The 63337-nt window shown below is 47.4% G+C and overlaps 3 protein-coding genes across 7 annotated transcripts in view; 1 reads left to right on the forward strand and 2 right to left on the reverse strand.

Moving 5' to 3' along the window:
* The window catches only part of CTSB (cathepsin B), a 17301-nt gene extending 14768 nt beyond the window's left edge, over positions 1-2533 (forward strand). For all 3 annotated transcript variants that reach the window (XM_040966430.1, XM_040966431.1, XM_040966432.1), the window contains 4 exons: positions 1-44; positions 334-450; positions 1006-1134; positions 1402-2533. The exon at positions 1-44 is cut by the window's left edge and continues 100 nt beyond it. In XM_040966430.1, the coding sequence (XP_040822364.1) occupies positions 1-44; positions 334-450; positions 1006-1134; positions 1402-1499 (388 nt within the window). In that variant the 3' untranslated portion in view covers positions 1500-2533. The remainder of the gene's footprint in view (positions 45-333; positions 451-1005; positions 1135-1401) is intronic.
* Positions 2534-6091: 3558 nt separating this feature from the next.
* FDFT1 (farnesyl-diphosphate farnesyltransferase 1) lies at positions 6092-36132 on the reverse strand. Of its 2 annotated transcripts, XM_040965979.1 has the most exons (8): positions 35961-36132; positions 26364-26461; positions 24237-24420; positions 17698-17826; positions 16973-17164; positions 16136-16312; positions 13606-13758; positions 6092-6959 (listed from the first exon to the last, which is right to left on the reverse strand). In XM_040965979.1, the coding sequence occupies exons 1-8, from the start codon at positions 36057-36059 to the stop codon at positions 6738-6740; spliced, it is 1254 nt and encodes a 417-aa protein (XP_040821913.1). In that variant the 5' UTR covers positions 36060-36132; the 3' UTR covers positions 6092-6737. The 2 variants fall into 2 exon arrangements, with proteins under 2 accessions (XP_040821913.1, XP_040821912.1); XM_040965978.1 differs by lacking the exon at positions 35961-36132 and having other exon boundaries at positions 26364-26783.
* A 4730-nt stretch (positions 36133-40862) lies between these two features.
* Positions 40863-58367, reverse strand: NEIL2 (nei like DNA glycosylase 2). Of its 2 annotated transcripts, none has more exons than XM_040965981.1 (4): positions 58224-58367; positions 48819-48823; positions 43610-43806; positions 40863-41206 (listed from the first exon to the last, which is right to left on the reverse strand). In XM_040965981.1, exons 1-4 carry the CDS (start codon positions 58359-58361, stop codon positions 40902-40904), a joined length of 645 nt encoding a protein of 214 aa, XP_040821915.1. In that variant the 5' UTR covers positions 58362-58367; the 3' UTR covers positions 40863-40901. The 2 variants fall into 2 exon arrangements, with proteins under 2 accessions (XP_040821915.1, XP_040821914.1); XM_040965980.1 differs by lacking the exon at positions 48819-48823 and adding an exon at positions 54976-55316.
* Between the last annotated feature and the right edge of the window lie 4970 nt (positions 58368-63337).

The raw sequence follows: 63337 nt of genomic DNA on the forward strand, positions 1-63337 counted from the left end.
CGAGCCTGGCTATGCCCCATCCTACAAGGACGATAAGCACTACGGTAAGCAGGCTAGAGGGCTGCTGGCCCCCTCTTGCAGCCACGGGGTAGAAGAAGGAAGGACGGCCAGTTGACTCTGCCTGGCCAGAGGCCAAGGAACACTTCTTACTTTCTGCTTGCGAGCTGGAAGGGATGGGAGCTCCCAGGGACATCCCTAGGATCTTTCCCGCAGGCCTGCTGGGTACCTGTCCTCAGGGAAGCCTACTACAGAGAAGCCTGTGTCCCTCCCCTCCACTGGGTGGCAGGAGATCAGTGGGTGACAGCTGGTCACCTTGCCTGGTTACTTCCTTAGGCTACAGTTCATACAGCGTTGCCAGCGACGAGAACGAGATCAAGGCGGAGATCTATAAGAACGGCCCCGTGGAGGGCGCCTTCACCGTGTACTCAGACTTCCTGATGTACAAGTCAGGTGTGTGCATGTGATGTAGGGTGGGGGCCACCAAGCTCCATGCCAAAGGGCGGGGAAGGAGTATCTGGGGGGGTTGGCGCCAGACCCAGCCTTGCCCACTGCCCAGCTGGCACCAGATGCCAAGTCTGTCTTTTTAACCTATTTTTATTTATTTGAAAGAGAGGTTGGTATGGGGGAAGAGACAGAAAGGTCTTGAATCATGTCCAAAGTGGCACAGTAGCCTGGTCAGAAGCTGTTTCCTTTTTGGTAGCGCTGGGAGGCACTCCCGAGGCATCTGCTTGGGCAGACCCGAGTAGGAGGGGCCTGCATTGTAGAAGGCCTTGGTCTGCATGGTCGGGAAGTGTTTTCATGATGACATTTACTCTACTAGTGAATGCTTACAGCCGAGCAATGACCCTGGGTCACAGAAGCCTGCTTTCAGTGGGGAACGTCAGGGGGTGGGTGCTCCCCTTGTGGGGAGTCTCTGGGTCCCACTGGAGCCTGTGTCTCCTAGAGCAGATGCTGGGGGAGGCAGGGTGGTGACACAGGTGTGATGGGGCTGATTGCCTTCCCCAGGGGTGTACCAGCACATGACCGGTGACATCATGGGCGGCCATGCCATCCGCATCCTGGGCTGGGGCGTGGAGGATGGTGTCCCCTACTGGCTGGTGGCAAATTCATGGAACACTGACTGGGGTGACAAAGGTGAGTGGCAGCCTCCTTCCACCCAAAGGCAGGGAGCTGGTGACCAGGACTTGGTGGGAGTACAGTTTGCTTGGCCATGCTGGGTCCTTGCTTCCGGGAGCATGTGGCTCCCTACGCGCCAGGTGGCTGCATCATGGAACAGACCCTGCTGTCTGGGGCAGGCTTGGTGGCTGGTTCCTCCTGGGTGTCTTGGGGGGTGAGGATGCCCATTGTGGTGAGAGTCCAGGTCCCAGGCCCACCATGAAAGCACCTTTTCTTCTCCCCTAGGCTTCTTCAAAATCCTCCGAGGGCAAGACCACTGCGGCATCGAGTCAGAAGTGGTGGCCGGAATCCCACGCACCGATCAGTACTGGCGACAGATCTAATTGGCTGGCGGACTGGCCAGCCCCCTCCCCGATCCTGGGGGAGTCACCCCTCGCTGTATCCAGTTGGGCTGGGGATGAGATGAGTTGGGCTGGGGGTGGGTAGGAATGCCTTTCCACACAAGATACAGGAGGTTTTTGACAGGACTTGAAGGACTGGACTGGGCCCAGCTTGTGGCCACCGTCAAAGCATCTCTTCCACGGAGGTGCTTCAGAGGCCGGCCCCCTTCCAGCCTGCTTGGCAGATGGTGGTCATGGCACAACAGGCCCGGGGGCCACCATTGTGAGCACAGGATTCCCTTTCCCTGTTGCCCCCCATAAATTAGGCTGTTTGTCACCCCTGCTGCTCCCAGCTCTGGCTGCTACCCTCTGCCCCTCCTCTATCCAGAGCCCTGTTGGTATTGGGATTCCTGACAACGACTGTTACCCCTCCGGCACAACACCACCAAGCAAGTGGCCTCTTGGATTCATACCTCGTTTGGAGGAGAGAGGGAGGCAGCAGCCCACCCAAAAAGCCACTTTCCCCCAGGACCCCTGCACCTTGGCAAGCTCTGCAGTGTCTGAAACCCCCTCTGACTTTGTCCTCAGCATGGTCCTTTTTTAATAGAAGTTTTATTTTTTTGCGTACTTCCACCGATCATGTGAACAAACAGATGGTAAGGGTTGGAAGAGCTGTACTTGTTTGACAGATCATCTCCCAATGGTATGGCTTAAAACAGAACAAAAACAAATCCCAGTGGTCTGGATTTGCTGCTGGTCTCTGTTGACATCAACTAGCACAGTGAGACTAGCGTGGGAGAAACCAGCTTTTACTGTTTGATAAAAATTACTGCTTTGCCCTGTCAGTTTAACAAGGAATGACTGTGCCAATAAAAGGTTTCTCCTACCCAAGCTCTGTGCTCTACTGGCGTCTGACACCTGCTCACCCTGCAGCCCAGTGGCTGCTCTCTGCACTCCTGCCCGCAAAGGGAGTGTCCTGTGGGCGTGGAACCACATGTCCTGGCTACTGCAATTAAAGCTCTCGCTGTGCAAACCTATTTCCAGGCCGTAGCGTCCTTGCAGCTCCCTGCCACCCTCAACAGTCTGTAAATCCACATACTACATGCATCCCAGCCTTTGGCATGCTGGTCCCTCCTTCCAACATGAAGGGCATATTATACTCCAGTTTTTATTAACTTCAAAGCAGCGCAACCAGGCTGAGAGAGGATGCTGCCTGGCAACAGGCAGGTGTGCTGTGTCTCAGGGAACGAAGATGCCATCCTACCTGGGGACCCGTTCCCTCGGGGGCCCTCAGGGTGGGTGGAGCCAGAGCCCTGTGTACAGCATTTTGAGAATTTTCTGCCTGTGTCACCGGTTTACTCTGCTGGTCAAGAATTTTCCCATTGTTTCATGCTGGTTGACAATTTAACCCAGAATACGGGAACAGAGACCAGAAGAATCCACACAAAATCCTGCTGGCCAGTTCCAATGCCTTTTATTTCCCTTCCAGCTGAGTGCCTGAGTTGGGCTGGCTCTTTACCCAAGTATGGAAAGTCTGGCTTCTGCCAGCACTCCACTTTATCAGATAAGCTCTCAAAACCCAAATGTCATAAGCAAAAAACTGTGATCCTGTGATTAACAGCGGTTCCCTGTGGTCACTTTATTCTTGGGATTTCAAATAAAATCATAGCTTCCGAGTTCCTTGCTTAGACCTAGCTCTTCCTGTTCCCAAACTGAGTAGTTCTACTCCCATGTTGCTTCTCCCGACCTTACAATTGTACCCTTGCCCCTTGGAGCTGACCGAGATGTGTTCAGTAAGATAGGAAGCACGAGGCATCCCTATGCAAGGCTGAGGCAGCTTCTAGTGGAGGAACCTGCCCCTACCCTGTGGTGGCTGTGGTAGCTCTCAGCAGATGCACCTCCCATGAACTGTTGCAGTTCAGTGCTTGCCCATGGTGGGGATGACGGATGATGCTGGCGCTGCCTTTATAGCCTTAGAGAAGGGCATTCTTTGAGGCGGTCAGGCCTGCCTGCCTCTTCCTCTCACAAGGCTTAGCAAACCCTGCCGCTCCCAGTTGTCTGCAGACCGACGGCAGGCATGGCCATCACCAGGGGCCTGCTGGAGATGCACTTGAGATGCATGGTATACCACGCAAAGTGCCCTGGCCAGCAACAGCTGCAGAGCTGGAAGATCTCTGACAGGTTTAAGCTCACAGCCTTGCAGCTCTGCCTCTGACGCTCAGAATGCTTGATATTTGGCAGATGCCTGGCTGTCCCTCTCTGTACAGCCAAGCCCCTGGGACACAATGGGGGGAGCCTCTCAGTGGGGGCCAGACAACTCAAGGCCAGAGGGTCTGCATGTGTCTTACCTAGGATTGCACAAGTACCCCAGGCCAAGACCAGGTTCTTGTTCCCAGTGTCATTTTTCTTTATTTTAAACTGCGTTTAGATGGGTCTGGTGTTCTGAATAAAACTCAACTGTTAAGTAGGAACCAAAGAGACTGAAGACCTACTAGAGGTGGGGACTGGAGGGTGGGTTTGCCAGATTTAGCCAAGTACAAATATAGGGTGTACAATTAAATCCTGAATTTCAGATACGTAGTTTTTAGTATAAATGTCCTATGCAATATTGATATAATTATACTAAAAAAAAAAAAAGCTTAATCTGAAATTCAAGTTTAATTGGGCAACTTGTATTTTTCCTGGTAACCTTCCATACCTAGGAAGCCAATGCTATTAGTATATTATCACTATAATGAAATGCCTAAGGCAGCTGACTGGTAAGCTAACTTTGGCGGCCTCCATTGTAGGTTTAGCCGCCTAACAATGACATTCTCACTGGCAGAGTCCCAGGGTAGCACAGGGTAGCACATGAAATAAGCTGCCAGTATCTTTTATCATAACCCTCACCCAAACCACTTTCCAAAGTGCCACCTCCAAATACCATCAGTACTAATACCTCCCCCAAGGCCATTAGTCTAAGATTTTGGAATTGCAAGCCATTAAGGTTTGAAGGACAATGTTCAAACCGCAGCCAGTCTTTCAAAGAGCTGCTGAATGAGCTAAGATCTTAGTTTGAGGCAGCGATGGAAAAACTGACACAGCTTTAGCGTCTGTTACGTTCACCTCCAGTCAAGGCTCTCTCACCAGGCAGTCTTCCGTCTTACATGAACCTGAGAACCTGAGAACAGAACCTGACACATGAATTGTAACAACTGACCTTGGGATCTCAAGCCAGGCTGGAGCCAGGAGCTCGGTGTATCAGTCTGTTGCTCACACAGGGGAAGCGGCCCTGGCCATCTTATTGGCAGCCTCTCAGGGATCAAAACTGCAACACAAGCTATAGGCATCCCAAGCAGTATTCCCCAACCTGCGAGCCAAGCACCTCCCTCAAACCAAGTTTTAATCACTGGATTGGCTTGTAATTAGCTATACCCCATGGCATGGCATCTACCTGATTTAGCAACTAGATTTCATCCCCAGAAAGGATTAATGCTGATATGGAGTGAACCAGTTTTCCCAAGTCAGCCATGTTATAAAGAGGAAGCTAGGGGCCTAGCGTGATGGCTCAATTGGCTAATCCTACGCCTTCAAGTGCCAGGATCCCATATGGGCTCTGGTTCAGTCCCAGCTGCTCACTTCCCATCCAGCTCCCTGCTTGTGGCCTGGGAAAGCAGCAGAGGATGGCCCAAAGCCTTGGGACCCTGCACCCCATGTGAGAGACCTAGAAAAAGCTCCTGATCAGGCAGCTCTGGCCATTGTGGCCATTTAGGCAGTGAACCAATGGATGGAAGATCTTTGTCTCTCCTTCTCTCTGTAAATCTGTCTTTCCAATAAAAATAAACCTTTAAAAAATAAAGACTACTCCTTAACATCCTAAAAAAAAAGAGAGGAAGCCTGGACCCCTACTTCCCTGTTCCCATCCCACTATGCCATCTCCTCTGTACGAGCGCCCACCATTGTGATGTCCTCTGCCATGGGGCCCTCACCAAAGCCCCAACCGATGGGACAGCCCTTGGACAGCCAAACCTATGAGCTACTTACACACTCACACTTCTTTTAATGCGGAACTCGGCTTTAGACCAACCCAGAGATCAAGAGCATCAGTGGCTTCTGCAGTCTTCCAATGGCCTATGGCACTGCTTTTCAACCTATGGGTTTTTTTTTTTTTAAACACACCCCTGGCAAAGGGCTGCATCCTCTCTTTTGCTCATGCTGAGGAGAATCTCTGCGAGTGGCTCTTGTTGAGAATACACCGCACATCCCAGCTGTGCTGGTAGAAAGAGGAAGGGGAATACCACTGTGGCTAAAGGAAAAGATCAAGCACGATGGCCTCTAAGCCCGTCACCCGAAAATACCCTGGCCTCTCTCCAGATTTCTGTACATAGCTGGTAATAGTAATATGCAAAGTAAAACTTCTGGCTGTTGCTAAGAGCCTTAGCCCTAGGTGCAGGGTGGCGACCGTGACTGAGGCACTGCAGTTGCCAGCTGTGGCCGGCGGCATGTCCTCCCAGTTTGCGCTGGCTGGTGTTAACAGTGAGAGCAGATGGCTCCCCATCCCTCGGTCACTAATCCCTTTCATCAGACTTTCAAGTGAACCGCATTTGACAAATACAGAATCATTAAATTCTTTATTTTAAAATTCTCCCTTGAAACGACAGCCTTAGCTGGAGGCCAAGCCTCTAAAATGAGGTCTGGGGCGTTCCTGCTGTCTCTGAAAGCCCTACCCACTTTAAGATACAGAATAATATCAGGACACCCAGAATTTTATTCACAGCCTGCAGAAGCAGAAGCAGAGACAAGCCTGCATTCCAGGGAAGCACAGAAATGTCACCTGGAACCCTCAACGCTCAGATGTACCACAATCAGACAAATGAAACAACGGCAAGAAAATAGGACCTGGACAGGAAGAGAATTCACTTCATTTTCCACTATGATAGGTACTCAAAGGTTGCTTCAAATTAAATATATTTAATTATCCCTCCAGCCTGGATGCACTCTGGGTGACATGCTGGGACAGTCCCCCATGTGGCCGCATTAGTCACCTCAGCTGCAACCAGGACTCTGAACCGTCTCTGTGGGGTCTGGGCGACCCTCCTTTCATGTGCATGTGTGTCGTCTTAACTGTATTTCACAGCTTCAAGCACACACATCTCCATGGAGGGTGTGTGTCAAAATAGGAAGAAACAATATAACAAAAGAGAAGCCAACATCGGTCCCTGAAGGGGAAGCCAGGTCAAGCCAGGTTCTGTCACCTGCCACTCAGTGTTCTCCAGTCTGAACATAGTCTTCTGTGACCTGAGACAGGGTGCTCAGGTACTGCCAGCTCAGGGCGGCCAAGAGCATGACGAACGGCAAGTAGAAGGGCGAGTAGTGGCTCCGGGAGATGAGCTGGCAGTTGGGGAGGTTCTGTGTCCTGATGCTGGAAATGATCTGTCGGGTTTTTCCAGAGGTCGGGTCGGAGTTGGGGATCCTTTGATAAATCTGTGAAAGGCAGGGGAGATGCAGTCAGTGCTGGGTGTCAGCAGCCAGACTCTTCACACACACTGCATGCTTTGCTTAACACTAAATAGTTGGGCATTAGAAAAAAAGAGACTGATCTGTTTGAAAGGCAGAGCCATAGAGAGAAAAGAACTTGCATTCTCTGGTTCTTACTCCCCAAACAGCAATGGCCAGAGCTGAACTTGTCTGAAGCCAGAATGCAGGAGCCACACCGAGGTCTTCCATGTGGGTGTGGGGGCCCAAACAGTTGGGCTATCCTTTGCCCTTTCCCAGGCACGTAATCAGAGAGCTAAAATACAGACTTTCTGGCTACAGACCCTGGCCGGCACTTGCCAGTTTCTGAGAAGGGGCTGGGATCTGCGTGTTTTAACACCCTACCAAGAGCAAAGTTTTAAGAACCACTGGTACAAACAGGAAAGCAAAGATATACAGAAAAGAACCGGTCAGGATACCCAAGGGAAAACAAGCTGTGGGCCAGACAAGGGCAGTACTTACTATAGCCTTCTCCGATACAGGATAAACTTGACAGCTACAACTACCTGCGGCTTGTGTAATGGTGTAGCAAGTTAGCCCTCCACTTGTGGTGCCAGCATCCCATATGGATGCCAGTTTGAGTCCTACTACCTGCTAATGGCCTGGGAAAACAGCAGGAGAAGGCCCAAGTCCTTGGGCCCCTGTACCCGAGACCAAGGAGAAGCTTCTGGCTCCTGCCTTCAGACTGGCACAGCTTTAGCCATTGCAGCCATGTGCAAAAAAAAAAAAACAAAACAAACAAACAAACAAACAAAAAAAAACCAGCAAACAGAAGATCTCTATTTCCTCCTCTCTCCATCTCAGTAATTTGTTCAAGTAAGATAAATAAATCTTAAAAAACAACAACAACCGCTTATTAGCAAGAAGCTTGTAAACTCAATTCTAGCTAAGACAGGATATTTGAAAAACAGTTCACCTCAAATTTCACATTTGAAAATACTTAAGATGTATCCTGTATCTTTACAAGCAATGTGCATGTATCAGATGACAGCAGTAGTGTCAAAGTACACAATCATAACTGGCTACATTCCTGGGGCTTTTTGTATCTCTTAACTTCAGTCTTTTATTTTTTTCTTACCTGCTACTACTCCGTTATCCTATTTGGACTTCATGTATAAACCATAAGCTACTTTGTTTCTTGGGAAAAAGGTTTATTTGGAATCAATTACCAAAAATAAAAATTATAGTAAAACTCTTCTGGAGAACTCCAACAGCATTTAAATAAACCCTCCCACAACAGAAAGGTGAACAAACACAGAGGAACACTGGCTGCCAATGACCCCTGGGAGGAAGATTGATGAGGACACTGTGAGTCCTTCTGATTGTCACATCTCACACCCAGGTGGCAGGCTCACCAGGGGAAGCTACCAACACTGCTCATGCAGAGTGAGCTATCCACACACTAAATGAGGCCAAAGTGACTGTTCACCTGCTACCTTGTACTTGCACTCCACATCTTGGGGTTTTCCCAGGGTGATTGTTCAGCTCCTGCTTCCCTGTAACTCATGAGATGATACAGCTTTTTTGCAGCAACCTGCTTGTTGCAATCAAGGAATTCCATTTGCATTACAAAGGCAGACTATCAAAGTCTTCACAGGAACACCCAGCCAGCACTGTCTGAGTCAAGCAGACTTGGGTCTGACCACATGTTACAGAAATACTGGCTGCAAGGAGACAGCTTCTCTCCGAGTGCAAGTGATGTCACCAGCCGCACAACACAGAACAGCTTCCCAGCCACTTGCATATCTCTTAAGTAAATGTATAAGGTCCCAATAGAGTACAAACACCACCCCAAAACCCAGGACAATTCCAATTCAGTCATTCTGAGCAAGGATTGAGGGTGTCACAGTCCCCAAGGGCATGGATGCTGCTAGCCAAAGGACCACATGTGGTCAGGAGGATAGGTGGCCCTGGATGCTTCCTGGCTCTCCAAGGAATTCACTTGACCAGAGGAGAATCAAAGTGTCCAGCTCTGCCCATGTGTCTGTTCTATCCCCACAAAGTGGGGTGATCTCCTGAGCCATCAGATAGGCTGGTCTCCAGCTAAGGCTGTTCCAGCTGGGGCAGAGAGCCCTGCAGAGTCATGTCCACCTGTTCAAGAGGACCAAGGTGTGCATTCCATCTTCTCATGTAAGCATCATTGCTGCACACGGAGTTCCTCTTTAAAGGCCATTTCGGGGGCACTCAGGCCATACATAACCAAGCCTAGTGGCTGAATCCATGACAAGTGGGCAGAGACAAGCTGAGTTTTAACATTTTCAAGCCAGCAAAGACCAGATCACTCATGGTCCTCACATGGAAAGTTTTTATTTAAAACCTTCTTTGCAAAATGTCCTTAGTACTGACATGAAAACATTTATCAGATTTGATTGCGTTAGACTTACAACCGAGACTTTTCTAAATGGAATCAATTGGCATGTGAACATTTCCCCAAAATTAACCTGAGCTCCACTAGAGTCACACTGAACAACATAACCCTTTAAGTGTGAAGTAGGCACATTTTCCCTTAAGGAGCCAAGAACCATTTTGAGCTTGCTGGGCCACCTTCTGTTGCAGCTCTGTCATAACACCATGACAACAGCCATAGATGAAATAATCAACAAACAGGTAGGACAAATTTGGAGGAAGAGCAAAGATTCATTTATGAAAACAATGAGTCAACCAACTGCAGCTTCCTCAACTTTGCTCTCAAAGTATCAATCACAATTATGAATTAGCTCCAACAGTTAAGAAAAATCTAAGTAAAACCTGGATGGTAATGGGATTCCCCACAAAACTCAGGAAAAAAAGGAGAGTTGGATGGGAAGTTTCCCAAAATTAGATATCAGGCTAGTTGTTTGGGGCAGCAGTCAAAACCCAGCATGGATGCTTACATCCCACACCGAAGGGTTTGAGTTTGAGTCCTGCTTCTATTCCTATCCCATCTGCATGTTAATGCCTTCAGAGGAGCTGTAAGAACTCCAGTGGTTGTAGCCTTGCCACCCATGTGGAAGAAAATCAGAATGAGATACTGGCCCCAACTTTAGTCTGCCTTGGTTCCAACTGTTGCAGGTATCTGGGGAGTAAAACAGTGAATAAGACATACCTGACATACCTGTCTAGCTTTCAAATACAGAAAATTATTTTTTAAATGCTATGTGTTTTTTCAGTTTGTTTAATTTGAAAGGCAAAGAGACAGAGAGAAGGATGGGTTTACTCTCCAAATGCCAACAGCAGGCAGGGCTGGGCCAGGCTGAAGTTACAGAACTCACTTTGGGTCTCTCATATGGGTGTCAGGGACTCAAGAACCTGAGCCATCCCCAGCTGTCTTCCAGAGGTGCATCAGCAGGAAGCTGGACCAGAAGCATAGCTGGGACCTAAACCAAGGCACTCTGCTATTGGGTAAAATGTCCCAAGCACTGTTTAAACCTCCTTGCCAAATGGCAACCCTCTAAAATCATTTTTTAAAGACTGATTTATTTATTTATTTGAAAGGAGGAGTTCTGAAAGGGAGAGGCAGAGGTAAAGACAGAAATCTTCCATCCATTGACTCATTCCCTAAATGGCGGAAATGGCTGGGGCTGGGACTGGGCTAAGCCAGAGCCAGGAGCCTGGAGCTTCTTCCCATGTGGGTATAGGAGTCCAAGCAATTCAAGCCATCTTTCACTGCTTTCCCAGGTGCATTAGCAGGGAGCTGAATCAGAAGTGGAGCAGCCTACTTGATCTCTTTGGAAGGATTCAGCACAAGTAGATGATAAACATTAAAGGGGTAAGAGAGGTTTCTTAAATAGTAATCGATAAGTCATTTATAAATTTAAATAAAACAAAATTTGAATTGAAAAATAAGTAGGCTATTTATTGTTTTTCTTTGAAAAAAAATTTTTTTAAATACACAAACATTAAGAAGTGGAGCAGCTGGGACTTGAACCCAGGGCACGTATGGGATGCTGGCACTGTAGTTGGTATATTAATGTGGAATGCCATAGTGCTGGCCCTCTAAAATAATTTTTTTAATTATAAAATTTTTAAAGTTACTTTTGGGGCTGATATTGTGGTATAGCAAGTTAAGCTACCACCTGGAATGCCAGCATCCCATACCAGAGTGCCAGTCCAAATCCTAGTTGCTCTGTTTCTGATCCAGCTGCCTGATGGTATGCCTGGGAAAGCAGTAGAAATGTTATGGAGAGCCCTGCCAACCATGTGGGAGATGCAGATGGAATTCTGGCTCCTGGCTTCAACCTGAACCAGCCCTTCTAGTGACAGCCAGTCGTTTGGGGAGTGAACCAGCAGATGGAAGATTTCTCTCTCTTTTTCTGTTGCCTTTCAAACAGCCAAGTCTGGATCAACCCAAAGATAAGAACCAGGAACTCACTCCATTCAAGTACTTCAAGTGGGAGGCAGGGGCCCAAGTACTTGGTCCACTCCTGCTACCTTCCCAGGTACATAGGCAGGGAGCTGGATCAGAAGTAGAGCAGCCAAGACTAGAGCTGCACCCTGATATGAAACGTGTATTTTGTGGGCACCAGCCCCAGCAAACAAATCTTAAAATGTTAAAATCTTGAAAGAAAGAAAAGAAAGAAAGACCACAAAAATTAGTGGGGCTGGCACCATGACTTATCCTTCACCTACAGGGCCAATTTCCCATATGGTTCAAGTTCCAGTTGCTCCACTTCCTCATTCAGCTCCCTGCTTATGGCTTGGGAAAGCAGCAGAGGCTGGTCCAGGTGGGAGGCTGGTCCTCCCTGCACTCAGGTGGGAGACCTGGAAAGAGCTCCTGGCTTTAGACTGGCTCAGCTTCAGCTACTGCAACCATTTAAGGAGTGAACCAGTGAATGAAAAATCTCTTTTCTCCTTCTCCTCTCTGTTAAATCAGCCTTTTAAATAAAAAATAATCTTTGAAAAATATATATTAGAAAAAACTAGAGGGCCCAGTGCAATGGTCTAGGGGCTAAAGTCCTCACCTTGAACATGCCTGGATCCCATACGGGTGCTGGTTCTAATCCTGGCAGCTCCACTTCCCATCCAGCTCCCTGCTTGTGGCCTGGGAAAGCAGTAGAGGATGGCCCAAAGCCTTGGGACCCTGCACCCACATGGGAGACCTGGAAGAGGCTCCTGGCTCCTGGCTTTGGATAGGCTCAGCTCCAGCCTTTGCGGTCACTTAGGGGGGAGTGAATCATCGGACGGAAAATCTTCCTCACTGTCTCTTCTCTCTGTATATCTGACTTTGCAATAAAATTAAATAAAATATTTTTTAAAAAAAACTTAGAAAATCAAAATGCTCCCTTAACAATATACTATATAAATGTTTCTAACTTACAGAAAATGAAGAAACAGCGTACAGTGTGACACTACTCCATTTAGAAAGGTAATTTAGCTGCTTAGAGTGGTCAACAGTATAGGCTCTGAAATGAGAGAGGTCTGGCTCCAGGTGCTGGGTCTGGCCACGAAGCTGGGGCCTCCAGTCTCCTTGGCAACACCAGCAGTCAGCTGTCTGCTTCCTGTAACTGTTGCATGCTCATGTGGACTGTTCCACCGGTAATCGTTTTTGGACCAATGGCTGAATGTGCACATCTACCCACTAACATTTCAGGTGTTAAAACAAAGCTTCAGTCTTCCCTTAGACCACGTACAGGTAGACGCCTCTGGCAGAAAAGGTTGATGTTTGCAACTTGTCAGGTGGAAGGCAGGGAGGAAATGCAGGCAGGTAACGCAAGGAGAATATGTGGTGCAGTGGGCTTCTGCGTGGAGGAAAGCCCTGTGACCAACGACATCCCTACAGAAGCTTAACAAGGGGCCTGGCAGGCCACACAGACTGCCGAGGGGCTCACTCAGGAGGGAGCACAGCCTCGGGAGGAAGACGAGGGTCTTTTTTGTTTTCATAAACTTCTGTAGCATGTCTAACTTCAACCAGATCGTATCTAAGCATCGTGTCAGACCTCGACAGTTGCCAGCAGCACCTGCTCCTGTTCTTCATGACACACAGAAACCTCTCCAGATACTGACCACCTAGCGGCTCCTGCGGGGCGACGCAGGGGGGCAGGAGGAAAAATCATCTCGGAGAAATACCCTCTGGGGCTCAGAATTAGAATTCAAGCCTCCAAGAAGATCATTTTTGAACCCCTCATGGTCGGAGACATGACCTGAATAGGTGTATTTTGCTTTGTCGCATAGTTTGAGATTTGAAATCACATTTGCAGAAGAAAGCTTTCCGATCACTGGAATCCCCGGTTGCAGTAGCAGCCAAGCCTGCAGCACAACAGGGGATGAGGACAAGGACAGCGCCTGAGGTCCACTCCGTCATGCTCCAGGCAAACACACTCAAGTTCTGCCTCACTCTCCTCACCCTGAAACAAGGAGCCCAGGGGCCTCTAACCCCACCTCCCAGCTCAAGACACACAGCTCCACTTAGCTGAGGCCTAACCCTGGCTCCACTGCCAGGCCCCTTCCTGGGGCCCCAGGCAGTTCTGAACCCAGCTCCTGTGCACATATTTATCTCCTAGGAAGGATACAGATTCCTGTGAGCTGTTAGTACAACTAACACCCAAATATCACATGACTACATACTGGCATGACCTAGATCACAAAAGTAACTACAATTCATCCAGGTGAAACCCACCTCTTCCATATACTGGCATATTATAGCTTTGACGGCTGGCATATTGGTGGCATCCATCATGAGGGTGACTGCCTGCCCCTTCCGAATCTTCACGACACCCTTGAAAACCTGCTGATTGTTGTAACAGGCAGCCAAAGTAGCGATGGCCATTACCTACGGAAGACAAGGAAGAAAACCAAATGCATTTTTATTTCATGATTAAAAAAAAAAAACTAGAAATGGTGCTAAAGCAGTTGTCCTCAGGAAAAGATTGAGACTTTCTGTAAATGAACAACACCCAAAGCGTAAAGAGCTAATGAGTCAAGGAAAATGATCCGTGAAGACAGTATCTTAAGAGTAATACTTTTCCTACCCCTCCCATTACAGATAGAGGGGGAGAGACAGAGTTCTTCCATCCACTAGTACGTTCCCCAGATGGTCACAACAATTAAAGCTAGGTTGGTCTGAAACCAGCAGCCAGGATCATGTTCTTGAGCTCCCATGCCGGTGCAGAGATCCAAGGACTTGGGCCCTCGTCTGCAGCCTTCCTGGGCCACTAGCAGAGAGCTGGTTTGGGAGTGGAGTTGCTGGGATTCAAACTGGTGTCCACATACGATGCTGACATCACAGGTGGAGGCTTAGCGTGCCACGCTATAACACAAGTATTGCCCACCCCTTCCTTTTCTTCGCCAATACAATCAAGCAGTCTTTTAGAAAAAAATTTGTTTCTTTTTACATTTTTATTTGAAAGGCAGATATACCTACAGATAGAGACATACAGAGAGAAAATGAGAAATATCTTCCATCCACAGCTCCACACCCCATATGAGAACAATGGCCAGGGCTGTGCCAGGCCAAAGCTAGGAGCCTGGAGCCTCTAATGGTTCTTGTACCTGGGAGGCTGGGACCCAAGTACTTGGGCCATCTCCTGCTGCTCTCCCAGGTGCATTAGCAGGGAGCTGGATTGGAAGTGGAGCAGCTGGTACTCAAACCAGTACACACATCAAGTGCCAGGATCGCAGACAGTGGCTCAAGCTAAGCTGCATCCATAGCCCATCAAGTAGTTTTTTCAATCTGAAATGATTCTGTCATTTAGCCACAGTGGTTCCACTTTATTCAGGAGAAATAAATATGAGCAAACGACACACTTCCCATGTAATAGTATACAGTTATTAGATAAGAAATATACATTTCAAAATGGTATCAGGAAAAGCTCTTCTATTTGTGGTTGCTTTCCTATTTTTCCTACAATGAACATTCACTGTATATTAAAAACTGGAGGGCAGGGTGTTTAGTGCAGCAGTTGGGACATCACTTGGGACATTTGCACCCCTCATGACAGTCCTGAATTTGAGTTTCAGCTCTACTTCCAATCCAGATTCTTGTTAACATATACCCTGGGAGGCCGCAGGGGGTGGCTGAAGTAGTCGGGTTCCTGACACCAGCTGGGAGGCAAGGATTGAGTTCTGGGCTCCTGGTTTCAGCCTGGCCCAGACTTAACTGTTGCAGGCATGTGCAGGAATAAACCAGTAGATGGAAGATATTTCTGCCTCTCTGCCTTTCAAATAAAACACAAAAGAATACAAAGGAGGGTGACAGAAGGGAGATGATTTCCTCAAAGGTAATTTCTAGAATAGCTGGAGACCTAAGACAGGAATACAGATTTTAGTGTCAGCCTCTATTCAAAGCTGGTCCTTAGAACAACAGCCAAGTTTTCCCAATCAGTTAAATGCTACTACTTTCTTCACTTATTTGATTAATAATTGAAGTAACTTTTAAAGGCAACTGGGATCAACTCCTAGAATATCACGGGTTAGGTCTGTAAGCTCAAGTTTTGTAATCCCAAATCTAGGAAAAGTACAGTAGTTATAAGCTGCTCAGTAACAACTTCATCAGCTTTTACCTAGCACTCTCAATGAAAATAGACTGAAGCCCTCAATTCAACATACTGATCTAATTAGTTCAGAAAAACCGACAGGAGGGCCAGATAGCTTAGAGGCTAAAGTTCTTGCCTTGCACATGCCAGGATCCCATATGGGCACTGGTTCTAATTCCAGTGGCCCCGCTTCTTATCCAACTCTCTGCTTGTGACTTGGGAAAGCAGTCAAGGACAGCCCCGAAGCCTTGGGACCCTGCACCCATGTGGGAGACCTGGAAGAGGCTCCTGGCTCCTGGCTTTGGATCGGCACAACACCCACAGTTGTGGCCGCTTGGGGAGTGAATCAGCAGATAGAAGATTTTCCTCTCTGTCTCTTCTCCTCTCTGTACATCTGACTTTCCAATTAAAAAAAAAATTGATGGAAAAGTCCAAGAGGAAGCTGGGGGTAGGAGGAAGGGAGAGTAGACTTAGCCTGGAGGCAGAGCTAAGAAAATGGCTGGGAGACAACGTGGGTCATGTGAATCACTTCCTGCCCAGCAGCAACAGCAAATGGACATCTTTGAAAGGACTCACACCCCTGAAATACAGCAGAGCCAAATACTGAGTGCACCCACCCATCCTCACCAGCACCCTGTTCCCTTTAGCTCCTGCTTGGCCTTGGCCCTTCCATACCTGTGGGATAGCGCAGAAGTTAAACACACTCTGATTCCTAAGTCTTGAAAGGTAGGTAATGACATCAGGGATGTGGTGCAGGGCATTGGTTATCAGTTCATTCAGGCACTGCACAGCCACGTCAATATTCTCTGGCTTAGCAAAATCCCCCAACTTCTTAACATATCTGCTCCAAACCTAGACAGATAAACAGCGAGTCAACATGTGTAGCAGGGGTGAATTTACAAATAATAATAATGGATCGTTCAGAGTAGGAACTGTAATATATAGCAAAATTCCCTTTGCCATTGACTCAGCTACCAACACCAGGGAGGTTTCAATGCCATAGCCATTTAAAACCACCATTCAGGGCCCAATCACAACGCTGGAGTGAATTAATAGGAATGTTCTTGGAGACAATTATTGCAGCATGTACAAAGCAGTATTTTAATGACCTCAACTGAGGAGGAGTTTATTCCTGAAAAAGAAAAAAAAAAAAAAGACACCTATCTATAAACAAAATTAGCTACAATAGTACCACAGACTAAATCATTAAACATCGCCAAGATGACCAGGCCTAAGATAATTAATGATTAACATTAGAGTGCTCCACCTGGTAAGAATGCAGGACAAGCACATTTGGGGAGAATAAGCAGGTCTATACTCTAATATTCACCTCCCTGGATCTCAGTAGCTTCAGCCTATCTGAAGCAGACTAAATCTTAACCTATTTCACACTTACACAGCCTAAGGCAGTTTGACCTGCATTCTGTCACTTCCAAATACAAAAGATTTATGATTAGTTTACAGAGCATGTGTAAAATTATTTTTTCCCCCAAATATTCTGAATCTTGTTACCTCTTGAGGCCAAAACTCTCTCCCTTCTCGCTGGTCTTCCAGATAATCGCGAATTATGTTTGTTTTTTGCAGAAACAGGCCCATAGAGTTGGCACGCTCTACGTCTTCACCAACTAAGGGATCTTCAAACTCCGAGGCTGAGAAGAGCCGGGAAAGGCCAATTCCCACCAGTCCAGCGACATAGTGACAGTACTGTAAAAGATCATTTTCAAAGTGCTTCAGTAGTCATGCTAACTAAAATGGAAACATCAGAGATAATTAGTTACAGAAAAGGCAGGTTCCAAGCAGAATGTTCAAGATCTCATTTGATTATAAAACACAAGTAAACAAGTATGTGCCGGCACATGGATGGACTGTGCACAGACGACTTAACATCGACCGCCATCCAATGAGAGCTCAGAACAAAGTATCCCCACCACGCCTTCACACTGTTGGAAGCACTCTGCATTTTCAATCATCAAGGACATCTTATCACCTTGATATCACAGAGGAGGAAACCAAGAGGCCAGAGCTCCAAAACCAGGAAATCCAGTTTAAGAGCTATACTTTCATTACATCAGTAAAACCCTTCATCTCTCAGCTGAGGTCTCAGTAAATGTGATTTTTAACTCTTAACAGGGACTAGTCAAACTAGAAAACCTGGAGCTAGCACACTTCTTCCTTGTTCTTCACTCCAGGATGAAGACCACTGGGTCTCAGCCCACGTCCCATGCTCAGACACTGACCTTATCCCACTCCTGTTCAGAGGTCACGTGCTTCTCCAAAAACTCTGCCATCCCCATTCCCATCTTCCGGCAAATGTCGGCAATCACCGTTTGATATTTCTCAGCCAAATTTCTAAATTCTAGGGAGATCTGAAAAGCAGAAATAAAGAAGAACACATGAGCCACTCCCTCGGGATGGCACCCCCAACGGTTAATCTGTACACTCAGCCTCAATTATACTTCCTTATATTCCAAATAATAAGCTCTATACATTTCATAAAAATTCAAAATAGAAATGTTAATGCTTTAAGACTCAAACGAAATTCAAACTCTCATTACACATTCATCTTTCTGATATGTAATGAATGAGCTGCTTCTACACATAGTAGGACCTAAGTGTAAGAATTTTAGGAAGAAAAAAAAAAAAGAATTTTAGGAAGAATGTCTTGCTTCACAGAAACCTTGTTATGGCCAAGATTCATTTGTGTGTTCTACCTGACAAGTCCTGCCCTAGGCACTGGGAATAGACATTAGGGAAAGAAACACAAACCTGTAGCCTTATTGGTCCTATTCTGTGAGATTAGCCAGCCATACCCTAGTTACCAGTTTCTGAATCCATAGCATGAAGCCATAGTGTATCCTCTCAGTGTAAGGCTATATCTAATTTCCTTAAGCAACTTGACTCAATATGAGGTAGTATTTTTCCTTCTCATGGCCCAAGCTCTAATGTAGGAAAGAAACAGTGATAGGGCTGGTGAGGTGGCTCAGCAGGCTAAGCCTCTCCCTTGCAGCGCCGACATTCCATGTAGGCACTATCTTGTGTCCCAGCTGCTCCACTTCGGATCCAACTCCCTCCTTATGCCCTGGGAAAAGCAGTGGGATGGCCCAAGGCCTCAGGTCCCTGTACCCACGTGGGTGACCCTGAGGGGGCTCTTGGCTCCTGGCTTTGGATTTGTTCAGCTCCAGCCTCTTAGGGAGTGAACCAGCAGAAAGATCTGTCGCTCCTTCCCTTTATGTAACTCTGTTTAAAAAAAAAAATTTTTAAAGAAAGGTAGCACTGATATTTAAGTTCATTGCTACTGCAGAAACATCTTGCTTAAATTCAAAATGTTGAGGTTATCAAAATAAACTATTAAAAAATCACGACACTTGTTAAATCCATTGTTAAATCCCCTAAAACCCATAAAATCAATTTCCAAGCCCTGCTTCTTTCAGAGCAGCTGTTCTAAGACAGCCCAGAGGGGATTCCAAGCGAGGATGGAAGACACATGCACCTCGTGCTGGAGTTCTGTGAACCCCAAGTCTCTCTAGGACTCTTCTTTACACAGATCCTTGACCAGCCCAGTTCTATTTATAGAAGAAAAGGCCAGTGAGGGTGGGGAGGAGGAGCTAAAAATAAACATTTTCTCACTTCTTTTGCAATGCCCCTTTTAAAAATCAAAACATTTTTGCTTGTTTGTTTTGTCCCGTTTCTTTAGAAGGTGAGGAAGTCACAGGAACACACTGAGGGGCAGAGTGGGTACAGGAGGGGAAAGGTGGGCGAGAGATGTTCCTGCGCTCATCTTGTGTCCGCAGAGACAGAGATGCGCCCCCTCCCCCAGTAACTTTTTAAATTGTGCAATTCTCAACATGAAAATAAAAATATCCAAGAAGTGAGCGAACCCAAGGGCAGAAGAGGGCTTTGCCAGCTCCAGGCTCCATGCCCAGCTGTACACGCTCCGCAGGCACAGCAACCAGTGCTGCGGTGAGAGGGCAGCCCTCAGCAGCCCCTCCAGCCAGCGGCTCTAGCCCAGGGGATGCCTCGGTCCTCAGTGCACTTCCCAGCGACTATGAGCACACGAAGCAAGCATGTGATGGCAGTCCACAGACAGAATAGGCAAAGGCCAAATCCCAAGTCCCCTGTAAACTCTAACTCCCCTCATCATAAATCATGAAACACTGTTTTCAAATGCTAATATATGTAGAGGGGGTTTTTTTGGCTTGATTTTTTTTTTTTTTTACAGTTTATAAGAGGCAGCTAATTATTCCAATGATCAAATACAAAACAGGTTGAATTTGAATCTGGATTCTACCACTTCACAGGTAATCATAGAAAACACTGATATGAGGCCTGTGGGCTCTGTGGGCGGGTCACGCCTCCACCTAGCGGGCTAGCATCCCATGTGGGCACCAGTTTGAGTCCCAGCAGCTCCCTGCCTAATGACCTGGGAAGGCATCAGGAGAGCCCAAGTTGCTGGGCTCCTGCACCCACTTGGGAGACCCAGAAGAAGTTCGTGATTCCTGGCTTCAGACCGCCTCAGCTCTGGCCAGAAAAAAAAAAAAAAAAGCAATTCAGTCTAGCAATTAAGAAACCTGTGTGTCCGGGCACAGCACAATGGCTCAACCAGCTAAATCCTCACCATATCAGCACCGGGATTCCCATATGGGTGCTAGTTTGTGCCTGGCTGCTCCATTTCCCATCCAACTCCCTGCTTATGGCCTGGAAAAGCAGTAGAGCATGGCCCAAAGCCTTGGGATCCTGCACCCATGTTAGAGACCAGGAAGAAGCTCCTGGTTCCTAGCTTTGGATTGGCTCAGCTTTGGCCATTGTGGCCATTTAGGGAGTGAATCAGTGGACAGAAGATCTTTTTCTCTCCTTCTCTCAATAAATCTGCTTTTCCAATAAAAATAAACAAATGTTTAAAAAAGAAAGAAAGAAAGAAAATAAGCCTGTGTACCATTTCAGAGTGCCTGGATTTAAGTCCAGGTGACCCAAGCAATGAGCTCCCTGCCACTCATCCGGAAGACCTGGATGACATCCCTGCTCCCAGCTCCAGCCCAGTCCAGCTTCAGCTACTGTGGACATTTAGGAAGTGAATCAATGGACAAGAGGTCTCTCTCAAAATGAAATAAAATTCATTAAAAAAAATCAAACACTATATTACTTCCTGCTCTAAGACTTGCGGTAAGATGCTATGTGAGCTTCCATATGCATGGGCTCTACATCTTTGGATTCTATCAACTGCACACTGAAAACATTCACTAAACAAAATATGCTGATACCAAACATGCAAATTTTGTGTTACTCCCCCTAGTATTACAGTACAACAACGAGCACAGGATGTACACTATATGAGATATCAGAAGTCTAGGCAGGACTAAAGCACGGGGAAGATTGCAAATATTGTACCACTTTGTACAAGGGACTTGCATAGCCAGAGATTTTCTCTAGACCAAGGGACAATGACCCTCTAATTGGATCTATATTACACAAGAATTCTAGGAAGCAGGACTTGAAATAGTATCAACAAATGATACCTAAGCATAAAGCACCAGGTTTAATCTCAAGACATAAATTGGCTGTACAGAGGTCAAGTTATTTGGCTAGATTATGTTATCTAGGCTTGTTCCTGAATTTTGTGGACCTGGGACACAAGGGCAATGGAGACCCATATACCAAACATGGCTAAAACATCTGAAATGATGCACTGAACTTGTTAAGTATGTTCTCTCCTGCCCCAAGAGCCTGGATGGCTCAGGTTTGAATCTAAAATGCTTGGTCCATAACAGTTTTGCTCCAAGATGCAGCAGGGCAGGGACTGTGGATCCCCAGCCCCCTTCCCTTCCCACCCCAGTTCTGTATGGCTCTGGGTAGAACTTCACACTTGTCTGTAAGGATACTCCAGCCAGTAGGAACAGCTTCATCCATAACTCTCCCAAACACAGTCCCTGGTCACCACTCAGGCCTCAGGGCAGTTTCTGGTGGCATGTTCCATTAAAGAAGACATGATCTTAAGAAAGCAGAGGGTCAGACCCTGGACACAGGCTCAGGAAATGACAAAGACCCAGGGACTCCAGACATCCATAACAGTGGTCGAGAAGGGGAAGGACATAAGATATGGCCAATTCATTCCCAAGGCTCCAGGCACTCCTTGCACCTTTGAGGTAAGGAGGCCCCGAGTCAGGCCCTGCAGACTGAGGAGCCCTTTAGGGCAAGCATTGTGATACAGTGTTAAGCTAGTATGTAGGATGCTAGCATCTTATTTTAGGGTACAGGTTTGAATCCTGGGTACTTTGTGCTTTCATTCCAGCTCCCTACTGATGAGCTGGGAACCAGTGGATGATTTCTCAAATACTTGGGTTCTTATCTGTGGGAGACCTGGATTGAGTTCCTGGATCGTGGGAATATTAAAAAAAAAAAAAATTAAGTAAGTCTAAGAGCAGAACTATGCAAATGAGGCCAAACTCCCAATCCTTTAAGCTACTTGTTCTGTCCTAAAACCTGGTCAAAAGCTGACAGTAGCCTAACACCAGGCAACTAACTGAACCATGCACCAGCACATGCACAGGTCATTTCCTAAGAAGACAATTTCTATCTATTCCTATCTCCAGCTGAATCAGACTGAAAGGACTTCAAACTTAAGAAGCTTAAAATCATACGTGCCCACAAAACGTAGCTTCATACGACTTGACAGTCCAAGGCTATAAAAAGCTAACAAGCACCATCACAATCACAGTGCCTGTCCTGAGCTTTCTGCTTCCTTTATTCTGTCTGTAGTGATAAAGCCTCTGCTTTCTATTCCCACTACCCAAAATGGAAAAGATCATTTCATGTTCCTTGGGATGCTATAAATATAGAGGCTCTCAGGTTTGACAAATATGTTGGAATAGTGCCTGGAAATGTATCAGCTTTACTACCCAAAATTATTAAGGTCAATTTTTAAAAATCTATCACTTTGTTCATTTTCTACAAACATTTGAAAGGCAGGGAGAGAAATAAAGAGAAATCTTCCATCCACTGGTCTACTCCAACAAAAGTTGGACTAGACTAAGCCAGGAACCAGAAATTGAATGTGGGTCTCTCCTACACAGGTAGCAGGGGCCCACATACTTGAGTTATCACCTGCTGCCTCTTGGGGTACACATTAGCAGGAAGACAGAGTTGGAAGAGGAGCTGGTACTCCTTTGGCACTTTGGTACTGGATGCCCATATGGTGGGTACGAGTGCCCCAAGCCAGGCCTTAACTGCTATACCAAATGCCCATCCCAGCCTTGTTTTTTTATATTACCTAAAGCATTGATCCCATGACCAGAAATTATATGTACGGAATCTAATCAATGCAAAAGGAGTCTGGAAAGCTATTTTCGCCTTTGGCAGATACCAGTTTATCTTTAAGTAAAAACATAATATGACTGATGTGTGCCCAATCTGCAGGACTTTACCTGCCTTAAAGGGTCCAAAGGCTTATCTGTCAACAGTCACAGATGTCCAGTCAGGGCCCTGCCCTGGTCAGCAGGAGTCCTATGACGGCTAAATCACCAGCACCTGTCCTGGGCTACAGCCCTAATGTCTCAATCTTCACAGACTGTTTATTATTGGGATCATTCCGTATTATATTTTGGACCCTGATACTAGACATGCGACTTCAGCCAACAAAAGTAGCCCTTGCTCTGAAAGCTTTCTGAAATGTCCTTTTGTAGTAAGTGGACTCTCCTCTGCACACCCAGCTCCTTCCCATACAAGCACTGTCCTGCTCCCCAAGTCGGGCAAATGTACACAACATGGACTTCTTTAGGCTGTGAAGGAACTTTGATATATCCAACTCTTACTGATACAAAAAGGAAGAATCCATTATTTATGTGCTAAGACATGAAAATCCTAGGAAAGTGGGACACAGTCACACACTAAAAATGTGAGGAACACTACAGCTTAAGGTTCTAATTGCCACTTTTATTCCACCAAGATGGACAACATAGTTAATATTCAGAGAACAATGAGTATGCACCAATTGTGATCACTATTCTAAGTACATGACAGGTATGAAATTATCTGATCAGCACAGTTCTCCCATCCAAGTACTAACCAGGCCCGACCCTGCTTAGCTTCCGAGATCAGATGAGACCGGGCGCGTTCAGGGTGGTATGGCTGTAGACGTGATCTGCACAGTTCTACCTTTACAAAAAGACAGTGAGGCACTACTCGCAGGGTCACACAGCTGAGCACCCTCCTGCTTCTCAACCCTAAGTCTAGCTGGAAAACAAGCTCCGCCCCTTCCCCCCGCTCACCTCCCGTCCCATGTTCCTAACCCTCCTGAGCAGCAAATATCATGCCACAAGGCCCAGCATGTTCTAGAACGCAATCATATCACATGGTGAGTGTGGGAGCTATCCTCAAAGTTCTTCTTCCACAACACTGCCATTGGGATGCATTTTACCACAGGAAGACACACTGGATTTCAGTGCAACATACTAGCCATCAAATAGCAGCTGGTTCTGTTACAAGAACTTTCCTCTATCAACTCCTTTAGTCCTCACGACAATGCTATATAGTAGGTACCACCACACTCCCTATACTACAGATGAAAAGAATTGAGGCATAGAGAAACTGTACAGCCAACCACCAGGACAGCAACCCAGGCAGTCAGCTTCAGGATCTTGGCTGCCCAGGTCCTTGCCCATCCCTGTGTGCTGCTCTCACACACTGCTGACTTTACCGCTCTCCATGGCATGCAGGCTGACAACTACAGAACCCAGGACAAACACAAATGTGGGCAGAAGAACCATGGAATGAATGCCACTACCGTTGGGAAGTCCTCCAACACTTGTCGGTCCTTCTCCTTGCTCTCCATATATCGCCACTCTGGTTCATAAAGGAAAGAGTGAAAGTTGTGCAACAGTGGAATCTTCTTTTCCACGCTGATGGTCATGTCATCTTCCACGGTGTCAAGAGCCCGGAGAACCAAATAAAATATGCATACTGCATGGCTGTGAGAAAAGAGGAACCATTAACACAAGAGAACATCCAAAGACACACAGCTCAAGATAACATCTAATTTGTGCAGGCCATTTTCTTTTACTTTTACTCTCCTACCCTGCCAAGATTTATTTATTTTGAAAGAGTTACAAAGAGAGGGTGACACAGATCTCCCTTCATGGGTTCATTCCCTAGAGAGTTGCAACAGCCAGTGCTGGGCCAGCACCAAGAATGGAGCTTCATCCAGGCCTCCCATGTGAGAGCTCAAATGCTTGGGCCATTTTCCACTCATTTTCTCAGGTCATTAGCAGGGAGTTGGACTGGAACTGGAGCAACAGGGACATGGATCAGTACCCATATAGGATGCTAGAGTTGGCAGACAGTGGCTCAACCCACCATGCAACAACACTTGCCCCATATGCAGGCCAATTTCTTTTCTTTTCTTTTTTTTAAGCTTTATTTTTATTGGAAAGGCAGATACACAGAGAGGAGGAGAGACAAAGAGAAAAATCTTCTGTCTGCTGATTCACTCCCCAAGTGGGCACAATGGTTGGAGTGCCAATCTGAAGCTGGGAGCCAAGAGCCTCTTCCAGGTCTCCCACATGTGTACAGGATCCCAAGGCTTTCTTTTCATCCTCGACTGCTTTCCCAGGCCACAGGCAGGGAGCTGGATGGGAAGCGGGGCCGCCAGGATTATACACATAGGATCCAGCATGTACAAGGCGAGGACTTTAGCCACTAGGCTATCACGCTGGGCCCTGCAGGTCAATTTCTCAACACTATAGAACTATGAAAGGATACCCAGGGCCTTTCACACTTACTGAAACTTACACTAGCTTTCTTTTCTTAGGTATAACAGATCTCTGCAGTTTATTTTAAATAAAACGACCAGCTGAGTTATTAACTTTCAGCATGAGTTAATTTAACTGATGTAGAACAACTGCATGGACCCAATGCTGAGACCAAACTAACACTCTGCAGACCAAAAAGAAAGCTGCTCTTTGCCTGCTGCTCACATCACACGGAGGTGGAGGCCTGGCTGCATTCAAGATTCAGCTTCGCCCTTAGCCCACCACCATGGCCAAGGAATGCACTGCTGCTGCCAGGGGCCGTGGCCATTACTGCTGCTTTACAAGAGGTGTCAAAGACTGGCCTCATCCACAATGGCCTAGCACGTGCAGTCAGGAAGCTGCCAAGGCCTTAGCCAGGCGCCAAGCCCACCTCTGGGTGCCTGCATGTAATCATGATGCGTCCATGTATGCCAAGCTGGCACAGACCCAGAGTGCTGACCACCAGATCTTCCCTATAAAGGTTGATGACAAGAAACCTGGGCAGTGGGTAGTCCTCTGTAAAACTGATCGAGAGGCAACCCCATAACGTGGCCGGCTGCAGGTGGTGAAGGATTCTGGCAAAGAATCCCTCAGGACAAAGATGGCACCAAAGACCATTGAAATGCAACAAGTGAGCAAATAGAAATTTGGCTTGTACACCAAAAAAACAAAGAAAAACACAACTTCTCATTATACAAGAGATCGCCATGAAGGCAGCTGATGTAGACTGCTATATGTATTCTGCACAAAAGCAGCTTCAGAGGAATTAACCTGCAATGCCAGAAATGCAAGGCGGAGTAAGGGAAGCCAAGGAAATACATGACCTACTAGGACGTAGGTTCAGCAGCCAGGACTAAAAAAAGTGAATAAACATCCCCATCCCCCTCCCTTCTCCCCGAGAGTTGGGCCTGCAGGGACACTAGTAGATGGCCAGGTACCTGGAAGGGCATTCTAAAGTAAACACGCAGACATCTCCAGCCCCGAACAGTTCCTGCACGCAGGCGAGGCCACGTTCTGGCCAAGCCATGAGCAAGCGCTCCCAAAGTAGTGTCCAATGACTCAACTGTCCCTGGAAAATCTTTCCTCCCCCAAGACCAAGGCCTCACTGCCCATCTGCCACTCACCGCATTTCCCCATCCAGCGCCTCAATGACAGCTGCGAAACTGCGACTGGTCTGATTTAGATACTTGTAACAAGTTTTCATGCTGCTGCTGAGCGAGTCCTGCGGGCAGAGAACACACACGGCGCTGGGTGGCGTGGAGCAGCAGGAGTGGGACTGGGGCAGGCGGCCAGCTGTTGCCGGGCTCCACAGCCTGCCGCCAATGCCCTCTCCCCGCAGCCAGTCCTTGCAGGGCCAGGCGGCGGGAGGCAAGGGGCAGCCCCGCGGTGGGGCACCAGTGCTGGGGCCCCTGGGCGCTGCAGCGGGGCTCAGCACCAAGGTGCGCTTGAACAGGGCCATGGCCTTGGTGCTGCAGGCGGCTGCGGCCATGGGAATGGAGGGCCCAGCGGAATTTTTCCTCCATAGAGCCCAGCAGAGCTGGGAAGCTCCCAGTGAGGGGCGTAACGGGATCTCCAAATACACACAACTGCGTAGGCCGAGTTGGGCCAACTCCCGCCCGCCCCACACGTGTAGGTCGCCCCGCCCCAGGCCACTCCCACTCGGTCCCCGCCCATCACAGCTGAGTTCGGCGAGCGCCCGTCCACCCGCCCCCCACAAGTGGAGGCCGCCCCGCCCCAGGCCCCGCCCCATCACCGCCCCCGCCCACCCGGCCCAGAAAGCCACAGCCCTTCGCCCAGAAACTCCCACAGCTGCAGAAGGAACGCAGGCCATCTGGGAGCAGCTTGGGCTTCCTCTCTAACAGTCTCTCCAGGACCAAACTTCCGACAGGTTCTGCTGAATTCTCAACTCGACCTGCTCCTTGGTTCGGAGCCGCCCCTTTACTGTCTGGGCCTCCTATCCACCCAGGGCGCCACTGTGACCTCTCTTTTTCTCCGTACATATTTGGAACTATGCGCAGTTCTCAACATAACTTTTCTCTACCTGTTGCAATCTTTCTTCCCCCCAAATACAACTCTGCTTTTACCACTTCATTACTGTCTGGCTGTCGTTTTTCTTACGCCTGCGAAGCATCTAGAGTCCTTTGGAAAGCTGGCTCCCTCTTGTAGGATTTCTTCTTGCCTTTCCCTTCGAAATTAGTGAAATGAAGTGAGCCTTTTCCTGAACTTTGCTCTTCCCTAAGGAAAACAAGCAGTGTGTTTCTGGGGGTGAGAGACGAAAGCCTTATTTTCAAGGCAAGGGAGTCTGAAAGAATTGCTGCTTCCCTGTGTGTAGCCTGTTACATAGGCTTTTCCTTTGAAAAGCAGTTTTGAGTACAAAGTACCAAGAGTTCCCCACAAGTCTCCTCCACCTTCTTTAAAAGATTGAAAGCAGAGAAAGGGAAAGAGACGAGACAGAAAGAGAGATTTTGCTGGTCCATTCTCCAAATGGCCACAACAGCCTGGGCTCAGTCAATGAGCTCCATTCGGGTGTCCCACAGGAGTGGCAGATCATAGCATCAGACGACTTGGGTCATCTTCCCCTGGCTTCCCAGGCCCAACCTGTTTTTAGGAGACTTGCACAAAGTTTCTTTGGAGATCTTCCTCATCTAAATGCTGGACTCAGAACTCTAACCAAGAAAAGAGAGAAGACAGAACAGGTCAACCAACCATCTCAGCTACGATGGACTATGTCAAATCAGTGGATTTTTCATTTTCAAAGACCTCATAGTGCTTGGAGTGGCAAGATTGGCAGCGATTCATAACTGTTGAAATATCAAAACCACTTGAGCAAGATCCTCAGAGCATGCCCTACATCCGGGACCTGGGGAGGGTGGGAAATTGGGTGGGCCTTCTCCCTTAATACCCCCCTTTAAACATGAAGGAAACAATTTGGGAAAAATAATAGTCTTATCCACTTTCCTGTAGCCCTTGAACCTTTTTACCCTAATTAACTATGTAAAGATTGTCAAAATAAAAAAAAAATTATTTAAAAAAAAAGACTTGGGAGACACTGGAGTGATTAAAAAGACATACAAGGCTTATTTGCCAGCAGGAAATCACGTAAAGTCACACTAGAATATTAAGTGGGTCCTAAGGGGATCACAGCATTAGTATGTTGTTTTTTCTCATGTACCTTTTCAAAATTTTCTTTCTTTTTTTTTTGAAAGGCAGATTTACAGAGAGGATAGACAAGCAGAAAGTTCTCCCATCTCCTGATTCACTCCCCAAATGCCCACAATGATGGGGCTGGGCTGATCTGAAGCAGGAAGCCAGGAGCTTCCACTGGGTCTCCCACTGGATGCAGGGACCCAAGGACCTGGCCATCCTCCACTGCTTTCCCAGGCCATAAACAGGGAGCTGGATGAGAAGTGGAGCAGTGGGATACCTAGATGAGAATTCCTGGCTCCTGATGACGGCTTGGCCCAGGCATTGTTTACTGGGGACTTTAGGGCACAAACTTAAAGTAGATGCCAAGATCTCTATCATTCTGCCTGTGAAATCAAATGAAAAACAACCAACAGCTTTTTGTCTGACATCTTGCAAGGCTGCAGTAGTAGTCCCCAGAGCTCTGCAAACGTCACACACTGCCCAAGGACGTGGAGAAAGATGCTGCATAGTCGGCCGAGAGACATGAAGACCCCATGATCAAACCAGGAGGCGAGACTAAGAAGAAATGGTGCAAAGATAGAGCTGGAAACGAGCTCAATCACGTGGTTTTGTTGGACTAGGCCACTTACAACAAATCCTGTAAGGAGGGTCTCCGCTCTAAGCTTGTGGCTCCAGTTTGGTCTCGGAGATTTGCGGGGTCCCTGTCAGGAGAGCCCTTCAGGAGACCCAAACTGGATTCGTAGCACAAAGTTCAAGTGATTTATGCAGGAAATATCAAGGCTGGGGAACACAGCCTGAATTTTATATTTGGAAAAATAAAAGCATATTAAATAAAAAATAACTTTTTAAAAAATTGTGGAACTATATCTAATTTACTGCTACGCAAAAGAAAAAAGGGGGGGGGGGTGGAGGATCTCTCTAATTCTACCTTTCAAATAAATCTTTAAAAATATGTTGTTGGGCCTGGCGTGGTGGCACAAGTGGTTAAAGGTCCTCGCCTTGCACGCCTGGGATCCCATATGGGCACCGGTTCTATCCCGGCAGCCCCGCTTCCCTTCCAGCTCCCTGCCTGTGGCCCGGGAAAGCAGTTGAGCACGGCCCAGGGCTTTAGGACCTTGCACCCGCGTGGGAGACCCGGAAGAGGCTCCTGGCTTCGGATTGGCATAGTATCGGCCGTTGAGCTCACTTGGGGAGTGAATCATCGGACGGAAGATCTTCCTCTCTGTATATTCGCCTTTCCAATAAAAAATAATAAAAATAAAATCTTTTAAAAAAATATGTTGTTGTACTACATATATGTATATATTTAAAAAACATAGGGCCCGGCATGGTAGCCTAGTGGCTAAAGTCCTTGCCTTGCACATGCCAGGATCCCATATGGGCACTGGTTCTAATTCCGGTGGCCCTGCTTCCTATCCAACTCCCTGCTTCTGGCCTGGGAAAGCAGTTGAGGATGGCCCAAAGCCTTGGAACCTGTACCTGCATGAAAGACCCCAGGGGGCTCCTGGCTCCTGGCTTTGGATTGGCTCAGCTGCAGCCATTGTGTCCGCTTGGGGGGGTTAATCACCAGACAGAAGATCTTCCTCTCTGTCTCTCCTCCTCTCTGTATATCTGACTTTCCAATACAAACAAAATAAATCTTAAAAAAAAACAAAACATAAAATCTATCATCCTAGGGACAAACACTGTGGCACAGCACATTAAGTTGCTATTTACAATGTCAGTGTCCAATATCAGTGTGCAGGGCTCAAGTCCTGGCTGTTCTGCTTCTTATTCAGTTCTTGGCTAACATACCTGGCACAAGTATTTGGGACCCCACCACCCATGTGGAAGACTGAGAACAAGTTCCTGGCTCCTGGCTTAATCCTGACTTAGACCTGGTTATAGGGCCATTTGGAAAGTGAACCAGCACTTGGAAGATCTGGCCTTCCCTCTCTATTGCTGTGTCTTTCAAAAATGTTTATTAAAAATGTCCACCTTAAACTTCTTTACAGATTTCTTTAAATTGGAGGCAGAGAGACAGAGAGACAGACAGAGCTCCCATCTTCTGGTTCACTCCCCAACAACATGCAGTGACCAGGACCCAGCTACGCCAGGGCCAGGCCAGAGCCAGGAGCCAAGAACTCAATCCAGGTCTTCTACATGAGTGTCAAGAACAAAACTACCTGAGACATTGCCGCTGCCTGTTGTGTACTGGAAGGAAGCCAGAATCAGGAACTAGATATATGACGCACTCTAGTGCATGATTCAGATGCCTTAACCACTAGACCAAATGCCTGTCCTTTAGCCGGTTTTAAAGTAGGCAGTTCAATAGCGTTAACTACATTCATTTACACTGTTGTGCAACTCCAGAACTACTTCACTAAGTTGTGGGGTGGTGCGTCACTCAACACCAGCTAAATGGTGCAACAGACCTCAAGAGCTTAGTGCAATGCCTGGTGAACAATTCTTCAAGAATCTATGCATAGGGCCCGGCGGCGTGGCCTAGCGACTAAAGTCCTCACCTTGAACACGCCAGGATCCCATATGGGCGCCGGTTCTATCCCGGCAGCTCCACTTCCCATCCAGCTCCCTGCTAGTGGCCTGGGAAAGCAGTCGAGGACGGCCCAAAGCTTTGGGACCTTGCACCTGTGTGGGAGACCCAGAAGAGGTTCCTGGATCCTGGCTTTGGATCGGCATAGCATCAGCTGTTGCACTCACTTGGGGAGTGAATCATCGGATGGAAGATCTTCCTCTCTGTCTCTCCTCCTCTCTGTATATCTGACTTTCCAATAAATAAAATAAATCTTTAAAAAAAAAAAGAACCTATGCATAATAACATTATAATTTGGCTACTTTAACTGTCAATATAACCTGGTTCTCTCTCCCCTGCCAAATTAGGATTCCAAAAATACCATTTTTTGAGTCTCACTTAGTAGACTCAACTTCTAGAGGCCCTACACGTTAATGGAACTTCCTAGTCACCTTTTTCACTTCCTGCCAGACTGCTTCCCTTACATAATTCCTGTCTGAACTCTGAACAAGGTGAGGTGAAGGGAGTGAGCGCTGTCGTTGGAATACAGAGTTATACCCTGGCTGCTCTGCCACTGAAAAGCTATTGGGTCTTCGGCAATTAACCTCTGTACCTGCTTCCTCGTGTATAAATTAGGTAAAACAACTCCAACTTCCTCATAAGGTCACTGGAGGTTTAAGTATTACATGTTTATGATATTTAAAAAAAAAAAAGTATTACATGTTTATGGCCTGGGAAAGCAGTGGAGGATGACCCACATTCTTGGGACCCTGCAATATGTGGAAGAACCAGAAAGAGGCTCCCAGCTCCTGGCTTCAGATCAGCTTATTAGATGGACAATCTCTCTCTCTCCTTTCCTCTGTAAATCTGCCTTTACCAACAAAAATAAATAAATTTTGAGCAAACCTTCCAGGAGCGGGTGTTGTGGGGATTAAGCCATTGCTTGCGACCCTGAGGACACTGCTACCTGACTTCAGAGGGCCAGTTCCAGTTCTGGCTACTCCTCTTCTAGTCCAGCTTTGCGATAATGGGCCCGGGAAGGCAGCTGAGTGGTGGCCCTGCCATCCAAAGATCTCTTTCTCTCCTTATCTCTCTTTCTCTCATTCTGCCTTTCAAATAAATAAACTTAAAAAAAAAAAAAGAATAAAGAAATAAAAGGTCTTTCAGTGGGGACCGTTATGGGAGACTGGGGGAAAAAGTGAGGACAAAGGGAGTTAGCTATAGAAAAAAGACGAAGCAAATATGGCAAAAAGTTAGTATATTTTAATCTCACAGATGGCCACAAATTGGTTTATATCATGATTTTCAGAATTTCCCTATTCATTTGAGATATATTATAATTACAGGCATATTTTTAAATTAAAATCAAATTAGGGCCCGGCATGGTGGCCTGATGGCTGAAGTCCTCGTCTTGAACACACCAGGATCCCATATGGGCACCGGTTCCCATCCAGCTCCCTGCTTTTGACCTGGGAGGGCAGTCAACGATGGCCCAAAGCTTTGGGACCCTGCACCCATGCGGGAGACCTGGAGGAGGTTCCTGGCTCCTGGCTTTGGATCAGTGCAACACCGGCCATTGCGCTCACTTGGGGAGTGAATTATCCTATGGAGGGTCTTCCTTTATCTCTCTTCCTCTCTATATATCTGACTTTGCAATAAAAATAAATAAGTCTTTAAAAATAAATTAAAGGAATTTTTTTTTTTTTCTGAAGAGTTATGCGTCCAGGAGTTGGAGTTGTGGTGTGGTACGGTAAAGCTGCCGTTTGTGACTCTGGCATCCCTTATGAGCACTGGATCGTGTCCCTGCCGCTCCACTTTCAAACCAGTTCCCTGCTTATGTACCTGGAAAAGCATTGAAGATCAGCCCAAGTATTTGGGCCCCTGCACTCACTTTAGGAAACTCAAAGAAAACTCCCAGCTTCTAGCTTTGGTCTGGCCCAGCCCCCAGCTGTTGCAGCCATCTGGGGAGTAAACCAGAAGATGGAAGATTTCTCCCCACCTCTCTTTTAAATAAATAAAATAAATCTTTTTTTCTTGTTTTTTTTTTTTTAATAAGTATTCATCCATTTAAAGGCAGAGTTTCAAAGGGAGATGGAGGCAAGACAGAAAAGAGAGAGATCTTCCATCTGCTGGCTGACTCTCCAGACGGCCACCCGAGTGGCTGGGATGGGTCTCCCACCAGGGTAGCAGGGGTTCCTAAGCACTTGGGTTATCTTCTGCTGCCTTTCCCAGGCTCACAAGAAGTGGGCTGGACATGAAGTGGAGTAACCAGGGCTCAAACCAGTACCCCATATGGGATGTTGGCATCACACACAGAGACTCTACCAGCTATGCCACAACACCAGCCCCAAATTAAAGCAATCTTAAACTATAGCAAATAAAATGAACAATATCCAAAAGAAAAGAATGTAAAGTTCCGAAGTGGCCAGACCACACCTAAAGTATTGTACAACTCTAAGCAGGTCAGTAAACCACGGGGCAAGAGAGACATTCGAAATCCAGAGGAAGAACCCACAGCACCGGATTCTTAAGTGAGAATATGAGAGTTCCCTTAAAAAACTTAAAAGTGCTAGATTACAAAACAGGGATTAGATTCTCAAGTTTGGAAGGGGAACAAAGTGTAAAAGTGTAATTCACCCTAAGGTAACACTTCCAAATGCCACAACCATCCAGAAACTGAGTTGGCCATCTCCAGAGGCAGTGAAATATCAGTAAAGGTATTCAGCAAACTGTATACCCTCTATTGTTGGGCTCAGGTCACAGATCCCTTGGAAGAATATGGCAACAGAGAACACAGCTCTCCTCCCCATAGGATGTACAGATGTGGGGCAGCCGTGTGGCCTGGCTGGGTTAAGCACTTGGGTCCCAGCCTTTTGGCTACCATCTGGCCCAGCCTCAAATGTTGTGGGCACTTGGGAAACAAACTAAAGGATGGACAATCTCTGGCTCTTTGCTTTTCAAATAAAATGAATAAAGCAAAAAAACTTTCAAAACTAAATGTACAGGCCTAGTGCAATAGCGTAATGGTTAAGGTCTTCACCTTGAACGCACCGGGATCCCATATGGGCACCAGGATCCCATATAGGCACCGGTTCTAATCCTGGCTGCTCCACTTCCCATCCAGCTCCCTGCTTGTGGCCTGGGAAAGCAGTAGAGGACGGCCCAAAGCCTTGGGACCCTGCACCCACGTAGGAGACCCGGAAGAAGTTCCTGGCTCCTGGCTTTGGATCAGTGCAGCACCAGCCGTTGCGGCCACTGGGGAGTAAATCTGTCTTTCCAATAAAATAAATAAATCTTTAAAAAAAAAAAAACTAAATGTACAAAAACAAGTATAGTTGATCCCTTATCTGAGGTGCTTGGGAACAGAAGTGCTTGAACCTCAGATTCAGAATGTGTCCCTAAGCAGGAGGGTTATCCTGCAGATAGGCTGCAAGCTAAACAGAAAATTTATTTGCTGCATAAACCTGTTACACAGAGTCTGAAGATAATTTTATCCAGTGTCTTTAATGCATCTGCATTTTTTACTATGACCTGTCACGTGAGACCAGATGTGGAATTTCCCACTCCTGGCTTCAACTTGGTGCTCACAAAGTTTTGATCCTGAGAGCATTCTGGAACTCTGGGCTTCAGGTGAGATATTCCCAACCTATATATGCAAGTAATCTCAAGCATACCCTAAGTGAAAAATCCCAGTAAGAATCTCTAGCTAAACAAATATTTATTCAGCAAGATACAAGAACAATTTAAATCTGTATTTCTTTGAGGTTTCTTGCCATCAACAAATTATACTCCTATGCTAGCTAGCCAACAGTGAATTGCTCCTTTTGTAAATTTCCTATGCATTTACTATCTTCTGCTATCTTGTTTACTTTCTTTAAAAAAAAATAGCTCCCTGAGGTGGGGCACCCCTCCTTTGAGCATTAATTAACCTTGATGTGTGTTGACAGGCTACTGTGATCAGACATGGAGGACAGATCATATCCAAAAAAAGATTCCTATTTGCAAACAGCTTAAACCCCAGAATCAGAAGATCTCAAATCTGAAAAGATTTTGGGACTATAAAACCAATGCACAGATAAGCCAAGGCAAGCCAGAGGAGGGGCAGAAGACAATCCAGCTAAGGGGTGTGGTGCCTTCTCAAAGTATTCTATAGTTTCGTAACATTTCATTGCCCTGGCAGCTGGGTGAGATAGCTGGGTAAGGGTGTCTTTCTGCCACGCTGCACCCCAAAAATGGCAGACCTGCAGACAGGTGCCCAGTAAGTGCTGACCAGCCAGCAGCATTCACCCCAAAAGATGATAAGGATGCTTAGTTATGAGACAAAAGGGGAAAATTACTTCTCTGATAGAAAATTAAAGTGTTTTTACTAAAAACAAACAAACAAAAACCCAACTAAAGGTCCATTGAAACTAAGTGTAGTACTTGTGAGATTTCTGGTGGGGATATAAAGCTACCAATGGGACTGTATGTGGGCTTTCAATCATCAGATAAGAATAACTGTTGAAATAAAAAACCTTTGCAGTTATTCATTCAATAAAGAAAATGAGCAGGAGGCAGATGTGCCATCAATAAAATCCGGTTCTGGCCTCCAAGCAGCTGATACCTCTGCCAGTCCTCTGAACAAGAGCTCAAAGACACATGTGTCAAACAAGAAGCGCCGAGGAGCAGCAGCCTGATCCAAGAGGTGGCATGATGGAAAACGTTTAAATTTCATTCCAGAAGGGGTATTCACGTAATGCATGCACAGTTCATCATGGTCACACATACCCAAAAATGACCACAAGCTGCCTCTCCCGCTTAACCTGTCTGGGTGCTTTCAATTCTGGAACCCTGCGCCCACACAGCGCGTACAAACATCAACGTGAGGCCAGAGTCCCCGGAAAACCCTACGGGGCACCTCGGGACCTGACACCACAGGGCAGCAGGACACAGTCCACCGGGCCCCGCCGCAGGACGGCCCTCTCCCCGCGGGAACGGAGGTGTCTGAGGCCTCGGGTCGCGGAAGCCGCCGCCGCCGCGCGCAGCCTCCCGCCGGGCAGAGATGCTAGGATGCTCGGCCCACCTGGTCCATCTTGGGTATCACCTTCTGTCTACCCCCTAGCCGGAAGCGCAGCAGGTTGTAGAACTCCTCCGGGTGACTGAGGTACTTCAAGAACTCCATCGCGGCAGGCGGGGTCCGTGCTCCGCGGTGGCCTCTCCGGCAATCTACCGCTCACACCCGCCGCCCTCTAGGAACAGCCGGGTCGAAGCGGTTCGGCTTTTGAGCGGGGGAGGGGGCGGGTCCAGGGCGACGGTGTCCCGCCTATTGCCCCGCCCACCCCAACGGACCTGGGGCGCTGACGCCGCTCAACCCCGGGCTCAAGGAGTGAGCTGACGGATGTTGATTGGTCAGGGCGACTCGCACCAGGAGGACACCGGCCAACCACAAGCGGGAAGAGCCTGGCGTGACGACCACACCCTGGCAGCTCATTGGAGGACCAAAAGAGGGCGGCTAACAGGATTGGCGTTCCTGGTGGGCGGGCTTTTGTTTTGCTTTGCACGTCAGCACCCAACGGGGTAGCGAGCACCCCGGGGGCGCTTATCGCTGGAGCCGCCCGCGTGTGGGGTGTTGTTTGCAGATGATGGCTGGGTTAGCGCCTCCGAGTTCGTCATCGAGTTGGCAAAAGCCGCCCCGTAGCCCAAGCTGCCGCTTCGCACGGCGTCCAGGCTCGAGGCCGCCCCCTGCTCTGGTGGGACCTCACGGTTCGCCCAGCGCCCTCAGCCTCAACCACCCTCCTGGAGTGTTTGTTGCAGAGAGAGCTCACAGAGATTAGAAAGTGCATTTAGCTCACAGCCCCAGAGCCCCCTGCGGCCTATCAGAGCACAGCTTAACATCCCAGTCAGCCCTTTTCTACCCCCTCCCCCGCCGCAGTCTCTGCTTCCCTTGGAGTAAGAGTTCTAGTGACCTCTGGGGTCTCCAAGGCCATTACCTCCCAGATGTCCATCTTTCTGCTCACCGGGCTTTTGTGTCTGGCTATTGTTCATGTTTTCTCAGTGTTTTCCTTGTAGTGATTCCCATTGGGCTCACTCGGTAGGCCCTATTTGACAACTGCCCTCTCACCCCACCTTCAGCCCGCCTATCCCCCAACCTAATCACCACACACGCATGCGGGTTGATCATATTCTAATATAACACACATTTACTTATCAATGTTTAGTAGCTGTGTCCCGCTACCACAGTGTCACTGTAAATGCTCGCACTTTCCCCTTCTTGGTTTTCTCCCTTCAACTAATACACACATTCTTATACAGTATCCATCCCTTAAAAAATAACTCATGATGGGTGTTTGGACACATGAATTGGGTTGCCTACATCAAATTCCTCATCCCTGTTTCCTGCTATGTGGATCCTGGGAAGCGACGGTGATGGCTCAAGTATTTGAGTTCATGCCACGCATATGCAAGACCTGGATTTGGATTAAGTTCATGCAAGGACTGCTTGTCCACACTATAAAACCCTTCTTTTAGTAGAATGCTGCTTTGAGCTAAGGCTGTGTTCCCAATTTCTAAGTCTATTCTACACTTAAGTAAAAAGCGGTTTTGCTTTTCCTTTAGGCCCACTCAATTGCTAGGTTGACATACTCTTGGCAATTCCACCTGGTTTGCTATGACTATGCCTCCAAGCCCAGCCTGTATGTGTGGGGAGCCAGGCCCACTTCCTGCCTCAGTAGTTCCCTGGACTCAGGTGCAACAGTCACCTCTCGAGCTCACCTCAGGACCTGGTGAGTGACCTCCTGCACCTGCCCCTTCCCCCTCTGAGGGAGGGATGAGAGGACCCTGCTGACTCCCTTCAGTGTACCTGAGCCAGCATCAGCTCCTTCCCCTTCCCCCTCAGTTCCCACATTTGGCCAATAGATTCCTATGGTTCCTATTTTCCATGTCTCTTCTATCTTGCTGCCACACTGAACTTCATATCATTCTAGACAGCTAACTGTAACAGCATTTTTCTTTTTCACCAATCCCAACTGGGATGGATGCCCAGTCCCTACCAACTTCCGCCAACTGTGGTACCTTCCCCATAGTGTCTGTGGAGCCATCCCACACCCCTCCCTTGTAGACATTGGCTCGGAAGAAATTGTTTCGCCATCAGCTTTGTCCTAGGATATGCTACCATATTTACTCTTGTACCATCCTGTATAGGTTAGAGGTCAACTTGAAAAATTACATATTTTTATATGTGCATACATTCATATAGGTATATGTGAATATATATTCTTCCAGAAACACATAATTTATTACTCAAGTATTTGTATATCAGCTGGTCTGGAAGTAGGATTTTACAAACTAATCTAACCTTAAAAGAAGGGGAGGGGAGGCAAGAGAAAGACTACCTTTGTGTAGTTCTGTATGTTCTCTATATCCCTTGTGTACTCTGTAATAGACTGAGCATGACCCCCTAAAACTGCTGTGCTGCAGTCCTAAATTTTAATGTGGCTGTGTTCGGCAATAAGGCCTTCCAAGAGGAGGCTAAGGTTAAATGAAGGCTGCCCCCCCCAACTGATATCAATAGTATGCATGGACACAGAGACCACATGGGCATAGACCAAGTAGCTGGCATCTACACTCCAAGAAGAGACTTCAGGGAAACCAATCTTGGTGGCAACTTGACCTTGGATTGCCAGCCTCCAGAACTAGGAGAAAGTATCTGCTGGCTAAGAACACTCTATATTTTGGCAGCCCTGTCTGATCAGGAGAGTGGCACAAAAGGCCTATGGAACACAGAAATGAAAGGCAAGCATTTATTGGGGGGAAAAATGATACCATGTGTAATCCTTATTTTTTAATATTTATTTTATTGTTATTGGAAAGTCAGATATATAGAGGAAAGACAGAGAGGAAGATCTTCCCTCCATTGATTCACTTCCCAAGTGGCCGCAAGCATCTTCCGAGTCTCCCATGCAGGTGCAGGGTCCCAAGGCTTTGGGCCGTCCTTGACTGCTTTCCCAGGTCACAAGCAGGGAGCTGGGTGGGAAGTGGGTCTGTTGAGATATGAACCAGCACCCATATGGGATCCTGGCGTGTGCAAGGAGAGGACTTCAGCCACTAGACTACCACGCTGGTCACCATGTGTAATCTTTTTATAGTGAGTATTTTCCACTCACTTTTTGAGGATCTTTTATAAAGAATATTCATTCAATTATTTGAAAGGCAAAGTTAGAGAGAGAGGAGAGACACTGAGAGATCTTCCATCAGCTGGTTTTCTCCCTTAATGGCCATGATAGCCACAATGGCTGGGCCAGGCCGAAGCCAAGGAGTTAAGAGCTTCCTCTAGGTCTCCCAAGGGGATATCAGAGGCCCAGGAGCTTGGGCCATCTTCTGCTGCTTTCCCAGGTGCATTAGTAGAAAGCTGGATCAGAAGAGGGGCAGCCAGAACATGAACCACTACCCACATGGGAGGCTATTGCTGTAGAAACCAGCTTCACCTTCTGAAGCCTGCTCCTTTAAAGGAGTTCAAAGACTTCTGCACCAAAATAAATTTATCTTTTAAACCCAATTTTCCATGAGCTTTTTGAAGTTCCCATGTACATAGTGTAAGGCACGTTTTAACACATAAAACAGCTTTTTGAAGTATTAAGTGTACAATACATAGAGGTCACCAAGTAAATATGAGGAAAGCCAGCAGGAAGTGAACAGGATTTGGATTAGATACAAGGCTGTAAATTTTTGACTGTAGCTGCACATGCTGGTTCCACAGTGGAGTTATTGGAACACTGCCACCACTGCACCTTCAGTCAAATGTTGCACAAGCCTGGGAACTGATAACTTCAAATGGCACTGTCTACAATGTATTCCAAGGAGTAGGAAAAATTAGACTTGGAAATGCAAAGGAAAGCAAAACGGGATTTCTGAGTGATCACTGTTCCTTATAACTCACTCTCAGAGCTGATGGAGCAAAGAAAACTTGGCTACCTTGAGGGACACACTGCCGGGGTTCCAGGTGCTGCGGGCCGGGCCATTGCAGCTCCTGTGATGCAGCTGCTGTATACCATGGAGGGGCTGCAATGCAGCAGTGAATAGAAAGGACAGGGCTGTTGGGTACTCAGTGTGCCATCCCAAAATTCATGAGGCCCTTGGAGATGGGGTCTTGGGAAGGTGACTGATTGCAAGAGGTCATAAGAGTGGATCACAGCGACTATGCCAGGGGCTGTGGGACAGAAGTAAAAGCCCATCTCTGCTCACCTGAGCCAGCTAGTGTGCTGGCAAGCCCTTATGAGGACACCTTCAGAAAGCCTGCAATTATTTACAGCATAAGACCCTTCGCTGCCAAATAATGATGAGATGAGAAGCGAACAAATAACTTTATTTTCACACCATCTTCTCTTCACCTAGCTGTTGCCAACTCTAACGTTTGATTCCTGAAGTGTTCAACATTTCCATGATCACAGCTAACACTAGGTAAGGAGGAAATGTGCAGTTCGCCCCTGAAGGCCCAGTGCATGCCAGGAAGGAGGCCAGCTCCCTGCAACCTACACACATACTCTTTGGCCTCTCCAACAGAGAGGACCCAGGCAGAGGCCCAACCACTGTTGCTATGCTCCTGCTACTCCCTCCAGGGAAACAACGGAAGAACATTTTGCGTCTCAAAATGGAAGGTCTTGACTTCAACCAAGGATCACACACAGACAAAGCTCAAAACCCCTGAGGCCACTATAGGAGCTTTCACATTTCAAGTCCCATTTCCATTCTGGGAGGAGGAACTCTTATCCACTGATACGGTTTTTCTCATTTTTTCCCCCAACAGCAGAATTACACTGGAAGAATAAACTAGAAAAGGAAAAGCAAATCTCTAACCCTAGGATAACTCTTAGACCTCCAGTGAGATGAACATAGAGAACACAGACAGCTCCCTGCTCACCCTCTGCCCAAGCCCTACCCTGCCCATGTACCCTCCTTTCTGGTGGTTAAACACCATGTCCCCCAGGGAGCAAGTTCAAGGAAGGAGGACTCCAGGTGACTAGCAGAGCTAGGGTTGATGTGGCCCCTCGGGTGGGAACTGGGGCTGGCACTGTGGGCACCACCATGTCAGCCTCTGGAACCCACCAGGGGGCCCAAACTCATCCTTCATGACCGGATGCCCAGCAGGGCACTGCTCCTTCTGGTAGATCTGGGTGTGCTGCTGCTTGCCCTGCAGTTTGTCCTGAAGCCAGTTTGTGCTGAACTCCACCACGTGGTCCACAAGGGCTTCTAGGTGTGTAGGACTCAGGAACGACCCGAGGGACAGGGGGTGAACCCTGGCTCTGTACAGGACTTCGTTCTTGATGATGTTCCCTGCAACAGAGCACAGAGAGTAAGGTGAGGAGAAACACACCCACCATGGGAGCCAACCAAGTGCACCGGGCGCACTGAAGGTGGCATGACAGCCACAGGGAAGTACAGCAGGAAGACCTGAATTTGGCTATGCCATGAACCACAGGCCAATCTGCAATCTCTTTGTCAGTTTCTGTCTGTAAAACGGGTTAGACTACTCTTGCCTCCAAAGTTATTATGTGGATGAGATGGAAATAGAACTCATGGACAGCCTCTGTCATAGCAAAGAGATCATCCAAAAGGTCCTTGGCCCCTGATTTAAATCCTACCCATGTGGCCTTGGCAGGTCCCTGAGCCACTTTGTGCTCCCAGCTGTTCCCCATCTGTAACACAGGGATGGTTTACCTCGTTTCTGTGAGCAGTAAAGGCTGAGCACAGGGGCTGGTACCTTGACATGTTAGTACTTCACATATATGGACTGTTCTTACCATGCGAAAGGTGGAAAGATTTATGAGGTATTACAGTCCTATTTTTCTACTCCTGCCTCATTCTCTATGAAGTCAGCCTTGAACCCTCCTTCTATAATCTGGAGCTCTTCGAAAATGTTTCCACAGTGCCTTTACTAGGCATTGTCACAATCCGTGCTTCCAGGATCATGAGACAAGATGCTGCTTCAGGGAGGAGCAAGCCTGCCCCAGGACAAGGGTTCAAAGCATCCGCAGGGAAGGGCTAAGCTGAACCAAGAACCCCATGGTCAGGTCAACCGCTGGCTGCACACGAAGTCATTAGCAGATAACTTGCATTCATACTCTATCTGCATGACTTACTAGTAATGGATCCTTTTTGTTTACCTGTTTTCTAAATAAAGGGACAACAACTACCATATCTTACCACACAGTAATGAGCATGAGACTATGTGCCAACACAGTGCAGTTCCACAAAAAACACTGCCTGCTGTGATGGCTACTACTGTGCCACTGGTTCGTAAAGCCCCTTTGGGAACCCTCTTTTCTCCTCCAGACACAGGGACCTCCTCTCCCCGCCTCCTATGGCTGTAAATGATGACACGAGGCCAGTGTCTGATGAATGCCCATCATAAAGGAACTCTGCCTGCTGCAGCAATGTCACACTGTAGATATGGAGGGGACTTTGTCATGAGCATCCTGCCCAATGGCTTCAGCAGTCACTTCAGAATAGTATATTCTCCTAATCCAGCTAAGTGGCTGTTATCTATTTTATCACATAGTTCAGTTCTCTCCCCCACCCCCAAATACTTACAGGTCATTTGAACAAAGAGGGGAAGCTGCTCCTTCACTCCAATCTTACATGTGCAGGTTCCAATCTTACAAAAATACAAGGTCGGCCTGAGACACCTGTGCCTTCTGCCAGAAAGCTCCATCTATCCAACAGCAGCACCCACTAGCAAACTACAGAACTACAGGACTTCTGTTCTAAGCAGGGCCTCATCAGGCACCTCTGTGTGCTGGGCTGTGTGTAGGGCAGCAGAAGGCACAAGGGAGCATGAGAATGACCCCTGCTCTTTAATACATCATACTTTCATGCAACTATTAACAAGTTAACACCTGGGGCTGGTGTGGTGACTCAACAGGCTAATCTTCTACCTGCAAGCACCAGTATCCTGTACGGGTGCTAGTTCATGTCCTAGATGCTCCACTTGGAATCCAGCTCTCTGCCTGGAAAAGACATAGAGGATGGCCAAAGTCCTTGGGACCCTGCACCCACTTGGGAGACCCAGAAGAAGCTCAAGGCTCCTGGCTTTGTATTGGTTCAGCTTCAGCCATTGTGGCCATTTGGGAAGTGAGCCGGCAGTTGTAAATCTGCCTTTCTAATAAAAAAAAAAATAAGTAAGTCTTTTTGAAAATACAAAACAACAATAACAACAACAATCAGTGAACTCTGGTGTCCTGTGTCACATTTTCTTGGTTCCGTCATGCTCTTGTCACATAAAAAAGTGTGTGCGGAGGGGTGGCTAACAACTGAATTTTAAAACCAAGAAAGTCAGAAACTACAAAAGGGGCTGTGTTGGGCATACCAGATTAAGCCACTACCCAAGACCCTGCATCCTTATACAAGTGCAGATTCAAATCCTAGCTACTCCATTTCCAATCCAACTCCCTGGGAAAGCAGTGGAAGGAAGGAAGGAAAGAAAGCAGAGAGAGAGAGAGAAAGAAAGGAGGGAGGGAAGGAAGGAAGAGGGAGGAGACAGGGAGCAGGAGGGAGGGAGGGAAGAAGAAATAAATGCCTAACCTAACACCTCCATTAGGGAGGGGAGGACAGACAACAGAAACACAGGTGACAAGTTAAGAAGCTGTTGCCAACAACAATGGCACAACTGGGGTGGGGTGAGTGTCATGACTTCCAGGACCCATTCTGTGCATCCTGTCCCTTTTCCAGAGCTCATACCTAACCCTGAGAAGTATCTCTGGTCCAGTAGCGTGTAGCAGACAGGCTGGGACTTGCCCAAAGCTTCCAGGGCTTGTCCTCGATGGAACTTTTCAGACAGGATGTCAGAGGTGGGCCTGACCACTGGGGAAGAGCTCCAAGACATCTGACAATTATAAAATGCCAGAAAGCCACCACCGCCAAAATGAAGGACCAACCTGAAAGAAAGCACAGGTCACACATACACACAGTTACCCTGAGTCAGGTAGTTTGCTTATACAGCTAACAGTGTACAGTCACATCACGTGCACAGACAGCTTCCAGCCTGCAGTCTTGATTCACCTGTGGAAACTAGGACCCTGAAAGAGAACGTATTTTCCAGAACCACAGACCTCTCAAGTCTGGAGGATCCAGAAACAGATGCAGAAGAGGCCCAGTCTCAGGCTAGACTTATCAAAAAGACGTAGCTAGAGGCAGGCATGTGCTGAAGTTGTTAATTTCTCAGGATGTTCAAATCCTACAGAGGAGTGCTTAGGTTCAAGTCCCAGCTCCACTCTCCAATGCAGCTTCCTGCTAATGTACAACTTGAGGGAAAACTGGTTCAAGCCATTGAGCTTTTGCCCTGAGTTTCCAGCTCCTGAGTTCAGCCTGGCCCAGCCCTAGATTTTGTGAGCATTTGAAGGGTGAACCAGCAAATAGGAAATCTATCTGTCCTTGTCTCTCCCTTCCCTCTCCTGCCTCCCCCAAACAAAATAAAACAAAACAGGACAAAGCAGAAGATACACCTCCACGTACTCTCCTGAGCTTCCTGGATGACAAGGACCAAGCAGAGATCTCAGAAACACTGATAAGTAACAGTGGGTTCCTTTGTAAGGCAAGACAGTTGAGCTGGATCTGGGCTTTACACTGAAGAAGAAACCCTTAGAATCTTCTATGACAGTAAAAGGGAACTCTAGATGAGCAGGGACTCACTGATGGAATAGTGCCTGAAGCAATTATTCAAGGAAAAACACAAACCTAACAGAAATGAAATGAACAAGATGTGAGGAGAGACTCCAACTGAACTTCACCCATGAAAGCCAGTGCCATTTTTTTACTTTGTACTATTTAAGATATCTGCTTCCCCTTTCCCACAGCTTGCAAATTTTGTGCTGTTCCAGTTGCCCACCAATCCCTCATGGCCCTTCCCCCTAATCCCTGCCCACCTACCAATTCCCTGGGCTCTGACAATCCTATCCACAATCCCTCACAGCTGCCCTCCATACATTTCCACTTCCTCCCCCACTTCCTCCTCACTCCCCTGCAAGTGCTGTGGCTTTCCGGCCGGTTCCCCCCATTCTTCATCTTGCCCCCTTCCCATTCCGCTTGCAGTGGTCTCCTGCCAGGAGACATTTCCCTTCTCTCTCTCTCCCCCTCCACCCCTACTCCCGTTCCTATCTTGGTGGAATAAAAGAACCTCCTAGATACCTCGCTGCTTCTGGTACTTTGGCTCTGTGACAAATGTATTATGAAAAGAGGACTTGGCTGTGGGAATTAGCAGCATGTAAGGCCTTAATGTGTATAAAAGCTAACAAAGGGTGTCAAGATAGGGGCGATAGAGAAAGAGGAACAGTGGGCAACTCTGGATTCCATAATGGCAGCTCCAGACGGATTGTGGTAATGTGTGGCTGAAGCCGATTCAAGGATTACAAAAGACCTCCTACAACCTAGCTATTTCAGCATGTATTAAGTATCAATTGCATTATCTGATATCTAATTATTGTGCAATTAATATTATTCACTAATTTAATAATCCAAACTAGGAATACTGGACCAACCAGCTAGGTAAACTCAGAGAAAAGAAATAGCAGGTAGCTAATATGCCTGGGAAAGCAGCTAACGACACCACTCACATGAGAGACCTGGATGAAAGCTCCTGGCTCCAGGCTGTGGCCTGACCCAGCCCTGGCCACTGCAGCCATTTAGACAACGTACTAGCAGATGAAGGATCTTGCTCTTTCCCTCTGTCTCTCAGTAATTGCATTTCAAATAAAATAAATATATCAATACATCTTTAAAAAGAAAATAAAGGTAGCAGGTAAAAATGTTAATGGACTTATCCCAAAGGTAAGGACAGTGAGCAAAAAATTAGATTGAATGATGAGAATTATTAATGTTGATGTAACTTAAAAATTTGTAGTCAATAACTAATAGAAAAAACATCACATTTCATTTAAAGAAAAAATGATTACTAATAGAATAAAAAGTAATAGCAATATGTCTGAAGAAACTCAGTCACGGGTATAAAAGGAAGAAAAGAAACTTGGTACATTCAATAGAGGAAAGGAAAACAAAGTCCAATAAACAGCCCATGGAACAAAATCCAAATTCCACAGTTTTCACATTTCCAGAGTTTTTGCTGGAGTTTCAAAGGTCACAAAAACTTCTTACAAGAAACATACCTCAAATCATTGAGAACCAAGTGTAAAGATATGCCTGAAATGACATGGAAAACACTAAGAAACAGGTAAACTGCATGAACAGTGGCAAAACTGTTAATGCTAAGAAAACTCTTAGCTTAAGAGTGAAGGCAGGGGAGTCCTGTGCTGCCTGACAGTGATGCTGCCTCCACGAGGAAAACCTGCAAGGCAGGGAGGTGATGCAGCAACACATATAAACCCCACATGCTTCGCGACAAGGAGAAAAATGTAAAACCTGTACCCACCCCCAGGAGACTCAGTTGCTCTTCCCAAGTTTAGGAAAAACAAAAAGTAAAAACGCAGAAAATTTGAGTTACCAAAACAACAACTGAGTTCATTTGTACACCGTGTTAACTACTGAAGAGTTAATGCGTACTCTTCATACTATGTTCCTAAAAACTTCTTTAGCAGGTCTTCATCTAGATACAGAAAATGTTAACAAAGGCCAAACTCAATAGATGCCAAAAGTTGAAAAGTTACCGGCTGCGCTCTGACCATAATCCAATGACAGTTTAAAAACAACACCTGGGTTGGTGTCTGGCCTGGCAGCTAAGTCATCAGTTACAACACTGTAGCTCAAGGAAGAATGCCTGCATTCAGTGCAGGACTCAGCCCTCCCTCCAGCTCTCCGCTCCTGCAGGACTCAGCCCTCCCTCCAGCTCTCCACTCCTGCAGAACCTGGGAGGTGGCAGGTGCTGCATCAAGTGGCCGGGTTCTTGCTGCCCACTAAGAAGGCCTGAACTGAGGTTCCAGCTCAGGCACCCTGGCCTCCAGAGAGTGAGCCAGTGAATAGCAGCTCTGTGTCTCTCAAATTGTTTGGAAAAATCATCCTAAGCCCTAGGTAAATTAGGAAATACTGACTCATATGGAAAGAGAACATAAAGCTAACAATAATTTGAAAGACCAATAAAATAAATAAAACTCAGATAAGCCTTGTGGGGAGCCGTGCAGTTGGGTCGGATGGCATGGGTGTGTCATGAGCACCGCTCCTCAGTTAGCAAGGCTGCGAGGAGTTTCTGGCTGCGTGGCAAGGCCCGGCAGAATGTCTCTGGTCACCTCATTGCTGCCTCACCCATTGTATGGAACTCAATCACCTCTCTGATGTTTCATAGAATTCTTCGGAGGGTGTTGTTGTTGTTTTTCTGCTAATGTGAAGTGATTCCTGTAACTGGTATGACACCTCAAATTGATCTATCATGTTATGATAAAAACACCTATAGTAACGTAAGGCCATGACACACAGTTGAAGGTATACAATAATACAATTGAGCCCACTATGTTTCCAAACATCCTGTTATGTGCCCACTTTTGTCCTAAAGTTTGCCCTAGTATAAGTAATGTTTTCCTTAAGAAATGGCTTGATAATATCTTGCAACAGATGGCAATCATGGAGGTACAAAGAGTTTGTTTACCATGCACCTCGAACTGTTACAACACATGATATGATGCATTTTAGTTTCTTAGCACAAGAAAGCAAAATATGTGGGGCATCCTCTAAAAGGAAACAAAACCAAACCCCCTCAAAATGGCTTAAATTTCAATCTTATACTGGCACTTATATTTAGGGAAAGAAAAACAATTTATAAAAATTTCTATCTTATATTGGCATTCATATTTAGGGAAAGAAAATAGTTTAAAGGAAGTTTCTTTTTTTTTTGTATTTTATTTTATTTATTTTTTTTTCTTTTTTTTTTTTTAATTTTTATAAAATTTTATTTTGACATTCTTTACATAGTTAATTAGGGTAAAAAGGTTCAAGGGCTACAGGAAAGTGGATAAGACTATTATTTTTCCCAAATTGTTTCCTTCATGTTTAAAGGGGGGTATTAAGGGAGAAGGCCCACCCAATTTCCCACCCTCCCCAGGTCCCGGATGTAGGGCATGCGCTGAGGTTCTTGCTCAAGTGGTTTTGATATTGCAACAGTTATGAATCGCTGTCAATCTTGCCACTCCAAGCACTATGAGGGCTTTGAAAAATCAACTGATTTACATAGCCATCGTAGCTGAGATGGTTGGTTGACCTGTTCTGTCTTCTCTCTTTTCTTGGTTAGGGTTCTGAGTCCAGCATTTAGATTAGGAAGATCTCCAAAGAAACTTCTTGTATGTGCTAACAAGTACAGGGCCTGGCACCGTCCATCGCTCCAATCAGCTGGTGGTTGCAGTTGCTGGGTTGGTTCTGTTTTCACTCCCGACTTCCACTGGAACCAATGGGTGTTGCAGTCCAGCCTAGTTCTGCCCAGCACATACTTGGCCCTCACATAAACCAGTGGGAGCTGCAGCCTAGGTTGGAGCGACCCACAATAACCCCCACCAGGCCCACCCCCTACCCTGGTTTGCCAGTAAGTGTAGCAGTAATCCAGTCTGTCCCACACCCCATTCCACCCCAGCCGCTATCTTAGTTATCTTAGTTTTATGTCCTGTGGAAGTGGTAACCCAAGAGGGATGAGCCCACTATTTCCCTCCCAGGCCTCTCCCACTCCCAGATTCCAGTTGATGCTGCGTCTAAGCCCAAACAACCCTCGCCCACTTTAATTTTGTTTGCACCAGTAGGAATAATCCGCCCAGCCCGGCTTTTCCCTGATCTGGTCTGCATGAGGCCCACAGGTGTGGTAGCTCTGCCTAGTCTGGTCTGCCCCCATCCCAGCCCATGCTCTCCTGCGGAAGTAGCTGTCCTGCAAAGGAACCCTCCCTTATTCCCCTGCCGGCTCTGCCCACCTCCTTTCTTGTTCTCAGGCTGGTAGGGCGCTGCGGTCCCTTCCGGTACAGGCAACCTCACCTCGGCATTCCATAATGTGCACTAGTCTTTGTTGCAACCAACCCTAGGTCGACCCACACTGGTGCCTGGATTTGCCAGTGGATGATGTGGACAGATTCAGCCTGGTCTTGCCCCCACGTCAGCCAATTGTATGCCAGTGGGTAGCTTTCCATGGCCTTTTCTGGGCTGTTTCCTATCATGTTTCTTGCATTTACCTGCCGGGTCTGTGTCCTGCCAGAGGAGTTGCCCAGGCTCCTCCATCAGAACCTCTCCCAATGCCAGGTTTCACGCTTACCAGTGGGTCCATGAGCCAACCCTACTCAGTCCACCTCCTGTAATAACAGGAACTGTGGCTTTTCCTGACTGGCCTTCCACCCAATCTGGTTCTTGCTGTTGGATGTTCCAGCCCAGACATGGTTTGTCTATACCCACATATGGCTCACACATGGCTCAGTAGGGGTTTGAGACCCTGCCTGGTCCATCCCACATCTGCCCTGGTCCTCCAGAACACCAGGGGGAGTCGGGGTCCGGCCCGGTTCAGTGCATCCAATCCCAGTCCACACTTGTGCCAAGGGAGACTACAACTGTTTCCAGATCAGAACGCAGCTCCCCTTCCAGGCCATGTGCCTCTTGGTGGGAACCTCAACCCAGCTAGGGTTGTCCCCTTTGCTCCCCAACCGGGTCTGTTCCCAGCCATAGATCACTTGCCTGCCAATGGATGCTCTGACTCAGCTTGGCACAGCTCCTCACCTGTCCCGACCTCTGCCTTAGACACTGTGGCTTAGCATCCCTGGTTCCCACAGACCAGCAGGTACAAGAACCTAGCTCGGCAAGACCTCTGTTCCCTCCTGGTTTCTAGTTTTACTTGTGGGCTAAGGTTTGTTCAGTCGTGCCTAATCTACTCTGTTCCATTACCAGTTGACACATTGGCCAACTGTTGGAGCTACTTTTGCAGGACAGGCCCCAGCCCTAGCTTCTGCATGACTGGTATTTGGTGCTCAGAATTATTAGTGATTTAAAGTTTTGCTAAGGAAGAGTTACTGCCTGTTTCAGGTCCAAGAAGCACAATGGGTTCAACCTGGAGCGAATTAAGCAGCAACTCAAAGAACCAAATCCCCAGAGCTCCCCGGATGGGCGGCCAGCAGGCAGAGCCTGGCACCAAATGGCACACTGGCCGCCCGGGGACAGCTCAGCACATGGCGGCTGTGGCCATGGCTGCTGTCCGGGATCCAGGCATGAGACACCCCGTCCTGAGACCCACCAGCTGCCAGGAGGCTGCTGGAGGTTTAAATAACCCAGGTCCAAGGTCACGCCCCTCCCAAATCCCATTCACCGTCCCATGAGGGTGGCGGGTGGGTCCAGGGCCTGCCCAGTCCCGGAGGCCTCCCCCTTGGTCTACTCACCCCGAAGGAAGCGGCCCCCGGAACCAGCAGGCCCGGGGACAGCTCAGCACATGGCGGCTGTGGCCATGGCGGCTGTCCGGGATCCAGGCATGAGACGCCCCGTCCTGAGACCCACCTAAAGGAAGTTTCTTGTAAGAGGCCCTCTGTTTGTAGATTAGCTGAATTGCCTTGATCCCTTTCACTGCCCTTTAACAAAAGAATAAAAAACAATTGAATCAGCACTAGGTGACGGTGACCGTAATTAATGCATGATTTGATTATAAAATTTAGCAAAGAATCTATGTTACATGCTTTTATAAAATCCTTTTACTTATGATCTTTTAATTCTGTATTCTTAATATTTTAATCAATATTAGTTTGTGTTTAGTAAAAGTTGATTTTGACTATAAGTAAACTAGTTGTCACTATGTAACTGCATGCGCTGCCAACCGTGGAGTTCCTGGCTTCAGCCAGGTGATTGCAGGTTTCAATGAGTAATGGTTTGTTAAGAATGTTTTCTTTGAAATAGAAAAATATTTTTTAGGATTGCTTCTTGCATTTTCATAACCATGATGTAATGAAAAATGAAAAATTGGATATTGTGAAAAAACTTGTGATGATTTATGTATAAATAAAGAAGGCAACTTTTCTGAGTTGTCCATTATGAGCATCAAGTCATAGTGGTCCGTGTCTTATCTCTTCCTATCATCTCGCCGATCCACACATCCTTTGCAAGCTCTCAGTCAGCTGGAGCTGGTCTCCAGCAAAGCCTAACAAGGACAACAACACAAAAAGATAGAGCAAAACACACCATGTGAAAAATGAGGATACAACTTGACAAGAAAAGATACAAAAGCAATGAAGTGATACATGTTTATTTTCTGATGCTAAGCCATAAACATGAAATCTGGGCAAGGCTGTTCCATGGAAGGTCACTCGTGTTCCCCCAGCTACAGGCCAAGCCAAGAATCAGTAGGGAAAACTGTAGGCAACAGGAGGTTTGCTGAGAACGCACTCCTGACTCATCTCAGCCTCTACAATGGACTCACCCTCCTCCCCTAGACGTCCTCTTGAGAGAACACAAAGCCAGGAACTATAACTGCAACTTGCTGTTGTCTATGGACAAAACCAACATGCGGCAAAGTACAAAGCTGGGGGATCACAAGAACGTGGAGCCAGAACCAACTTCCCCTCTCCCTTTAACTTGCAATGAGATGAGTCAAGAAATTTCTTCACCATGTAAGCGACTCTGAGCTGTTTTTACAATTAAATAAAAAACACCCTATGACCATTATATTACATCATAAATGTGGGGGCATGTTGGTGCAGTGATTAAGATGCTGCTTTGGATGCAACATTCCATACCACAGTGCCTGGTTTTTCTTTTTAAAGGGCTTATTTATTTATTTTGCATTTCATTTTAAATTATTAATTACATTGCATTATGTGATACAGTTTTATAGGCACTGGGATTCCCCCACCCTTCCCTAAACTCTCCCCCCATGGTGGATTCCTCCACCTTGTTGCATTACCACAGTTCAAGTTCAGTTGAGATTCTTTCATTGCAAGCATATACCAAGCATAGAGTCCAGCATCTTATTGTCCAGGTAAGTTCAACGGTTTCTTGGGGAGACCATTTCTGGTCTGAAGGTAGAGCCAGCAGAGTATCATCCCGATCAATTAAAAGCCACAACATAACATCAGCAACAATTTACAACGTTATGGAATTAATTGACATAGCATTGAGTAACCAATGTTAAAAGAAAAAAAAATGCAAGTTCTTAACTACAACCTATGACTTCTTCATTGACATTTCAATTTTAGTTTATATACAACCGGGTTCTATACACCTTAAAAAGGTTATGGATTATTATTCAGCTGTCTCATGTCTATTTTCATTATGGTATTTAGCATTTTATAGTATTGAAGTATAATTTTGCTGAACCTGGCTGTTTCTCGGGTAGTTTAGACTGGCTTATGACTCTAACAATACATATGTCAACAGTTTAGGTACAGAACTGTTTTAGGAGGGGTGTGCAGAGAAATCTTCAGTACCCTAGTGAGGAGTAACTAATCTTTGTGTCCCATCTAGTAAGGTATAAGTGAATCCACGCTGACTGTTTCCTGTCTGATTCTAAGCTTTCCTTGTTGCTCTCTATCTATTCTAGACTTTTGTTTGTTTGTCTGTTTTGAGGGCTTTCCAGAGTGATCCTGATGGTCATTGCCAGAGAGGGTGGGGGCCCAAAGTTGGAACCAAGTGAGAACCAGAGAAAGCTCCCCTCCCTATTCCCAAAGGAAGTTTACTGTTCTTCTGTTTCTGCAGACCACTCAGGGCTCCTGGCTGTCATTACGATGACCTTGGATCCTACAAGAAGAATTTGGACTTCTTCCATCCCATGTGAAGGGCTTATTTATTTTTTTATTGGAAAGGCAGATTTACAGAAAAGAGACAAAGATTTTCCATCCACTGGTTCACTCCTCAAGTGTCTGCAACGGCTGAGCTAAGTCAATCCAGCCAACAGCCAGGAGCTTTTTCCAGGTCTCCCATGTGGGTACAGGGTCCCAACACTTTGGGCCATCCTCCACTGTCTTCCTAGGCCACAAATAGGAAGCTGGAGGGGAAGAGGAGCAGCATGTATACCAACTGTCGCCTATATGGAATCCTGGCACTTGCAGGATGAGGATTTAACCACTGAGCCATGGCACCAGGCCCTAGTACCTAAGTTTGAGTCCAGCTTCCTGCTAATAGGCATCCTATTAGGCAGTAGGTGATGGCTCAGGTAACTGGGTCCCTGCCACCCAAATAAAAGATCTGGACTGAATTGCAGTCTGGCCCAGCCCCAAATGTTGCAGGCATTTAGGGAATGAACAAACTAATGGAAGATACCTCTTGACTTCCAAATAAACTTTAAAACATTTTTTCAAAGACTACAACTCTAAACACACACACACACACACACACACACCTTTAAAAAATAGAAAATGTGTGTGTAGGAGCTGGGATTATGGTGCAGTGAGTTAAGTCACCTCCTGTGACACCAACATCTCCCATCAGAGAATCAGTTCAAGTCCTGGCTACTCCACTTTTGATCCAGCTGCCTGCTCATGTGCCCAGGAAGGCAGTAGAAGATGGCCCAAGTGCTTGGCCCCTGCTACCCATGAGGGAGACCTGGATGCAGTTCCAACCTCCTGGCTTCAGGATCCTGGCCATTGTGATCATTTGCAGAATGAACCAGCAGATGAAAGATTCTCCCTCTCCACAAAGATAACTCTGAGGTAGAAGACAACTTCTTCAGTAAAAGGAAATATTTGAATAAATACTCCCAATACTGATCATTAACTACATAAAAATAAAATTCTGGACCACTAAAAAGCATATTTAGTCAAAGAACGTGGCATAGGCTTGAGACAACACATACCGCCAAGATGAACAGACTTCGGAGAAATTGACAGAAGTAAATAAGCAACCTGATGACAATGACAACTCAGGTTAAGCCAGTTTTATAAAGCCATAAAAACGTGTGGCTTTAACAAACTTACTTGCTTTTAACCAGCAATTACTTTTCTGGGAACAGATACTAAGAAAGTATACCCAAACAAAGAGTTTTATGCACAAAGATATTGTTCTCAACATTCACAGATTAAAACTAGGAAAATCCTGCCCTTGAATTCAGAATGCATGAGTCAAGCATGAGTCAAGAATGTTCTTGAGCCCTTCTGCTATCAGTACCGTGTTTGCCAGAAAAGCATCCTCCTTTTCTAAGCTACTTCAGTGTGCTATGAAACCTCTTTTGGATGCAGACCAGTCTATTTTCTTTTCTAATTAATTAATTTGAAACACAGATTACAGAGACGAATAGACAAGGAGTGAGGAAGGAAGAGAGAGCTATCCCACTTGCTGGTTCAGTCCCCGAATGGCTGCAATACCCAGCGCTTGGCCAGGCAGAAACCAGGAGCTAGGAGCTTCATCTGGGTCTTCCACGTGGGTGGCAGTGGACCAAATACTCAGGTCACCTTCTGCTGCTTTCCCAGGCCCACGAGCAGGGGGCCAGATTAGATGCAGAGCAGCCTGGATGTGAACTGACACCTGTATGGGATGGCAACACCTGACGGCAGCTTACAATTGCCATATATATATTATAATGCCGGCCTCCATAGTTCACCCTCTATTATGAATACACATGAGAGGTCTTCAGAAAGTTCATGGAAAATGTGCATTACAGGCCCAGCACCATGGCCTAGCGGCTAAAGTCCTCGTTTTAAACACGCCATTGGGAACCCATATGGGCGCAGGTTCTAATCCCGGCAGCTCCACTTCCCATCCAGTTCCCTGCTTGTGACCTGGGAAAGCAGTAGAGGATAAAAGGGAAGCCTTGGGATCCTGCACCTGCATGGGAAACCTGGAGGAAATTCCTGGCTCCTAGGAATTCCTGGCTTCGAATCAGCGCAGTACCAGCTGTTGTGGTCACTTAGGGAGTGAATCATCAGACTAAAGATCTTCCTCTCTGTCTCTTCTCCTCTCTGTATATCTGACTTTGTAATGAAAATAAAATAAATCTTAGAAAAAAAAAAAAGAAAAAAGAAAATGTGTATTACAAGTAACCTATGTAAGGAGTTCAGAATGTTTTACATCAAAGTAAACTTATCTTTAATTCCATTTCCCCACAACCTCTTCCAAGTACCATTGCACAGCAGTGTCTCCTGTCTCCGGGGAGCAAGCTGGAGGACCCCACTGCCTAGGCCCCAAGGAAACCGCAGACCCTGCAAAGCCACCAACAGCTGCATTCTTACCTGGGAGCAGGATCCCTCCAGTCCCCTCTTTTGTTGGCTTTCTTGGCTCTGGAGAACTCATTCACCCAAACGCTGCCAAACAAGCCAAAGCTGACTTGCAGCCATCTCTCAGCACATGCCGCGGGGCGACATGCCCCGGGACCCTCATCTCCACCCGGAATGGCAAGCTCTGTGCCATGGGAAGCCTCCTGTCCGCTGGGCACACCGGCCTGCCCTAGGACTGCAGCCTTCTCCTTCTGTAGAATCTCTCCTTTCCCGAGAGACTTTGGGGGTGCACCATCACCATGGAGCCCCAATTCTTCATCTGGATCAAATCTAAGGAATAATTTCTTTCCATGGACCTAGAAAGAAAATGAACATGGTGCTCAGATTTACTCAGAAGAGGACTGAAGAGGGCTCTGCCAATATTTATTTTACTATAAATTGTTTCCTTATCTCCTCCCAGAAGCTTGTCCCACAGCGAGGGCTAGGACCCTGTCTTTGGTTTTGCAGCCTGGTGAAGCACATGGCTTTCAATACAACTGGAATCAGTGGAACAATTAGATCATCAAAAATGCATATTGATGAACTAGCAGGGTCACCCTCCATGTCCAATAACTGTTGCCGATTTTTTTCATGGATTAGTGAAAATTATAAAGACAAACTGTCATTCCGGAAATGATCAGCACACAAAGAGACATCATCTAACGACAACACATTGTATAAGGTGGTACCTCTTTCCACACACCCACAGCACACTGGACTTGATAAAAATCACAAGAGAATTCATGATTCAAAATCAAAATCTTAGACACCAAAAAAATGAATGAATCAGACTATCACTGTTAAACACATAAGGCAAAAATTCACCTCATCACAAAGAACATAGTTTCAGTCAAAGAAAATGAAAATTGGAAGCACGTCAAAGAAGGTTACAGCTGACTTATGCTCTGTTTTCATATTGCCAGTTCCTCCTATGGGACACCAGCAGGCCTAGATGCCAGGATTCTGCACAACCTGAAGGTCAGGCAGTTTTTCAAAGACGTAAAGCATTTGCCACTTATACTGGAAATACCTGTGTGTGTGTGTGTGTGTGTGTGTGTGTGTGTGTGTGTGTGCGCACACGCGCGTGCGCCTAAGGTTTCCTCATTTATTTAAAAGGCAGATTTACAGAGAGGGGAGAAAAAATAGATATTGAGAGAGAGATTTGAGATTCTGGCCACTGGTTCACTTTTCAGATTTATGTTAGTGGTTATAGTCGGACAAGGTTGAAGCCAGGACCAGGAACTCAATCCAGCTCTTCTCAACATGACGCAGGGAGCCATATGGTAGCCAGCAGCTGCTGCCTCCCAGGGTGCATGTCAGCAGGAACTTGAATTAGAAGCAGAGCCAGGACTTGAAGCCAGGTACTCTGATAGGGTATGGGCATTCCAAGCAGTGTGCTAAACTGCCATGCTAACTGCCTGCCCCCTAGCAGCATTATTTTTCATGTCAAAAAGTGGAAACAACTGGGACATCTCTCAACTGGTGAATCGACATTACTTCTCACACAACGTCTATCTGTATAATGAAATTTAATTCAGCAATAAAAGGGGGGTGGGAAACTGCCATATGCTACAACACGGATGAACTAAGAGGCCATGAGCATGGAGGTCAGCTGACTGACTCCAAGCTGTCCCTTATTAGATACCTATACTGGGCCAAGTGCTTCCTTCTCTGAGCTGCACTCTCCAGAGGTATGAAAAAAAGCAGATGGTCTAACTCAGTTCCAGCTAAGACTTACTAGGGTGAGGATGGCAGAACAAAGGGCAGAGTAGAAGGAGAATTAGTATTATGTGCCAAGCATAAAGTGTACATACTATAACCATTTAACAAGTAGGGGGCTTACCCCCGTTTTTTAAAGAGTTATTTTTTAATTTTTTGGAGAATGTCAGACATACAGAGAGGAGAGTCAGAGAGGGAAGATCTTCCATCTGTTGATTCATTCCCCCAAGTGGCCACAAAGGCTGCAGCTGTGCTGATTCGAAACCAGGAGCTAGAAGACTCTTCCAGGTCTCCCATGCGGGTGCAGGGTCCCAAGACTTTGGGCTGGCCTCAACTGCTTTCCCAGGCCAGAAGGGAGCTGGATGGGAAACAGGGCTGCTGGGATTAGAATTGGTGCCCATATGGGATCCTAGCGTGTGCAAGGCAAGAACTTTAGCCACTAGTCTACTATGCCAGGCACATCCCCATTTTACCACTGAAGAAATTAGGGCTGAGGGATTGGGCAACTTGCTTGAGATTACACAGTCAAGAAAGAACAGAGGCTGTGTGAACAGCCCATTCCCCTAGGTGTCACGTGGTAGGGATGTAAGAATGAAGAGGACACAGCCCTTCCCTACATATCCACCTGCTCCATTCCACAGGCAGGCCAGTCAGCAGGAAGGCTGCGGAAAGAGGGGCTCAGGGTGTCCTGGAAACATAGAGGATCCTAAAGCAGGCAGAACAGGTTACGAAGAAGGGGAAATTGCCAAGCAGTATCCAAAAAACAAAAAATAAATTGGCCGTGGACACAGGTAGAGCTGGGAGGAAAGGGAGCCCTGCTCAAGCTGATCCAGCAGCAAGTTGAGAGTGTGAGCAACAAAAGCTACTAGAAGGGATGCTGGGGTCCAAGGGCAGGGCAAGAAGGTGGGAGAGCGAGGCAAAATGCAGCCCAGAGTACACTGGGAGCCCTGCTCACCGCAGACAGGGGTGAGCCGGACTCAGGGCCTGCAGCTTCCCTTACTGCCCGGTGATCCCAGCTAGAGGTACTTGTCAGGCATGGCTAATGAACCAGAGGCACTCTAGACTCTGAATCAGGGGCTCCACAATCCAAACTGAAAGATGAGGAGCAGGGGGGCAGTGTGGTGGCTCAGATTAATCCTCTGTTTGCAAGCACTAGCATCCCATAGCATCTATTTGTGTCCTGGCCGCTCCATTTCTCATCCAGCTCCCTGCTAGTGGCCTGGGAAAGCAGTGGAGGATGGCCCAAAGCCTTGGAACCCTGCACCTGTGTGGGAGACCTGGAGGATGTTCCTGGCTCCTGGTTTCAGACCAGCCCAGTTGCTATGATTGTGTCCTTCTGAGGAGTGAACCAGTGGATGGAAGATCTTTCTCTCTGTGTTGCTCCACTCTGTAAATCTGCCTTCCAATAAAAACAAATAAATTAAAGACAGACAGACAAGGAGATGTCTGGGGTTCCCAGCAGTGACAAGGCTGGGGCTTCTTAGGACAGATTCCAGGGAACTCACCTGGGTGTCCTGGAGCCACAGGGACTGAAGGTCGGGTGGGTGTAGCTTCTTGCTGCTGCCCCCGGTCTTGACCACCTGCTGGCCCACGAAGGGGGAGACCAAATGGTGAAACTTTCTCACAGATGGCCCTTCAGGCATGGCTGCAAGCAGAAACCGGCAAAGGAGACCACAGCTTAGCAGAGTTCTCTCCCGAGCACGGTCCAGCAACAAGTTCCCAACAGTCCTCTGATGCCACCAACTATGAAGCAGACAGGGCGCAGAAGGCAATGTGCTGGGCAGCGGTGTGGGTCAGCTCACAGACGTGGGCTTCCTCTTTGCCCTTCCCAACCCCACAAACACTCATCACACACCTAAAGCTTGCAAAGCACTCCATAACAAGCACCATCCATGTAGATCCCAGCAGTCAGCCCTTGGGACTTCCTGCTTGGACTGGGAACCCCTAAACTCATCTCCAGGCTTTCTCTGTCCACAACCTTCTTCTCTCCCACAGATGTGGATGGGGCTTTCCAGAATCTCCACCCCGCAATGGGTAGGTGAGCGACCATGCTCTGAGCACTGAGTGAGTGCAATCACCTAGACACAGCCAGCGCAGAGGGACGGGTAGCACCTGGCGTTAACTACAGACTGGATCCTTAATAATGAGGCACACATGGGCCCTGCGCGATAGCCTTGTGGCTGAAGTCTTTGCCTTGAATGCTCTGGGATCCTACATGGGTGCTGGTTCTAATTCCAATGGCCCTGCTTCCCACCCAGCTCCCTGCTTGTGGCCTGGGAAAGCAGTCAAGCACAGCCCCAGGCTGTGGGACCTTGCACTCACATGGGAGACCCAGAAACTCCTGGCTCCTGGCTATAAATCGGCTCAGCTCCAGCCGTTGCAGCTGCTTGGGGAGTGAACCATCAGATGCAAGATCTTCCTCTCTGTCTCTCCTCCTCTCTGTATATCTGCCTTTCTAATAAAAACAAATCTTTAAAAACTAAAAACAAAATGGGACACAGTTATGCAGTTGTGGTTCCCGTGGCCCCTGGCCCAAACCTCAGATTTACTGAGAGTCACGTACGCGAGGCTGCAGTAGCATCGCGACAAGAACGGTCTGCATGGCTCTTGGTGGTCTGCGTGGCTCTTGGCATATGGCCCCCACCCTGTCCTGGGCTGCTCTTGCCCAAGGAGCTCCTTAACCACCCTCTTTCCTCACCAGCACCATAACTCTCTGTGGCCAAGGGCAGACACTAAAAAAAAACCAAAAAAACAAAAAACCAGTGTTCCTGCCAGGTGCATCTCAGAAACGCATGCTCACAGCTTAGTCGGGGGCACAGAGTCACAGAATAAACAAGTTTCCACTAAGTCAGAATTTGAATAAGTTCTGGAAGGATCCTGGCTACTGCGCGGGCAGGACGCAGCCCACCTGGAAGGTTCTGGAGCTGCCTCCTCGGGACACCAGGACCTGCCTCTTTGAGGCCAGAGCGCTGCCCACCCGAGTGGGGGGACCCTCCCCGCGTGGGGGTTACTGCTGACGTCACACGGCTGGGCCCCTGCGGGAGCGTCAAAACCTCCCAAGGAAAATCTACAATATTTTCTGTGCGCAGCTCTCTTCAGAGGGACGGAGAGCAGCGGGCAGAGACGGGACTGAGGGCCACCGGCTACTTAGAACAAATAAATTCACCGCGGCCGGGGGCTGGGCGTCTGGGAACCCTTCTTAATTTTCCTGTTATTTAGTTTTCACTCCGAAGCAAGCCGTAGTGCGCCCGTCTGGTACAGGCGCCTGCAAAGCGGGGAGCTGCATCGCGCACACTCCGTAGGGGCTCGGGCCGGGAGTCGCGCGGCCCTGTCCACCGCCACTCCTCGGCAGGCCCCGAGTTCCAGCGAGGCTCCCGCCTGGCCAAGGGGAAGGGCGACTGCGCAAGGAACGAAGACTGCGGAACTCACCGGCTCCGCAGCGGCCGCCACAGGCCCGCCTTAGCTCCCGGGCAGCGCTCGCACTCGCCGTCTGCACGCCAGCCCAAGGCGCAGAGGGCGCATGGGGCGCACGGCGCGCACGGGCTGGGCGAGTCCCGGGCTCCTCCCCGGGCGTGGGCGGAGCTCTGCTCGGGGGTTGGGGCGGCGGGGCAGAAGGCGAGAGCCGAGAATATAGCGGTGAGAGCCCATCGGATTCGGGAACTGGGAGCTGGAGGCTGCAGGGGAGCACAACACCCAGTGAGGGAGCTGATCGGTGCGTTACTGCAGGGGAATGTTTCGTGGGGTGTAGAAAAAAGACAAAAAGCTGTCTTTTGGTTCTGCTCTTCCCCCAAGCCTAGTCCGGGCGAAAAGGCTCCAGGTTGTCAAGAAGTTCTCGTGCAGTTTTTAAAGGTTGACATTTTTTATTAAGTTTTCACTGTCAGTAAATTTTGTGTTAAATTTTTATTAAAAAAAAAAAAAACTTGTGGTGCAGCAAGCGAATCCTCCTTCTGAAGTGCAGGCATCCACTATGGATGCCAATTCAAATTCCAGTTCCCCTTCTTCCGATCCAGCTCCCTACTAATGACCTGGGAAAAGCAGAGGAAGATGGCCCCAAGTGTTTGGGTCCATGCCACCGACGTGGGAGATCCAGATGAAATTCGTGGCCCTTAGCATTGGGCCAGCCCAGCCCTGGCCATTGTAGCAGTCTGGAGGTAAACCAGTAAACGAAAGATCTCTCTGTTCCTTCCTCTCTGAAATTTTTCCTTTCAGAAAAAAAAAAAAATCCCCCCCAAGATAAAATAATAGATTATTCAAAGGTAGAATATGTCTTGTTGTTGTTGGTTCTCCATGGAGAATGACTGGCCAGTACTTTGAAGAAGTCAGCAGGAAAGTTTGGGGAAGTACCCAAGCAGGTGTTCAGGAAACAGCCAGCTGCAGGGCCCTGGGGAGGGCCTGACCAGCACCCGGAGCCAAGCCCAGCCATCCTCAGAGACCACCACGTCCTGCTGCCTGTCAGGGGGCTGTACAGCGGAGAGCACAGAGAGGAGTCTGGGTCCTCAGCCTGGAGAGAAACCCCAGGGGCAGAAGGCATGAGGCCTGAGGTCAAGGGGCATGTGGAGCAGGCCTCCCATTTTGCGTATTTGGCCTGTTCTGAAGGGTAACATCCCCTCCACAGGATGCCTCCTGTGGTAGGGTCAGACACCCCCAGAGGGTGGTTTCTGGAGTCCCTGCCTCTTTTGTGGCTTGTGGCTGCATTGGGAGGGAAACCATGGCCATAATCCTTGCCTCACAAGGTCATGCTCAGTCTCTTCAGGGGCCAAGGAGCTAGGCAGTTGACAGTCCAGAAGAATACACATCCTGGACCCATCATGTTAGTTATAGCTATTGTTCCTTGAGCAATACTATCTGCAAGACACTATTGTAAGGTCTTTAGATGTATTGCCTCATTGTGTCTGCCCTGCTGAGACACAGACAATCTGGTGCATCGATTAACATGTCACTTGGGATACCTGCATCCCTTATCAAAGTGTCTGGGTTCAGCTCCCACTCTGCTTCTGGTTCCAGCTTCCTGCTGATGCCTATCCTGGGAGGTAGCAGGTGATGGTTTAAATATATGCATTCCAGCCACTCACCCACTTAGGTAACCTAGACCGACTTCCAAGATGGCCTGGCCCATCCTGGAGTAAATCAGTGGATGGAAGATCTCTTTCTGTAACCTTCAAGAGTGACTTACCATGCATGGACCTCAAGGCCAGTGTATTGGCATAGCCAATTAAGGTGCCACCTGCAATGCTGGCTAGTTCAATTCTTTGCTGTTTCACTTAGGATCTAGTTTCCTGGTAATTGCCTCAAACAGAAGCAGAAGATGACTCAGGTGCTTTGGACTCTGCATCCATGTGGGAGACCTGGATGAAGTTTTTGCTCCCTTGCTGTGGTCTGGCCTAGTACCAGCTCTAGCGCTGTGCCAACTATTTGGGGAGTGATTTAGTGAATGGAAGATATCTCTCACTGTTTTTGCGTTTCTCTTTTAATTCTGCTTTTCAAATAAGTAAATAAATATTTTTAAATGCATGAATCCAATCCTACCTGTGTGCAAAATGTGACTGTGGGAATATATGTTTTATTCTGTGGCTATATAAATCTCCAAGTGATGTCTGGCATGCAATAGTACTCTAAAAATTTGAAGTGGCCTCAGATAGCTTGAGAACATGGTATGCAGGAGAGCACGGGCGCCCCCACATGGCTGTTGTGCTAACTGCCAGCGGTTTTTGCGTCATTCAGGACCTTCCTGGTAAAGGCAGGTGGTGAACACAGATGCTTTGCCCTGAATCTGTCCTGAGGTTTGACCAAATTTCCTCCACAGCATAATAAAAGAGTTCTGGCCACATGGTCCCTGAGACCCCCCCCCCTTAAAGATGCAGAAAAATGAGTCCTGCTTTTTATGTTATTCTTGGCTCCTTTTCTCACAGAGGATCTAGATACCCTAGATATATGGTGCACAAAATCTCAAGTGTTGTATGTATCTCCGGGGAAAGTAGGCAGAACTTTTGTACATTTGCACAGAGATCTGTGGCTCCCAAAAGTTAACACACACACATACACAGTCCCAAAATGCTGCAATGACTGCAAGCATTCTCTATGCAGGACCCTATAAGAAACTTTGGAGTTGTTCCACTTAATGACCTACAGCCCTCTTGTGCCTACCCAGCACAGGTGCATCATGAGACAATGCCAAGAGCATTGGGTAGGTTTGGGAAGACACACTAAACAGAAGCATGCGATGTTGCCCCTTTGGGGTTGCAGCTTAGGACTTAGGAACATTTCCCACAAAGCCGTGTTTGCTGGAATTCCTAAGAGCTCACAAACTGTTCTTCAACAGGTTCTCACACAGAAATCAAGTTAGAAATCTGTTATAACTGCAGCGATGGTGTTGGGGATGGGCAAGGGAGATACCCCACACCCATGGGGGCTGGCATTGTGCGGTTGCAGGTTAGGATGCCGCCTGTGTTGCTTGCATCCCATGTGGATATCAGTTTGAATTCTCCAGTTGCTCCCTGCTAACATACCTGGGAAAGCCATGGGAGATTGCTCACTTGCTCACTTGCTTGGGACTGTGTATTCATGTGGGCTACCTGGAAGAAGCTCCAGGATCCTGGTTTTGACCTAGCACAGCCCAGCC

Source organism: Ochotona curzoniae, unplaced genomic scaffold, assembly GCF_017591425.1.
Source record: "Ochotona curzoniae isolate NIBS_2020 unplaced genomic scaffold, NIBS_Ocur_1.0 scaffold_4505, whole genome shotgun sequence".
In the NCBI taxonomy this organism is placed as follows: Eukaryota; Metazoa; Chordata; class Mammalia; order Lagomorpha; family Ochotonidae; genus Ochotona; species Ochotona curzoniae.

What these genes read in the sequence shown, in the direction of transcription:
- NEIL2 (XM_040965980.1), bottom strand. Translation starts at nt 58,361, where the DNA reads ATGCCTGAAGGGCCATCTGTGAGAAAGTTTCACCATTTGGTCTCCCCC. An exon ending in TGTGGCTCCAGGACACCCAG is followed by an intron (nt 55,317 to 58,223) that starts GTGAGTTCCCTG and finishes TTTTCTTTCTAG; the next exon opens with GTCCATGGAAAGAAATTATT. An exon ending in GAGATACTTCTCAGGGTTAG is followed by an intron (nt 41,207 to 43,609) that starts GTATGAGCTCTG and finishes GCTCTGTTGCAG; the next exon opens with GGAACATCATCAAGAACGAA.
- FDFT1 (XM_040965978.1), bottom strand. Translation starts at nt 26,728, where the DNA reads ATGGCCGCAGCCGCCTGCAGCACCAAGGCCATGGCCCTGTTCAAGCGC. An exon ending in CTGAACAGGAGTGGGATAAG is followed by an intron (nt 17,165 to 17,697) that starts GTCAGTGTCTGA and finishes GATCTTTTACAG; the next exon opens with TACTGTCACTATGTCGCTGG. An exon ending in ACTTCTGCGCTATCCCACAG is followed by an intron (nt 13,759 to 16,135) that starts GTATGGAAGGGC and finishes TGTCTTCCGTAG; the next exon opens with GTAATGGCCATCGCTACTTT.